Source organism: Danio rerio, chromosome 19, assembly GCF_049306965.1.
Source record: "Danio rerio strain Tuebingen ecotype United States chromosome 19, GRCz12tu, whole genome shotgun sequence".
In the NCBI taxonomy this organism is placed as follows: Eukaryota; Metazoa; Chordata; class Actinopteri; order Cypriniformes; family Danionidae; genus Danio; species Danio rerio.
The window spans coordinates 28,737,330-28,809,418 of NC_133194.1; the positions used below are offsets into that span (position 1 = coordinate 28,737,330).

The following is a 72,089-nucleotide window of genomic DNA, read 5'->3' on the forward strand; positions in this document are numbered from 1 at the left end:
ACATATACAAACTTAAAACAGTCCACACATATGCACACATGATACATTCTATACATATGCACACCCTATACACACATAATAAACTCCATACATATGCACATGTGGTACACTATACATATACACACCCTATTTACACATAATACACTCCATACATATGCACATGTCCTACACTCTATACATATACACACCCTATACACTCATGTCAGGGTCTGGTCTCTGGCGTGAGAGATGAAGTTGATGAATACTCCATATACATAAACACATGATACAATCCATACGCTGTACATATACAAACATGATACACTTCATACATATACGTTACATTCAAAGCATGAAACACTAAACATACACAAAATCTATACATATGCACACGATACACTTAAGTGACACTCCATACATATACACACGTCAGGTGGTCAAGACATAAGGTGAGTCACGTTACCACTAGAGCCTCTGGAGCACTCTGTGCATATACAAACATTCCATACATATGCACACATGATACACTCATGTCAGGGTCTGGTCTGCACATAGATACACTCCATACAAATGCACACATGAGATATTCCATACATATACACACCCTACACATATACACAAGCACAATGCACTCTATACATATACAAACATTCCATACATATGAACACATGATACACTCTACACATCCTATACATATACACACACAATACACTAATGTCAGGGTCTGGGCTTGAACCCAGTTCTCTGGTGTGAGAGATGAATCACATTACCACTGCGCCACTGGAAGTTGATGAATTCTCCCTACAATTACGGTACACACTCCATATACACTCCATACATAAGCACACATGATACACTCCATACATATACATATACATACACTATGCATATACACAAATAATACACATTATACAATCACAATGCACTCTATGCATATACAAACATGATACACTCCATACATATGCACACATGATACACTTCATACATATACAGGCGTGACACACAATACATATACACACAATATACACTATACATATACACACACAATGCACTCTATATCTACTAACATGAAACACTCCATACATATGCACACATAATACACTCTATACATATACACACCCTATATATATATATATATATATATATATATATATATATATATATATATATATATATATATATATATATATATATACACACACACACACAAATAATACACTATATACAATCACAATGCACTCTATACATATACAAACATGATACACTCCATACATATGCACACATGATACACTTCATACATATGCAAACGTGACACGCCATACATATACACACATTATACACTATACATATACACACATTGTACACTCATATCAGGATTTAAGTTGATTAACATATACACAAACTCTATAAAAATGCACAAATCATACACTCTATACAGATACACACCCTATACATATGCACACATTATACACTCAGGTCAGGGAGTGGTCTTGAACCCAGGTCTCTGGTGTGAGAGACGAGTCACTTTACCACTGCACCACTGCAAGTTGATGAATGCTCCATACATTTACGGTCCACACTCTATACATATACACACAATACATATGCATGAAACACTAAACGTACACTCATTATATTCATATGCACACCTGATACACTCTATACATAAACACACATGATACACTCTATGCATGAAACACTAAACATATACACACACATTATACACTCATGTCAGGGTCTGGTCTAGAGCCCAGGGGCTTGTTTCAGTAAGGAAGTTCAACCAACTCTGAGTTTAAACTTAAACTCTGACTTGATTTACCGAGAGATTAAAAACTCGGATTCAGTTTCGGATTCAGAACAGCCGATCTGAGTTAGATCAATCCACTTTGAGTAGACCAACTCAAGGTTAAGCATGCAACTATGAAAAGGCATTATCAATGTAGAGCCGCTATTACGAGTGACCATGGCAACATCTGGAAAAAAAGAGATCAGCATTTCTTTCTCCAGCTGAACTTGATGCGCTCATGCAAATATTAGCAAATATGACCATATATTTAAAAAAAGCATGACCACTGCATCAGTGAAACAGAGATAGTTAGTGTGAAAACATAACTGCTCAAGTTACACACTTCTTACATATGCACACATGATACACTCCATTCATAAGCACACATCATATACTCCTTACATATACACAAATAATACACTATATACACATACAATGCACTATAGATACACACAATACACTCCATACATATATACAAATAATCCACCATATACATATATGATGCACCCTATACATATACACACATGATACAATCCATACATATACACACCCTATACATTTAAACACATAATACACTCCATACATATGCACAAATGATACACTACATGCATATGTACACGATACACTCTATGAATGAAACACTAAACATACACACAGTCTATACATATGCACACCTGATACACTCTATACATATACACACGTGACACACTCCATACATATTTACACATGTCAGGATTTGGTCTAGACAGGAGGTCAGTCAAGCTACCACTTGAAGTTAATGAACATTCCATACATGTATACACTGTACAAATGCACACATCATACATTATATTCATATAAACATCTTTATGCATATTCACAAATAATACACTATATACAAACACAATGCACTCTATACATATACAAACTTGAAACACTCCATACATATGCACAAACCATATGAATTTACACACACAATAAACTCCATATAGATACACAACGATATACTACTGTCAGGGTCTGGGCTTGAACCCAGGTCTCTGGCATTAAAGATGCATCATATTACCACTGCACCACTGGAAGTTGATGAGTGCTGCAGTCAACATACTCCATACCTATACACACTCTGTACAAATGCATAGATCATACATACTCTATACACACATGATAAATTCCATACATATACACAAATGATACACTCCATACAAATACACTCTATACAAATGTAATGAGACACGTTACCACTGTATGTGGTACATACACTCCATATATATATATATATATCCTTACATATATATATATAAATATATATATATATATATACACACTTCACACTCTTCACATATACACTCAATACAATCCATACATATATACATACAAATGTATCCTCCATACATATACAAACACAATGCACTCTATACATTTACAAACATGAAATACTCTCAATACACTCATGTCAAGGTGTGGACTTGAACCCGGGTCTCTGGCATGAAAGACAAATGACATTACCACTGTGCCACTGGAAGCTGATAGGTGCCCCATACATAAACACACTCCATACCAATACACACTCCATACAAATGGATAGATTATACATACTCTATACATATAGACACATGATAAACTCCATACAGATGCACACATAATACACTCCATACATATACACACTCCATACATATATACAAACATGAAACACTCCATAAATATGCACACATGATACACTCTTAATACACTCATGTCAGGGTCTAGACTCAAACAAATGCATAGATTATACATACTCTATACTCCATACAGATGCACACATGATACACTCCATACATATGTACACATGATACACTCTATACATATACACATGTGACACATTCCATACAAATACAATCTATACAAATGTGAGGAGTCCACTGTATGTTGATGAACACTTCATACATATGCACACATCATACACTCCTTACATATACACAAATAATACTTCATATACACATACGATGCACTCTTCACATATACACACAATACATATAATACAATGTAAACATATATGATGCACTCTATACGTACACAAACACCATGCACTTTAAACATATACAAACATGAAACACTCCATACATAAGCACACCTGATAGACTTTTAACACACTCATGTCAAGGTCTGGAATTGAACCCGGGTCTCTCGTATGAAAGAAGAACCACATTACCACTGCGCCACACTACATAGAAACACAATGCACTCTTTACATATACAAACATTAAACACTCCATACATATTGACAAACCATATGAATATACACACACAACACACTCCATACATATACACACGTCAGGATTTGGTCTGGACAGGAGGTCAGTCACGCTACCACTTAAGGTAATATACACACATATACACACATCATACACTATATTCATATACACAACTAATACACTATATACAAACATAATGCACTCTATACATATGCAAACATGAAACACTCCATACATATGCACACACCATATGAATATACACACACAATACACTGCATATAGATACACAACAATACACTACTGTTAGGGTCTGGTCTTGAACCCGGGTCTCTGGCACGAGAGACACTCTGACACTCTATACATATACACACATGATGCATTCTGTACATGATAAACTCTATACATATACACACGATATACTCTATACATATGCACACATGATACATTCCATACATATACACACATTATACTCTCCATACATATGCACATTTGACACACTCCATACATATACACTCTATACAAATGCACACATGATACACTCCATACATATACACAGGAAACACTCCATACATATAAACAGATAATACACTGTATACGCGTACAATGCACTCTATACATATACAAACCCAATGCACTCTATACATATACACACATGATACACTTCATACATATGTACTCCACACATATGCACACATGATACACTCTATACATATACACACCCTATACATATACACACGTGATACACTCCATACATATGCACAAGTGATACACTCCATACATATACACACCCTATACACTCATGTCAGGGTCTGGTCTTAAACTCGGGTCTCTGGCGTGAGAGATGAAGTTGATGAATACTCCACACACATATACACATAATACACTCCATACCAGAGACCGCGTAACCGAATATTTTCCGTCATTGACAGATTTTTTTTTAGCAGTGATGGAAAAAATCTGAAGGTGATCCGTCATTTTGACAGATTATGCTGAGGGTGATCTGTTGTAATTTGCAGCTAACTGTAATTCCCACTCCTGTCCAGCTGATGGCAATTGCCCTTGTTTTGTCTCCTCTTTGTCACCGCTGTGTACAGTTGCAAAAATCTCACAGCAGCTGAGTGTGAAAAGTTTCTTTAAACGGCCAAATATTTCTGATATTAATAATAAAGGTGAAAAAAGAGGAAGTGATGCAGTGGACGATGAAGAACAAACAGACAAAAATCCTCAGTCACAGAAAGCTGTTGTTACGTGCCAACCAAGCGGCAACAAGGAGGTCAGGTGGTTTGGAGTGCGTTGTGAGCACCATGCACTACTAAACGCAGAGGGGTGAAGCCGCGCCCCTGGTGCAGAAGGAGCACTTGCTGCAGTATTTTTCCCATTGAAACGTGTGCTTGCAAGACCGGGAAATCCCACATTCAGAAAATCCAGCAAACTTCTGATCATTTCCCTAGAAGAAAAATGTTTCCTAACTACAAAACGCTGGCTGTAGTGGTGTTACCCAGATAGCAGGTAATAATCGGCCCAAGATTGGCTGCTCTTCGGCGACTCCTGCTCCAACCCCGACGCCCGAGTATGGCCCGCAGCTCGCTCCCGCACATGCGTTTGTGATGCGGCTGTAAAGCACTGGCCCGATTCATGTTAACCATATCTGGCCCGAGTCTGTCTGTAAAGTCTGAGCGGCTTCTGGCAAGGACTCTCCAGTGTAGCAGCAGAACGCGCCTTCAGCCTCCAGAACAAATTTAAAACTGTCATGAGAAGTCGACTTTCCGAGGCAAAGACGCAGAATTTAATGACAACTGCTTCTGCATCAGTTTCTCTTGGATACGTTCACACTGCGAGGCTTAGTGCTCTAATCAGATTTTTTCTCAGATCTGATTTTTTTGCATGGCTGTTCACACTGCTCTTAAAAAATTTGGCCAATATCAGATTTGCAGTGTGAACAGATCCTGGTCCTAAACTGACCCGCATGCGCAAAAGTGCATTTTACGGAGAGCACAAAATGTCTAATTATCCACACACGTGTGTTCTGCATGAGTAAGCACGTTGTCAGATCATGCTTATATGATTATTACCCTTTTCACAGAAAATCGTGCTGTAATTTATGAACTGTAAATGATTGTTCTGCTACAACTACTGTGTATTTCAGCATTTGAGATCTAAAATAAGTTTCCTGTGATAAAAAAAAACACTGATTGTTTGTGATTCATTACAAGTGCTGTGCGTGGTGCTCTGATCACTGGTGTAGTGAACTCATCAAAGGTTAATAAGCAGCCGCTGACTGAGCTGTAAAGGCAGAGTTGGTTTATCTCCGTTTGCGGAGTTATTTAATTTTACTTCGTTATAAACAGCAGACACGTGCAGAAGGGCGGTTTGGGTGCTCAAACACCTGCCCTTTTTTTCTCTCGAAAAGAAAGTTATCTTCCTCCTTTGCACACAGATCCCCCATCCGCAACACCCACGACGCTTTTCGGCTTTGTGATCAACCCGTGCCTCAATCGTCATCCAGATTAGTTAACAAGCACCAGTTATGCCTTCAAAATCTTTTTCAATATGAACAACCAACTTTCTGTCGTACTGTAATCGCCCTGTGTACTATTCTACTGTGCTGCTGAGGGGTAGATGATGTCTGCAGCACAGAATGATGATGCATGTCGTTCAAAGATTGTGTAAAAGTCACATGAAATCCGACATAACCGTTCACACTGCGGTCGCATTGCAAAACATCAGATCTGTGTCTGATTTAAGACCACATATGAAAGTGACACAGATCTGACCTGAAAAGATCAGATTCCATGCGGTTTGGGCTGTTCACACTGTCATCACCTGTGTCACATGAGGGGGAAAAAATCAGATTTGGGCCACATTTGCCTGCAGTGTGAACGTATGCGTTTGATTACACACAGCACCCAGTTCAGGTCGACGCAGGAGGAAGATATGAGGTAAGGCAGAAATTAGTTATTGTTCATTTGTCAAATAAGTAAATGAATAAGTTAGCCTTTATGCTCGTTGTGCAAGTTCATCATTAAAATATGAATGAAAAAAGCGATTAGAAAATCATTGATGGTCAATAATAGGTTATGACGGAATTTTTACAACCCTCTCCGTCAAAATTACGAACAATGACAAAGTCTAATGCGACCTCTGCTCCATACATATGCACACTTGATACACTTCATACATATACACAAGATACACTCTATGCATGAAACAATAAACATACACACAGTCTATACATATGCACACCTGATACAAGTGTAGAGGAACAAGAGGAAATAAGAAAATACATGAAGCACACCATACATATGCACACTCTATACATATACACACATGCCAGGATCTGGTCTTGAACCCAGATCTCTGGCTTAGGAGATTAATTACATTACCACTGTGCCACTGAAAGTTGACGAATAATCCATACATTTACGGTACAGTCTATACACACATGATAGACTCCACACATATACACTCAATACATACACACAAAATACACTCTATGCATGAAACACTAAACATACACACACTCTATACATATGCATACCTGATAAACTCTATACTTATAAACACATGATACACTCTATGCATGAAATACTAAACATCTACACACACATTATACACTGAAACATCTGGGTGGCATATTAGACAGCAATTTAACTTTTAAAAATCACATATCCCAGGTCACAAAAACTGCCTTCTTTCATCTGAAAAATTATCGCTTAGTTACGATATGCTATCCAACTCAGGTGCCGAAAAGCTAGCCCATGCTTTTATGACTTCAAGGCTGGATTTCTGTAATGCTCTGTTTGCTGGCTGCCCTGCATCCTCTATTAATAAACTTCAGCTAGTACAAAATGCAGCTGCCAGAGTTCTAACCAGGTCTAGAAAATATGATCATATCACCCCAATTTTATCCTCCCTGCACTGGCTGCCTGTTAAATTTCGTATTGAATTTAAAATATTGCTTCTTACCTATAAAGCTTTGAATAATCTAGCTCCTGCTTATTTAACCAACCTTCTGTCTCGCTACAATTCAGTTTGCTCTTTAAGATCTCAAAATTCAGGGCTTCTGGTAGAGCCTTCTCATTTATGGCTCCTAAACTCTAGAATAGACTTCCTGATAACATCTGAGGCTCAAACACACTCTCCCAATTCAAAATGAGATTAAAGATCTATCTATTTAGTAAAGCATACACTCAGTGCATCACTTAGCGGGTTTCCACACAGGTTTCTGCATCTTGTTTATGTACACTATGAACAGCAGCTATGCTAATTATTCTCTTTATTCTCCATTTCCACCTGGGGATACTCTTCCCGAGGCCCTCAGACTATGCAGAGTCACTAATTCGACCAGCGACAAGATTATCCCAAGGTGTCCATATCCTGGACCAGGCCGTATCCTGAGCAGCTGCTGAGGTGGTCATGGAGGAGTGGAGAGCATGAGACTGATTCTAGTGATGCTCCTGGGACAGACAAGTCTTTGCTGAGGCCAGCTTCCAGCCTCCACAGCTCTGCACAAGACGTTTGGCCAGCGGAGAAAATAAAATGGTCGTGCCCAACAGAGTCTGGTTTCTGTCAAGGTTTTTTTTTTTCACTTTCAGCAATCGGTGAAGTTTTTTTTTTTTTACATACACACATAATACACTATACATATGCACACATGATACTCTTTATAACACAATACACTCTATACATATAGACACATAATATACTCTATACACATACACACATAATACCCTATACATTTACACACGATACACTCTATACACAGATGATAAACTCTATACACATACACACATAATACACTATACCTATGCACACATGATACACTCTATACACACAATACAATCTATACATATTCACACGATACACTCTTTACACATACACACATAATACTCTATACATTTGCACACAATACACTCTATACATATACACATTATACACTCTATACGCATACACACATAATACACTCTACATATGCACACATGATACACTATACATATACACACATTTTATACTCTATGCATGTACACATAATACACTCTATACGATACACTACATGTACACACATGATACACTCTATACATATACACACATGATAAACTCTATACATATACACACAATACACTCTATATTATATTAACTTATAATGTCAATAAAAAGTCAGTTTGTTAAACTGTAGAGTTGATTTTTCAGCATTAATAGTTGATAGAGCAGAGATGAATGTGCCATAATGCAATTCACAAACATAAATAAACAGTTGTGAATCACAAAATCCAAAAACTGCTAATAAATAGCATTTATTTTACAGTGTAGAAAGTTTCACGTCTGGTGTTAAGCAAGCATAATGAAGCTGTTTGTAAATGTGAAAGGTCTGAAAAGTTTTAAAGATCAAAGTGCATGAAAAATGAATCTGTCATTCAAAAGAAGTAAATGATTTTTAACAGTCTGAAATGAGTCATTTTGTCACATCCATTGTGCAGCGTGAAGAAACGATGAAGTTAGGATCCACATGCAGTTTATGGGTTTACTGGTTGTCCACAATAAACTATGGCATAACAAAACAATGACAAGAAGGGTTAAATCACTTAAATCATCTTTCTTCCCCATTCTGGTGCTCAGTTTGAACTGCGGCAGATCGTCTGGACCATGTCTACATGCCTAAATGCATTGAGTTGCTGCCATATGATTGGCTGATTAGAAATTTGCATTAACGAGCAGATAGCCGATGAGTTTATATACTATTGTGAATTTAGTTATGTATGTTGTTGTTTTTGTTTTGCTTTGTTTTGTTTTGTTTGCAACTCACAAATTCAAACAATACCTAATAAAGTTGCCGCTGTTTTTCATTCATGTTGTAAAGTGCTAATATATTTAACAGTGTAAATGGATTTGTATAAACTTCACTCTCATTCTATCTGGGCAAAAAAAAAATCCACTCACTCTCCTCTTCTCTTGCTGCTTGTTACAGAGATTGCATTGACACAGAAAACTGTTTTTCATAAGCTGAAGTGTGGAGCTACAGGGGAAGCAAGCAAGCCGTCTGAATTCCTCAGAGCTTCATGCTGATGTGAGGTGTAACGGTGGCCTAATTTGTAAACACAAAGCCTCTCTACATACAGCAAGTGTGTTTCTTTCAGATAAACAGGATGTTGTGTCAGGATGAGCAGCATCCCTGTCAAATTAACTCACTGAATGATCAGAATCATATGGCACTTCTGTCTGTGCACATATATCTCATACAACCTCCTGGGTTTTTACAGAAATCCCTTACTGTCACACTTCACCTCAAAGATGATGTATCTGAGACTCAAAGAGACAAACACAATGTCATGGAGTCTTTTCTCAAATATCTTGTTTACATATTTATTTGGTCTTCACTATTACCTGCAGGGTTTTAAGCATGATATGCAATCTTTTTTTTTTTATGTTCATTAGCAGTTGTACGTATTTTATGATTCATGTTTTTATTTTCCCCTATTTTTTTTAACCCTTATGTACTGTTGGGGATGTTTTCATCCACTCTGGTGTGATTTTGAGTCTTAATTTAGCCAAAACTTTTTCTGTTTCAGCTAGCATAATGATTTTTGGTGACAAATCTTATTTTGACACATTTTTTTTTTACATAAATCAAATAATCAACATCAGTCCTGATCAAAACTACTAAATTGCTTAGAGAACATTACAGGATTTTAACTCTTTAATTAACAAATTTATAAATGATGTCACTGATTTGGTGAAAAAGCTCACAAAATGATGTTTTAAATATATAAAGTAATTGTGGACTGGATTTTTTTTCTCCCTAATTGTTGGTGGCTGTTTTTGCCCTATTGACTTCCATTATAACCACTTTTTTATTATAAAACCATGACACCATACAATCATGCATTTTTGATTGTTGGTGGTTTTCCCTGTTAAAATTTTACAAATTTCTTTGGTTTAAAAAATGAAGTACTTTTTTTTTTTTTTTACTGTTGATCATCAGTTGGCACCATTAACCCTTTAGATAGTCCTGTGCAAAAAAAAGCTGGATTTTAAATGGAGTTTAACAGCAAATTAAAGTCTGTGTATGTGTGTAAGAGTGTGAGAGTGAGCTTTACGCACTTACCTTGATGTGTCACAAAAAAAATGCATCTCAGCCTTCAGAACTACATGAATAAAAACAAAAACTGTGTATTTACAGCATGCACCATCAAATGTGGTTGTCATGGAAGTCAAGGGGCAAAAACAGCCACCAACATTAAATTAGGGAGAAAAAAATGAAAATTTAACAATGCGCCAAAGCCAAGGTTGTTACTAATCGCTCTCATGTCCAAGACTGTAATAAAAGGTTTAAAAAATCCAGTCCACACTTAATTTTTTTATTGAAAATATGTAATTTTGTGTGTGTGTGTTTTTTTTTTTTTTTCAAACAAATCAGTCACATAATTTGTGAACTGGGCAATTAAATTATTTAAATCCTTTAATTTTCTAAACAATTTAGGAGTTTTGATCAGAACTGAGCTTGATTACCATTCATTCATTCATTTTAGTAGCTTGAATAAGAGACTGAATGACATTGCCAACTAGTGGCCTGGCATAACTTCAACACAATAAATACAAAAAAAGACAACATTTTCAGTTTTTAATACACCATTGTTTTGTAAAGAACACAAAACCAGACATAATCACACTGAAGACTGGAATAATGGAAATGATTTTCGATGGAACATGTGCTTCCAATCATAATCACTGAGGATTGGACATTCTGTGACTTTCTGTGGACATTTGATCATCTGCCAATTAGAACTTCTAATCTGCTATAAAAGAGAAAATGGTGCCAAAACAGCATGTGGTCCAATATCGGCTTAAGGACATTGAAGCAAAGTACCAAGGTAAACAGTGAATACCATAAATTGTGTATAAATGTAAAAAAAAAAAACTATGGATTTATTATTCTGAATGTCATGTTTTCTTTCATGTGCTTCAACAGATCTTTTAATTCTGTGTCAGAGACTTTACATCAAAAGCTGCTCTGACTGAATTTAGTTGCTGATTTGAATTATGTAACAAAACACATGTAATTTGATCTGTTTGTCATACTGTATGTGAGTGTTTTGGATTTGGGACTATACGAGATCATTGCAGTGCCCTTGATGTATTTCTGTCTAGTCCTACAAAGACAGGCAACTAATGAAATTTCAGCTCTGCATCCAAAACTCAAGAATCTCTTACTTATATTTTCATTTTAGCTTTGCCACAAGTTCACTGCAAAAAAGGCAATGAGTTACTTACAGTGCTCAGCATATATGAATTCACCCAATTAAAAAAAAATTATAATTTTGACCATTTCTCAGTGAATATGTATTTTGGTGCATTTAAACAAAACAGATTTATTTAACAGATATATTTATTAAAATCATATTTTAGTTACCAAACATATCTAGAATTTGAAAGATAATACAATTAAATTCAAGCAAAATTTCAACTAAATACTTTTATTTTTTGATTCTCTTGATTATTCCTCTTTTTAAATTTGTATTTAATATTTTTTCTATAACATATGAATGTGGGTGTACTAGTTTTTGGACCCGTAGAACCATTAAGCTAACTTAATTTTTATGTCTATGCAGATCATTAATTTACACAATAATTTTAAAGCAATGGGTTTGCTCACTTTTTTAAAGTCTAGTTGCCTATTGCTTTAAAATTATTGCTTTTCACAATGTTGAAATGAGGGGTGCTATTATTTTTGACCAGACAAAAAAAATGTTTTTTGAAGAAGTGAGCTCTTTCCATCAGAGCTAGTAAGTGATCATTAACAACATAATCAAGCAACCCCTTAGCAAACATTTTAACAACCATTTAGTGCATATTAGTAACTTAATAGCAACATCTTGTGAACCATTCTCACATTCTTGACAAGAGAGAACATGCTTCAATTTTAAATGTTATCACACTCTTCAAGGTTTAAAACTTCATGGTTAAACTTTAATATCAGCAGGTTAGCTAATTTCACTGTACAGTTTTAATCTAGCTTGTTTGTTTTTTTCAGCTTATCATCAACCTAAATGCAGGCTGTACTTTTCACAACCATGGTGACAAATGTGGTAAAGAAACAAATAAATGTTTTACATATGGAAGGAAGAAAATTAACCAAATGTGGCTGATTTAACTAAAATGAGGGAGCAACATGGACATGATTCTATTCAAACAAGGTTCTGAATGAGCGAACGAGTAAGCAAGAACCATAAGCCAGATTTCAGTGACCACAGAAGAACATTTTTTGGTTCCTGAAATAACTAATGTGGAAACTTGAAAAGTTTTTCAAAAACTTTTTAGAATTTTTTAATTCAATAATCTAAAGTACCTTTTGTGAAATAAAAAGATTTAATGAATGTTACATATTCTTCATTGAACATTGAAAAAAAAATCCAAAGACAAACCAAATTGTTGTGGGTTTTAAAGTCTCAAAAGTAGAATAAAGATTTTCATTTTAGGCTGAGTATATGCACTTTAATAAATGTAGCAATTTCTGAAAGAGTTGATTCACACAGAACATATTATGCCACTAAGACCTTCATTCATCTTCAGAACACAAATTTATAGATAAATGTACAGATATTTTAGATGAAATCTGAGAGCAAAGGTCCTGAGACATTTAAAGTCCAGAAAAGGAACCAAAAACATGCTCAAAATATGCCGTGTGACTTCAGTGGTTTAACTGTGAATCATATCATGGATATACATCATTCATTCATTTTCGTTTCGGCTTAGTCCCTTTACTAATCCGGGGTCGCCACAGCAGAATGAACCGATAACTTATCCAGCACATGTTTTACGCAGCAGATGCCCTTCCAGCTGCAACCTATCTCTGGGAAACATCCATACACACTCATTTACAGTCATATATTATGGACTGTACCACATGTCTTTGGACTGTTGGGTAAACAGTCCCCTCCGGAGCACCCAAAGGAAATCCACAGGAACGCAAGAGTACATGCAAACTCCACACTGGCCCAGCCGAGGCTCGAACCAGCAACCTTCTGACTGTGAGGCGACAGCACTACCCAGTGCGCCACTGCGTCACCTTTATATGCGTCATATAAAGAAAAAAATAGTTATTTACCTGCCTTCCATTTATGTCTGGATCGTAAAGTGCTGTATGTATTTGACTCTTCTTAAAGCATAAAAATACCATGATATGTTTGCAGATATTTATGAAACATGCGAAGTGAACATGTTTATCTGAAAAAAATTGCTGAAGTCAGATTTTCTGCTTTGAAAATTTGTTTTCAGCGCCAGAACGTCTGTCTTTGTTTTGGTAATTTTAACCTGCTCAATGCCAATTTAGCTAATTATATTTCAGAACCCTGGGTTGCTTTGGTGGAAAACCGTGTATTTGCTTCATTCAGTCGGAAAAATTTTCAAAGCAGATTCAGTTTCACGTGAGGTAAATTAGCAAACTATATAAATATTACAAACATAAACATTATTGAGCAGGTTACATTGTAACCGTGTGTCTTAACAACATGCTTCGTGACAAGATATGAAGTGATAAGCAATTTAGCTGTTTGCACTAGATGAAACATGACATAAATTTAAATACAGCAATTCAGAAGCTCATATGTGCACTCACTTACCAAATGGTAAGGTTTATAATACATATTAACCCTCTTTAACATTATTAAATGTAGATGCTGAATCACTAATATGTGTTTAGTTTTAAAGTTTAATTTCAAACGGTCTATTTTATTTTCAAGATCTGAGGTAAACTATTTGTCTCTGCTTTCAGTAGAATGCCATAAATATCATGTAAAATTAAATTCAAACTCATTAGCATTTAACACTGAATAAGGCACATGAGGTGTACCTGAAATGATCACTTTCTTAGTTTTCTGTTGTTCACTTGTGAGAAATATGGTAGAAGCCATTTCTAATATATCAATTCGAGTTGTTGGTTAGAATAAAATCTCTCTTTTTTAAAATAGAAAATACTCCTTCTGTCTTGTGTCGTTTAGAACATGGTTTAAATCTCTCGCTCCTATCCTCAATCTGGCAACCTGCGCATGCGTTTGTTTTGTTCCAGGAGTGCAATATCTAGTTCAACCACTGGGTGTCTTACTTACCTACTGCACCCTCAATAACAAAATTGTCATTATCAGGTGAACCAATCCATTAATATGTAGCCACAAAGTCTATTTGTTCTTCAACATATCCTATTGGAAGTTCTGTATAACAGCATTCAGTTAGTCAGAAAGAGAAACTTTGATTTATATGAGGGGATTTTGGTACGCTTTTATTCACTGACATTCTGTTGACAATTTTAACAACGTGTAAAAATAATACCGCAGACTTGCATACATATGAACTCTCTGCTGTCTGTGCAGTCAACTTTACTCAGACTGTTGTCATGTCTCGCTGTGAATGTGTGCGGAGAAAGAGTTTCGTACTGGCACTGTGTGGGCAGACCACGGTGAGCAGAAAAGATCCGTCTTGGCATTTGACGCTTGTTGTTTTCTCCAAGCAGCCTCCAGCACACTGCTGTCCTGATGTGATGTTTTTAGGAAACAGTGAGTGAAGTTTGGGGACAGGTGTTGGGACACTGGGCATCTGTCCTGGGGCATCTGTCTCACACAACTCTATACTGCAAGGTCATCCTGACAACTACAAGGCCCGGTCACATCTCTGTGGATATGAGATGACTGTAGGACACATTGATTGTATTTCTCTCAATAGATAATTTCTTACAACAACTTAAAGCGAGACACTCCAGGCAAAAGACTTCCTTCATGCACCTGTCATTTTTTAGATTTGCGGCTTTGGAGAGTTGAAGTGTCTTGAAAAATATCTAGTAAAATATTATTTTCTGTCATCATGGCAAAGATAAAATAATCAGTTATTAGAAATGAGTTATTAAAACTATGTTATTAAGATTTTAGTTATTAAAATGAGTTATTATATATATATAATATATATATTTTTTTTTTTGAGTTTGAATGTAATGTATATATATAATTATTTTTGTTAATCTCTCCAATAATCTTTACATTATTTACAACTTAAATATACAGTGCAGTTAAAGGTTTTGCAAAAACATCAATAACAAAAAGCAAATACATAAATTAATGCTTGTAGTACAAAAAATTATAAATCCTATAAAATTTATATAAATCATTATACATTTTCACTGAGAATATACTATATTCCACAAAATTATTACAAAGAAATGTAACATGTAAGTTACAGACTGAATGAAACATGTAAGTTTAAAGTAGAAAAAAAATATCTAAAATATTAATTTAATTAGAAATATTTGCAGTTTTAAGGGATACACTTATAAGCAAAGTTCAAAACAGTAAACTGTAAAAAAATAAGATTTAAATGCTAATATAAAAATGAATATCATTTAAAATAAATGTAAAAAAGGCATTATGGTGGCACAGTGGGTAGCCTCACCTGGGTCAGTTGGCATTTCTGTGGGGAGTTGCAAGTTTGTATGTTCTCCCCGTTTTCCATAGGTTTCTTCCGGGTGCTCTGGTTTCCCTCACAAGTCCTTAACATGTGGAATAGGTGAATTGGGTAGGTTAAATTGTCAGTAGTATATGTGTGTGAATGAGTTTGTGTGGATGTTTACCAGTGATGGATTGCAGCAGGAAGGGCATCTGCTGCATAATACATGTGCTGGATAAGTTGGTGGTTCATTCCGCTGTGGCGACCCCAGATTAATAGAAGGACTAAGCCGAAAAGAAAATTATATATTATAAAATAAGAAAATAATATTTTTTGTAAGACAAATCTGTCCCTCACAGATAGTGAGTGAGTCTCTGTTTAGAATAGACATGATTTTATGATCACACTTACACATTAATCCTAGCAAATTTCTCTTGTGTGAGAAAGTGGCATGAGAAAGAGAAGTATGGAAAAAAATATTAGTTCATTTTTTGCCCTATACCTGCAGTGTGTTTCCTTAAATATTCATTATCAAAAGCTTTCTGCTGATGTCTCACTCATAGCGTCAGCGTGCTGCTCTAGGGAGAGTTGTGGGCAAACATGCATAATACATGTAAAGTGTAATCTCCAGTCAGCAACAGACTGGCACTCACTCTAGTCGTCCTCTGGCACTGGACACGACCGCAGACTCTGGCGTAGGGCCACTTTCTCACTCAAGAGAAATTTGCTAGTGTAAGTGTGATCATAAAATGGTGTCTATTATAAAGAGAGACTCACTAACACTGTCTGTGAAGGACAGATTTGTCTTACATAATATATATTATTTACATTTATTTTAAATAATTTTAGTTTTTGTTTTAGTATGTATATGTATAACTGCAAATATCAAAGATTAAATAAATATTTTTATTATTTAAATTTTTTAATTTTAACTTACAGTCTGTTACTTACCTGTTCTTTGTAATTATTTGTGGAATATAGTAATTTCTGAGCGAACAAATGTATGATTCATTCATTCATTCATTTTCTTGTCATCTTAGTCCCTTTATTAATCAGGGGTCGCCACAGCGGAATGAACCACCAGCTTATCCAGCAAGTTTTTACGCAGCGGATGCCCTTCCAGACGCAACCCATCTCTGGGAAACATCTACACACACATTCACACACACACTCATACACTACGGACAATTTACAGTAGCTTACCCAATTCACCTGTTCCGCATGTCTTTGGACTGTGGGGGAAACCGGAGCAAACCCATGCGATGGCAGGGAAAACATGCAAACTCCACACAGAAACGCCAACTGAGCCGAGGTTTAAACCAGCAACCCAGCGACATTCTTGCTGTGAGGTGACAGCACTACCTACTGCGCCACTGCCTCGCCCACAAATGTATGATGATTTATATAATTTTTATATGATTTATGTTATTTTTTTATTATGGAGTTGTATTACAAATATTAATTTATGTATTTGATTTTTGTTATTGATGTTTGTGCAAACTTTTTGCCCTGAGTAACAAAAAGAAAGCAATTAACAAAAACAATAACATATTTTTAATGTTTAATTCAAAGTGTAGCAAAAGATGTAACAGATATAATAAAAAAAATAACAAAATATTATGTCTTATTTTGTTGTGTTAGAAACTTGATTTATGTGATATTATACATTTTATGTGATTTTTTTTTTACATTTCAGTAGGCCTAAATATGCATTTGTAGGTCATTTGAAGGTTTCATTTCATGGCTTTGTGATGATTTGTTATATATGTAAATATTAGGTAGGCTACATGTAAATAGTATAGTTTTGGTATTTATGTCACCAAGTTTGTTATGTAAGGTTGTCTAAATAAAATCACCTCAAGCATCTTCATACAGCGCACCTGTAGGGGACGCTGGTGGCGACTACAGTGTTCACTACTAAGTGAACATGGCAGGGTTTCTGTTGCTGTCAGAGCGCTCGCTGAATGATCGAAGCACCTCGTGTGATTGGCTGTGGTGGGAGTGGGCGGGGCCTGAACAGCGCCGCTTTTATATAGGAGCAGGAAGCCTTGAGCTTCAGACTGAGAGAAAACAGAAGGATTGAGGAAAGTGAGCGAGGGCTGATGTAGGGTGTTAAAAGAAGACAACACTGAGAGCGGTTTGTAGTGTTTTTCGTACAGGACTGGTAGACCAAAGACGAAACACCTCTCCAAAATGCTCTGCCATGTAACTCGACCGGACGCGGTGGTGATGGAGATTGAAGTAGACGCGAAGGCGAACGGAGAAGACTGTCTGAATAAGGTGAGAGCATGAATGAAAGTCTCAATGTGAAATTTATGTGATGGTTATTTGTAAACTGGTCTAAAATGTCCATCATAGCTATTTTGCATTGCTTAAAATGGCATATAAACAAATGTTGACAAAGAGATGTAGCCTGAGCGCGGAATGAATGAGTTCGAGTCACACATGGAAACTTAATATCAGCATCATTCTGTTTATATCTTTAATGCCATGCGTTTATTTAGGCAAAAATGGCGAATAACATTTAACATGCAAAGCATTTTTGAGTGCTTGCGTCTCTTAAGTCTATGATGTTTATTCAATATATCAAACGACCAAATATAATGTGTTAGCCTACTAATGTTGCTGCGAAAAAACAATAAACAAAAAAAATAATAAAGTTTGCATCATAATTCAAGACACAAGTGTGTTCTTGAAACGTTTTCGTTCATATTTTAGAAAGAGAACGATGTTTGGGGTATTCCCGAACAATAGTGTGCATGTGTGATGGCATCCTCGAGGTTACTAAAGTTCATTTGCTTTAGCAGCAAATGTTTGTCGCGTGCATCGAGGTACTGCTCCTCTCGAACAAATATGAAAAAATTTAAGCTTTTTAACACCTCTTTGCTTGTAACAAATGTTTTAAGAAGGTATCTTAAGTTGTTTTAATTGTACGCTCAACTCAAGCATTTCAATCAAACAATTTAGAAAGCAACAAATCTAATTTGCAGAGCAAATGTGATATACAACGAGGCTCAAGTTTGAATCATTTAATGTAGTTTGCTAAAGTCAGAATGTGATGCCGTTGACTTAAAGTTTGTGTTCGTAGAAGCATGCTTTAAAGCGATATTTAATCCCAGGGCAGTTTAAATGTTCCCTTTAACAGGGATTTTTTTCTGAACTCTGTTATGTAACTGATATTCTGAAGGGGGAATAATCTCCTAAGGCTCATAAAGAAATAATCAGCAATATTTTATTTATTTCAATGAACTGCACAATTAAACCTTATTGAAATGACCTTGTGAATATGTTGTTGTACTACAAACCTGTTATTGAGATAAATGTCCTGATTTCTTATGTTGCAAAAAAAAAATCATACTGTGGCATACAAAAGCTGTTTAGTAGAATTTATAATCTGCTGTTTTTTTACACTCCTCATACAGGATTATCATCATGCTAAACAGCAGTTTTTAACCATAAAGAATTGTTTCACAATTAAGAGAGTTTGTGCTATTTTTAAACCCAGATTATAAAACCCAGCTTTTGCGTTGTTTGCCATACATTGCAGTGTCAAACATGTGCAGCATAAAAAAAAATGCGTTTGTTTGATGTGGAATATATATTGATTTAAATTAAACGTATGATTTGTATATTTTGTTTGCTAAACTTTGTCCCAAGTATATTAAAGTTATAATTAAAATAAATACTATTAGTGTGGCCTTTATAAAAAAGGAAAACATAATTTAATAAATAAAAATGCTCATCATTTTTCATATTTTTAAAGTTTAATTCATAGCGGTAATTGCAATTCTGTCGTAATTAATTTCACAAATGTATTTTTTGTTGTTGAAAGATAGCTGACTTTTACTTGGTATTCATGCCTATATATTTTTTAAATTTAGATAGAAAATTTTAGCAATTCCACAATTTCTGAGTGAAATGTTATTTTTATTGCTAGTATGGCTAGATTGTTAGCTCATAATTAACATGTCAAATAACTATGCAGCTATCTGAGGTAAAGTTTAAAAGTGAATGGGGAACCTGAAACAACAACATACACTGTAAAACCCAAAAGTCTGAAGTTTATTCATTTCTGAAATCTGAAGTTTACTCAATTTATTAAAAGTTAAGTCTATTCGTTTGAAAAAAATTTTAACTCTGTTGAAGATAATGAGTAGGCCCACACGTAATCTGTGCACGCAGATTTTTGGCCCGTCGTGGAGTCTATTTATTTACTTGTGTAAATGTGTGTAAATTGATATTTATTCAGTTTTTAAATTCATTTTAGTAATATTGTCTAATATGAAACTGTTCACATGATTTATTTACAATACAGTTTGTAAAGTTATTTATTTTTTATATTTATATATATATATATATATATATATATATATATATATATATATATATATATATATATATATATATATATATATATATATATATATATATATATATATATATATATATATATATATAATTTTTTTTTGTAGATCTATTGTATAGGAGACTTGCTTTGTTTACCAATTAAGTGGATCTAGATGGATTTGCATTCTAAACATTAAAGTTAAAGCTATTGTTTTTGTCATATTAAGTTTAGTAATGATGCGCCCAAAATAATTCTGCATAAATCCATAGATTTTTTTACAAAATTCTCTGCAGAAATAGCAAAAACAATTTCTGCAGATTATGTCTGGCCCTGGTGATGGGTTAATTAAATGACTCATTACTTCAACTTAAATTGGAGTAAGTTCACAGTACTCGTATAAGTTACTTTTTAAACTCTGATAGTTTGTAGCAATCGGCTTCCTCACTGTTTGAGTTGCCTTAACTCATTTGGTTTGACAGTACCCTGTTGGTTTGAGTTCTCTTCATTTATTGGGTTTTACTATGCTTGAATTGCTTTATTTACTCAAATGGATTAAGTTCACTGTACTCATGTAGATTAGTTTTTGAACTTAAATGGTTTGTTGCAATTGATTTCCTCAAACGGTTTGAGTTATCTTAACTTTTTGGGTTTTACGGTGCATTGTTTTTATATATATATATATATATATATATATATATATATATATATATATATATATATATATATATTGGTAAATCTCAGTGGCGAAAGGTTAATACAAACTATTCCCAATTAAAACATAATCAGAGTAGAGTTTCAAGTTTTCTTTTTCTTTCTTACAAGAGCATATTAATATAGAACATGTGCACGTATGTGTAATTTATCAGAGTTAATCATAAATTTATCTTACTGTAATATTTCATTTTAAAAAAAAATCATACTCTTGAGTTTTGGAGACTTTAACAATGCAAAAAATGTTTGTTTTTTTTTTTGTTTTTTTTTTCCTTGTTAATTCTTGTAAACAGGTATGTCGGAAGTTGGGAATTATAGAAGTGGATTACTTTGGGCTGCAGTTCTCTGGCAGTAAAGGAGAAAACCTGTGGCTGAACCTGAGGAACAGAATCTCCCAGCAGATGGACAATCTCACGCCCTGCAGACTGCGGCTCCGAGTAAAGTTCTTTGTGGAGCCTCATCTTATTCTGCAGGAGCAGACGAGGTACGTACACTCAAAAACACAACAAACATTCATAAAATTAGATCTTGTTTGAGGAAGTTGAGAACATTTCATCATTCTCTGTGGGTAGAGATTGTTTTGAACTTCCGCTTCAGAACAGAAAAGGTTTCAGAAGAAGAGCAACAGGAAGAAAAGCCACTGCGCATGTGGGTGTATGAATATTTAGTGTGAGATCAGTGGAAGCAAAGCCATTTTTCTGCCATTCACTGTATCTAATGTGGATTCAATGCCCGACTTGTGCTGCATCTCGTTTTCTGGAGCCTGCTATAAGCACAAAAAATCTAGGGCAAGTTACATATTAAATATTGATTTAGCAACACTGGTTTTCTCAACTACTGTTCTTTTGGCTGAAGTCATGCGTCTCTGGTAGCAAAGCAGCAAGCGCACGGTAGTCTGTAAAGTACAGTGGTTTGCCCTGTAGTAACCCTGCTCCCTGTGGGTTACTGTAGGTCGTTGTGCGATGAGCGGCAGCAGGAAATGCGATCCCCTGCTCAAAGGCTCCTGCCCACAGAGACTGAGCTGGCGGAGTCACCACCACCTCATGCGTCTTTATTCACTCTGACTCTGGAGTTCTGTTACTTTTCTTTGTCTGAGACAAATGTGGAGCACAGTGCAAAGGATACAAAGATGCAATTCAAGCTCTTGTTGCTGCATTTGTGAACATATCCCCAACCGTTGTTTTAAAATGATAGTTACAGCAGTGCAAATTTCCAATGCATTAAATGTTACATACATTAGGCAGTTTTTCCAAGAATAATAGTTTGTGTTATTTACTCCCCTTTGTGTCATTTGGAATGCTTCTCCTTCCTTGAAAAAAAAAAAAGCAGGCAGCAATTACCAATTACAAACTATGAAATTAATAGAATGTTTTTTAAACGGTACAATAAAAACTACAAATAAAATTACTTCAACTTGAACTATAATAATATTGAAGTAATAGTTCACAATATTGATGAATATGGATATTAAGGTATAAATTACTTTTAAATCACTGAAAAGTGGATGGCTATGTTTGTTTACTAATAAGGTTAGACTTGTTTTAACCTGTCCTGTGGCTTTGTAAGGTGTGTTTTATTGTTTTGTGTTGGCCTGTGTTCCTTTATTGGCAGTGCCAGACTGTAACTAGTATGTTTACAGTCAATGAAATGTACTGTGCATTGTACCGTAGTTAATTATTGTCTGTGGTCCGGGAAAATATGCCATAAAGTTTTTGGTAGAATTTGTGCAATTTCACTAATTCTCTGACATTTTAAATGTATATGTTTTTTTTTTTCTCGTAAATTGTGAAAGGAAAATGTTTTATTGAGGTCTGTAATTTAAAAACAAAATGAAGCCATTAGTGGAAGGTTTTGAAGCACTCCAGCCATCAGCTTACTCCCCAGACAGAGTCTGCAGATAATTTGACTGCGTCGTTACAATGCTTGTCATGTAAATGAACTCTTTCTGTCAGAACGCTGCCCTCGCAAAAGCTCATTTCTAACACAGAAACATACAGACAGGTGCTAAGTTTTGTTTTTCATTTTCCCTTGACTCGTGTATTTCCACTCTCTCTTGCGCTTCTTTACAGCAGGTTTTTGGCACTCCAATTACTAGTTAATATTAAGTCTAATTACTAGTGTAATTTGGAGCAGAAACGTTTGAGCTTGCACATTTTTGACTACTATCAGGTGTAGTTGAGAAATGTATTTGACCAGCTTGGTTTCATATTGTTGACCTATTAGGGGTTGTTTATATGGTAGCTGTTTCAGCTAAAAATGGTTTATTTAAAGGCATTTTGCCTGTTTGTTTAAATGACAATGGAATATTGCCGACTGAAATGCATAATTGATAAAATTGCTTTCCAAGTGCATGTTTTGAAAAACTGCACCATTATAATTTCTATTTAAACACCCATTAAATTAATCCATAGAAAGTTATAGATCCGTAAATGTGTCAATTTTAAAGGCAAGGGTGAAAAAACCCATATCGAGTTTGCTAAAACTTTCAGCAAAGAGTCTAAACTTGGTAAAGACTCCTAAATGCATAACAAATTTGAAATACACACAGGTACTCTTTACTAACAAGGTCACAGTGCCAACTAGTGTCCTGGCATGCATAGTACATCGTTCTTGGCAGTTTTCGTGGATGTGTAAACCCAAATCCGTTTTGAAAGCATAGTGTACACAAAGTCTCTAAGTCAAGTAAATTCACTCAGCAGCCATCTTTGAAACGCCTCTCAAACAGTATGCAGTAAGTATTCGCTGAGATTCCAGTGTGTTTGTTGACCACATAAACTGTCATGAAAACACGTCTGGTCTGAGCTTTTCTCTCTGAGAATTGTCAGCCTATAGCGATCGATGATTGGCTTCTGTAGTAGTAGGTGGGGTTTCATTCACCATATGACTGTTACGCTTTTCCCCATTCAAGACTATATGAGTGACATTTCTTGCGTATTTTTGGTATATGTAAACATTTTTCAGTTTTTGACTACATTGTTGTGCAAATGTAGACTCATGCCCCCTGTAAAATGTTGTAGTCTCTTCAAGTCATTTATTATCATTAGCTTCAGGTTGTGCGTGCCTTTACAGTACGTGTGTACTTGCTGCTTGCTACTTCTACAGTGAAGTCTCTTCTCCGATATCTACTGTGTGCTGTTATTTGATATCCGGTCCGTTTTGGAGCCCAGCATTCAGTGCGCTCCAATCTCTGCTGGGTTCGTTTGCATAAAATGAGAGTGTCTCTGGCAGGGCAGTTTGTGCATGTACACTTGCTTCCGTTTCCTGGTTACTTGCCCTTTTCTAAGGATTAGAGTTTTTTTCCCTCTATGGACTTCTGGTGACCTGCGGAAGATTAGTAGGGGTCACTAACAGATGGTGAATAAGGATTTTTTTTTTTCTTGAGGTGGGAGCAACTTGGACTGGTAATTAAAAATTTCAAGATGTGTTGCGGGTGGCTTTTTGATTCATTGTGGAGGGTCGTTACACCCCTGTAGCCGCCACATATATTATCGTTCAAGCTGTTAAGGCACCCTGGACTGCCTTCCAAATGGGCATGAAAACAGCTTACAGTGTGTGAAAGTGTGAAGGCTGACGTGTTAGGAAAATCCGAGATGGCGGGGGTTAAGACTTTTTGTTTTTCCAAGTGAGAGCACAGCTTTGATTCGGGCTGAGATCTAAAAATTTGGTAGAGGAAATGAGATGCACATTGAATAACAATGAAGATCATCATTGTGCCTCGTGTATGGAAAGAGCTGGAGGTATTCAAAATGGAATATTAGCATTTTGCTTAGCGCACACTGAATTTACTCACTGCCCTTTTTCTTAGTAATGTTTATGGATGTATTCATTTCACATTCTACCTGTAGTATGGTAATTTATTAAATAATAATGCAGCCTTGCTATAATTTTTAATTTTAATTTTTTTTTATTAATTTGCATTAATAATTTAGTAAGGCCATGTGATGGGAATCTGAACCATATACAAAAACTTTTTATACAGTTTTAATGGATGTGTAAACCCAAATTATGTATACACAGTCTCTTTAGTTTAAGGCAAGTCCTTTTACTCGGCAGCCATCTTTGAAACACCTGTTCTTTGTATAGCTTTTTTTAAAATATATTAACTGGTATATGGCTTTTGGATACCACCACCCATTTTTATTAAGCATAATTTTATAATTTGTAAAAGTATAATTCAGATAAAATCTTTCTTTTCAATAGTTGGTGGTACTGTACATTATGGTGTTGATCAATTATTTAACAAATTATTTTTGTGCTTTTTTTCAGTTTTATTTTGAATATATTCAGATATATTAAAGATTTTAAATAAACATTTTCAACTTTTCACATTAGTCAATTGTAATGTTTGTGCGTTCTTCTAATTGATGCATAATACAAACTTCTTTCTTTTGATTGTCAATGTAAACCAAACCATATAAATGCTTTCATGTAGTTCCTCTCTTTTGTTTGTCAAAGTAAACTATACAAGACTAAATGGACTGAGTGGAGAAAGTGACGCCCATGGCAGAATGTAGATGGCTGCCTGGCATTTCTGAGTATAACACAGGCTGCTGTTGCATGAAAACAGTCCTTTGTTCACTCTTTGGCACTGTTGTAGATTTGTGTGTGTGTGTGTGTGTGTGTGTGTGCGCGCGCGCGCACATGCATGCATGATGCGGCCCAGCCTACAGCTACAAGGGTCATGTTCTCTAACCTTGTTGTTTGTGCAATGACCTCTGCCCTACTTCGACACTGCGTTCCTCTGCTCATCACATCGACCAGTGAGCTATGGCATGTTCACCACGCACTCCTACAAACGCAGCCTGAAGCCACATGGTCTTCCCCTCAGAAATGATGTTTGAGTGAATTGTTTGTGCTAGAACTCTATAATTAGCTTTCATTTTGTGAAGCTATTTTAGAAACGAGTAAATCATCCCATAAAGTTTCTTTAGACTATCAATGTGGTGATGTACGACTGAAAGTGAGCTAATAAGCACATATGCGTGTTAGGAGCAGCCACAAGTAATGATAGTTCAGCTTGTGTTGGAAGTTACAAAAAAAACCTTCTACTGTATAGAAATGTTAATACAAGCTTGGTGTATACATTTTTTTATTATCATTATTTATTTTTAAACATGTTATGTTATTTAAAATTTAACTCTATTAAAGGGATGTTCACCTAATTTTTATTCGCTCTTCAGTTGTTGCAAACCTGTTTGAGTTTCTGTTGAACACTAAAGATGTTCTGAAGAAATACGGAAACCAGTTACCACTAGTAGTTATGCTCAAAAAAACTGTTGATGGAAATTCCAAAATGCACATTAAAAAAAAACGTATTTGCTTTTTAAAATATCCTCTTTAGAAACTCAAAGTTTGAAATCGCTTTTCACTTTTTTTTTGATAGTTAATAAATTTTTCGTTTTATGGATTAACTATCCCTTTTAAAGTTGACATTTTTTAATTAATTTATTATCCAATTTTACTTCTGTGATGTGGATCATTTGAGCCAAACTAGAAATCTAAAAAGGTAGAAAACCTATCAGAAAATGCTTAATTATGGAATAAATATAGATCATATCAAAGCAAGGTGGTTGGAGGCTAAAATACAAGTGGTCTGTGATACCAATTTGAGACTAAATTAAATATTTTACTATAATGCCTTTTTATAAGAGGATGACCTTAAAATAGACATAATATCCTTAGCCGATAACAAAAGGCAAAATATTCTGTGTTCATTGATGGGTTTCTGAGTTGGAAATGTTAGAATGAGAAAGGGCTCTGCACCTAACCCTGCTTCACCTCAACTCCTGTCCAGGGCTAGAACTCTGCTCAGGCTTTCACGGTTTCTCTGCTTCCTTTCTATCTCTGCCTATTCTGTTATATAAGATGCACAGAACAGGCCTCTGAATGCCGAAGAGCCTCTTATATAAGCCCTAGAGCAGCCCAAATGGAAAAGCTAGCTTCTGTACTCCATTTATTATGACAGTTTCTCATTTTCATTAGTATAAGTGCATCCTCCAAAAATAGATCTTTATCCTTCCTCTGAGGAGAGTGCTGGTGGATGTTCGCCAGATAGAAGAAATGTTTACTAGAACCGCAATGAGGATTCCGCACAAATGACTGTGCGTGGACATCTATGTTTTCTGTTTTAATTATGGGCTGAGGAAAATCCTCAAACGAGGCAGAGTTAAAGATAACCACTGGCCTTGAGGGGCCTAATCCTGCTTACAGCATTATTGGATCCTTTGAGGATCAGAGCTGCCCCACCTCTTTTCCCAACCACATTCCCCTCCCACCCCCCAAAAAACGCATCTCTTAATCTGCCCTGCTCCATTTTCAGTACACGTAATCAGAGGCGTCGTTCACATTTGAGTTAAGACAAATATTAGGGAACAGGTTTTGTTTGTTTTTTAACACTTTGAGGCAATTCTAGATGCTTTATCCAATTCAGAGAAAAATGTCACCATCCTTTGAGTTTTTCATCAGCATCCCTGCACCGCAGCATTAAAATCAATAGATGTGGCACCATTCACTGACATGGCATAAATTGTGCAGGACTCTCAATAGTACCTTGCTAAGCCTCATTAACTCATCTTGGAGGCCATTTTAGTCCGAAAAATAGTTGATTTTTGGCTATTCACAGCTAGCGTTTGCTGTGCTATGGAGAGAAGTAAGGTCATTAGTGAGCAGGCTCTCAGCAATCATTGCATGCTCTCGATTATGCTTTAGCTGGCCTTTATGGCAAACTATGCGTGCCAGGCTTGTGTAAAGATGCCCGTATTGTTTTGGAGGGCTTGAGTGTTTAGCATTCTCATCAGGACTGAATGATCCTGTTGATCCACAGAGGGCCAGCGCCATTAGCAGAGGCGCAATGCACTTTTAAATAAGAGAAGGGCTCTTTTAAACGTTAATCAGTGCACTGGTTTAGCCTCGGCCCTTGGGAAGAGCAGTGAATAATGTTTATAAGATTAAGCCATGCACATTCTCGTACTCTGGCTGTTTGGAAACACGAGAACATCCTCTTCAGTGCACTCTCTCGAATGTGTTACACCACTGGTTTTCTTTACGCCTGCAAATATGCAAAACATGTCGCTGTGATCTCAGGTCTTGTTATCTTCACAGTCAGGGCCCTGGGTGTTGTCAGCAGGAACTGGAGCGCGGGTGCTATTCGGGGTCAACGTGAGCTTGAACAGGCAACCTCTAGCCACTCTCACCCCATGTCCAATCCTGACAATAAGGTCACCAGCAATCCCAGTAAGCTCCTGATTACCTCCTTACTGCAGGGAGACTGTGACGCTCAAGATGCTCTTGAAGATACACAAAAACAAACTGGCTGTCAGAAATGTAGCTAACATGCATTGAAATGTTGAGCGGTGTTGTCAACATGACAAATGTTAAAGAAGAACACTGCAAAAGTGTTTTGCAAAGTCTTTTTTTTTTGTTACTTGTAAATAATCTTACAAATAGACAGTGTCACTCAGAATATAAAGCAGTATTGACCTTATTCTATTTTTGCGATCGCTTTAGAACTTCTGATTCAGTTGCAGATGGGAGAAATGACTAGGAATAATAAACGGCAGAAAATGGTCAAACTCTTTGCTCTACAAACAAGTGTTGGCATGGCAATATGACAAAGCAGAATAATATAATAAAGAAAATATCACTTTGCAACATCAAGCAGGATAAGCCATTTTTAATGTCTAAAAATGAATGGAAGTGAATGAGACAGGAAGTCTCAAGCCAAAGAGATTCAAATGCACCCGCTCAAACGCGAAGAATAAGATCAATAGTGAAAAAGTGATTGTAGAAATCAAGTTTAAACTTGGGTCGTGTGTGTGCGCGCTATTTATTAATCACTTCAATTCACATAATGCAATGCATGCATGTTTCAAAGGGTGTTTTCACACTTGCAGTTCTGGTGCAGTTACTCTTAGTGTGGTTTGTTTCAACCAAATGCTGGTATTTAATAAAAGTAGAGCACTAAACTTGCAGACCAGACCAAGGGTCTTGTTCTACTTACAAGGTAACTTTGAAACCTAAATGTAACAGACCAAAGACAAAATTGGCCTAAAACTAAACAGGATATCGCAAAATGGGACCATAAAAAGCACAGCCCTGATTGTTTTTTGTTTTTAAGTCATAGTTGGGATGTTGGTAATACAGGCATCAGAAATGCATCACTTTAGTTTTTGTGTGACTGAATCATCTCTGCTGTTTTGATACATTTAAATGATGCATTTAATTCTACCATGTGTTTAGCTTGGTGTACTTTTCACTATTTATTATCATTTGTTTACTTTTTTTGTAAGAAATCTAACTAGTTTAAAACTTGTAATTAGGCATGGAATGATAACAGTTTTCAAGGTATATCTTGGTTTTAGTCAAGGTTTTAAAACCGCTTTTCTGCTACTTTGTGCACGTTATTTATTTATGCCAACAGAATCCAGCAGAAAAGATATCAAAAGATGCCGTTTTAGCAGTGTTTTTGACTAATATAGACATCAGAAGTCAATGAGTCATTCAAATTATTGCCTATAATTAATTAGCCCCTCAAATTATTCTCAAATTAAAATATTGTGTTAGAGAATTTTTATTTTTATTTATTTATTTTAAAGAACATAGTTTAGAGCACGGGTGTCAAACTCGGTTCCAAAAGGGCCGCAGCTCTGCACAGTTTAGTTAAAACCCTAATTAAACACACCTGATCAAACTAATTGAGTCCTTCAGGCTTGTTTGAAACCTACAGGTGAGTGTTGGAGCAGGGTTGGAACTAAACTGTGCAGGGCTTCAGCCCTCCAGGAATTGAGTTTGACACCCCTGGTTTAGAACAATAATCACAATACTGTCAGGCATTGATCTTTTTATCCAAGATTATCATTCAGTTAGAATCTTATAGCAACCCATGCCTCGAGTTGAAATGTATATAAAAATAAGTAACAAACAAAATCAAAAGGCTCTCTCTATCATGACACATTCTTTGCTTTGTCAACTCTGCGAACAACCTTTGCATATTTGTTTTTGACATTTTCGTCCTCTTATTTCTAAGTCAGTGCTAGATTACTAAATGATCAGTTTAATTTGCATTTATTTAAGAGCAGTGAATCATTGGTGTAAAATTTTCACTGGATAACTTTAATTGCATGCAGTTTTTTTCTATTTTTCTTTTTCTTTCTTTTTTTACTGTGTGTTTAACGCTAGCGGTTTTGCTGGGTTTATAAATTACACACACTCCAAAAACAGCCAAACAGGTGTAACCACCTTTCTGAATGAACTATAGTAACCTACACCTTTTGTTTAGCTTAGGAATCATGTTGGCTCTGTTTAATTTTAGTTTTTCTAGCCTAGGGCTTTATCCATTTTCAAAAACTAATGCAGATCATCACTTCCCACAGGTGTTTGCTCACCAAACAGGTCTTTTTAGTTGATTCCTCATTTTTGATTCCATCTTCATCTGAATACTTGTGTTTTTGCAAATGATGATTAACACTTTGTGGGTTGGCGAGGAGGTGTTTACCTGTGATGCATGAGCTGCCGGCTGGGTTTACTAAAGTTCGTTGACTGCCAGTAACCTCCGCCACACCGCTCACAGCAATGTTATTTGACTAACTCTGAAACCACATTGTTTCTGAGGGCGCCTGAAAAGAATGAAGCTCCTGTGTGGATTGGCCTCTTTGTTGTTGTCTCCAGGCAGAAGCTTCTCGTTTCATTTCAGAGGAATGTTTTGTTCTTTTTGCTGCAGACCCCCAAACATCTGGCCCCCCACAACGTCCATGCTTGAAACTGAGAAGAGAAAACAATTAGTAAAGAGAAGAATCGATAAAAACAAAAGTAGTGGCCAGAATCCTGAAAGGTGTAGCAGCAACAGGACTTGAATAAATAATGCCAATTTTTTAAAGCTTAATGTTTTTGGCCTTTTAATGAAAACAAAAACCTGCATGTAAAATCTACTTAGACCAAAATGCAAGCAAAAAAAATAAATTAAATTCGTTAAATATTTTAATTATTTCTGCATGAGAACTTGCAATTTTTGTTTTATTTGTTTTGGCTTTCATACTTTTTTATTATTATTTTTTTTTATAATTAGTTTAGTACAAAAGTAGTTATTTTTTACAAAACTATTCAGTGTAATATTATTTAAATGACAGCATAAATGATACATTAAAATATATAAACTAATTTGACAGTAACATTTATTTTAGTATTTTCTATGATTTGTTTATGAAATTGCAATTAACCTTAATTTTTAAACTTTTTTTTTTTTATCTTTGTGTGCACGTTTCATTAAACTTACTATCTTGCCAAGCTTCATACTTTCTATAAACCTTAATGTCTCCCAAACCAACTATTTGCCGATTTGACGGCACCATAAACTTCCTGAACTCTATAATTCTGATTATTTCCCTGTTGCCTGTCATAAGATTCACTTTTCAGCCAAGTATCTGGGGAAATTCTGCAGAAAGTGCACTGCCTCTGAAGCCAAAACCTCAAAAACGAAAACAAACACCCTCCTTCGCAAAGCTCACACTCTTTCAGATATCATGGCATGACCCATTTCTCGTCAGCAGAAGGGTGCAGGCATTTTTAATTGAATTCTTCCAGCTAAATGATCAAACGTTTCTACTGTGTGAAGTGATTCTTTTGTTGGTCTTTTTTTTTGGCAAATAAAAAAAAGATGGATGGATGGATGGATGGATACATGGGGGCAAACTGTCTATATCTTTTAGGTTGATGTTAATGTTTTGATATGATGATATTTTCAGGTGTGCCAGTGCTTCTTGATTTAAAATATAATATGGTAAACACCAGTATAATGGGGGTGAGGATTTATTTACAGGCAGTTTACATACTCAAGACTTCAATGTTTAGTTAAAAGAAAAGTGTACTCTGTGCTCTACTTTAATTGCATTGCTCAAGAAGGATAGACAGACGTTTGTTTTTATGACACAAACTCTTGACCTTTTGCACAGTATTCACTTTTGCTTATCTGAAGAGGCTTTGAATTGACTGGAACAGGTGTTGAGTGAGATGCACCTGCGCCCCCCCCGGACCCCCTTCATCCCCATTATTATGATAGTATTTCGCCACAACCTGCAGCTTTCAACTGCTCTCAGCTTACAGTGTCTTTCTCTTGTGAATTATTGACTTCATGCTTGCTTTAAAAAGACACCTTTAGAGCTGTAGTTAACTCTAAATTGTTGTTTGTTGTTCAATACCAAGTACTGTGTGTAATGTTTAATATGTTAGCTAACACCCTAAAATAAGTTTTAAAGAATAATTCAATTAATGTTTTTTACAATGTAGATTGTGCCAAAGCAGCTTAACATAGAAATTCTAGAATAATAATAATAGTATAATATATTACAAAGATTTAAAAAAAAAAAAAAAAAAAGTGTGCTAAAGTGCATTTGGAAACGGGGACCTTTGAGTACAATTAAGATGGGGATTTTAAGGAGCTATCAATATTTTATGTCATACTATATATATATATATATATATATATATATATATATATATATATATATATATATATATATTAGGGATGTAACGGTATTGTAAATACCGTCATACCGCAATATTACATTTTTTCGATATTACCGAAGTCGCATGACTCGGTAAAACTATAGGTCTTCTGAGAAAATTTGCTCAGGCGAATGAAGCGAACGGGAGGTAGCTGGAACTTCATTTCCCATCAGCCCCGGCGTGGCCATAATCCTTTGCGGTCTGTTGTCGCTACAGATCCAGTAATGCGGAAATGGAGTGTGCTGCTAGTAGCGGAGATGAAAAAAAGATGGAAATGATCAAACCTAAAGTGGGTGTTGTCGCGTTCTGATCAGCTGTGTTGTGGCGCGCGTATTGTAAAGCGCCGAGGGGGGGTTGAGCGCGCATACTCAAGAGAGGTGTTATCGCGCGCCTACTGAAGGGCTGGACTGGACGGAGGTTGTGTCGCGTCGCGGGGGCACTTTTGATCGTTTTGGAAGGGCATTTTCTATCCAAGACTAAAAAGGGCATGTGCACTGCACAGGTTGAGCCCTATGTGTGCACGTGCCTGCAAGTTGGGGAATACGACTAATAACAGTCATGGGGACTGCAGAAACACAGCACACTGTTCAGATTGATGCAGACATTGACTTGTACCGCAAAGAGATCTCTATCTCACTCATGGTTTGTCCTCTCAAGTGGGGGAAAGACAATGCACAACGTTACCCCACTGCTGTCAACATGGGCCAAGTCATATCTCTCTTGTCCCAGAATCCTCAGTCCCAAATGAGAGGGGTTTTTTCTGTTGCAGGGGACATTGTAAATACTCAGAGATACCAGCTTTTACCAGATTATAGTTATATGATAATTTTCCTTTAAACCCATCTCTATCTAAGTTAGTGATTAAATGTTGAATGTGATGAGTTTTTAACAATACTAAATTGAAACTTTATTTTTTTACATGGTTTAATAATTTTTTGTTATTAAAATTGAAGTTCCTGTTTCAAAGCTAACAGATAGATGGCTAATTTGTATGTCATTGACACTTTTGGCACTTTTTTGGGAGTATTTTCAAAAGTTTTTTTTTTTCCTGTAAATGATTCAATAAATACCGTACCGTGACATTCATACCGAGGTATTACCGTACCGTGAAATTCTGATACCGTTACATCCCTAATATATATATATATATATATATATATATATATATATATATATATATATATATATATATATATATATATATATATATATATATATATATATATATATATATTATGTTTATTTGTTTTTTTACTTTGCAATAATTCCCCCTATTAACTGGTCAAATCATTAGCTTAATGTTTATTACACTTTAAATTGTGCAAATGGAAATGACATTTTATTAAAGATGACTAGTGGAAAAGTAATTTAATTAAGATATGACTAATGGAAACATGTTATTTTGCCAACTTGTAATGTGTCGCAAATGTCTTAACACTCAGGATGTGGGTTTGTCAATTCAGAAATGGAAAATTTAGCAAATTGGGGGCCGGGAGGATATACATTTATTTTTATTCATTAAATTTATATTTTGCATTTACAGGTCATCTAGCTTAAGTAAAAGTGAAATTATCATTCCTTAAAGAGCCCATATTATACATGAAATAGGGTCATATCCTGGTTGTAAGGGTCTCCAACAACAGTCTAATATGCATGCAAGGTCAAAAAACACTTTCATGGTCTTATAATCTGCATTTATTTTTAGCTAATTATCCCAGCGACTCCTGTATGAATCGTCCAGTGATTCATTTGTTCCCAAACCCCTCCTTAGCGCGGAGCTAATCTGCGCTGATTGGACCGATGACAGTCTGTCGCGATTGGTCGACTGCCTTCAGTCAGAGAGGGAAATGGCCAACAGCTAATCAGCAATTTAAAAAGTAATCACAGTTCATACACGCTCTAGTATAGACGTGGATTTTAGCTGCCACACTATGGCGAGTGGATAGTGCCACGGATAACCGAACGAAGGAGACAGTCGTGTACTCGCCATACCACACACACACACAAAAACACACACACACCTCCGGATGACAACGCTCCCGCTTCCGCCCGCACCCGCCAGGTTTTAGCCTGAGAACCCGCTCCGTTTTCTGCCCGCCGCGCCCGGTCCCGCTAGAGCGGAGAACACAACCAAAAATCACCCAGTATACAGTCCAGACAGCCAAGCTGTCGTTCGTTCGTTCGCTCTCTCTCTCTCTCTCTCTCTCTCTCTCTCTCTCTCTCTCTCTCAGTTCAGTTCAAGTTGCTTTATTGGCATGACATTAAATACAGTATTGCCAAAGCATTTCAAATATGAAACATATTAAAACCATTGAAAATAATAATTAATAGTAATACAAATAAGATATAATGACACAAAAAAAAACAATACATTTGATAAATATAATAATAATAATAGTAAAAAGTTTAAATTATTTAAATAAGACACAAATTTACATTAACCGTTTCTTATGGTGTGTAGAGTGTATACATATTTTGCAGCCAGTTCAAATGTCAATTCGTCCTCTCCGAGTATATGGTAAAGTTTTTCTGAGTCATTTAAATTAAAAAATGAACTGATCAATGTTTCAAATTGGGGGAAAAATATTTCTCTAGTCGTGCTGTATTTGGGGCAGAACAGAAGGAAGTGTGTCTCATCCTCTATTTGGTTTGTGTCACACTGTTTACATATTCTCTTTTCCTTAGGAGTCCAGGATTTTTTATGTCTGCCTTTTTCTATTTCTAGGTCATGATCACAGAGGCGATATTTAGAAAGAATGTGCTTTTCTTTTAATTGTTTTAATGATAAATAATTTGCCAACTGTGTGGTTCTATTTAGGGCCGAATAACATTTAAGTTTAGTCTGGAGGTTGAATTCAGTTTTCAGTTTTTCATCATAGTTATATTTTAATGTTTTGTCAATTTGTTTGTGAAGGTTTTGTTTGGGGACGGGTTCGGTTTGTGTTTTTTCCAGTAGCTCAGATACCAGTGTGTTTAGAGGATGAGACACTGTAGGTTTTTCATTAGCCAGAAGGGCTTTATATTGGACAGACTGGGGGTCCGACTGATGCAGGTGCAGCCAGAACTGAACAGCTCGTTTCTGAATCTCCAAATTTAGCGGGTATAAACCCAGTTCAGCCCTGCAGGCAATGTTAGACGTGTTTCTGTGAATATGTAATATGCTTTTAGCAAATTCTAATTGTGTTCGTTCAATTAAACTTTTATTCCAATTTTCTAATTTTAATACTGGTGCCCAAATTTCACTCCCATATAGTAATATAGGTTTGATAATAGCGTGATATAATTTAATCCATGTTTTAGTTGGTAACTGTAATTGGCCAAAGCGTGATTTTATGGCATAGAATGCTCTGCGAGCCCTCTCGCTCAGGGCTCTCTCTCTCTCTCTCTCTCTCTCTCTCTCTCTCTCTCTCTCTCTCTCTCTCTCTCTCTCTCTCTCTCTCTCTCTCTCTCTCTCTCTCTCTCTCTCTCTCTCTCTCTCTCTCTCTCTCTCTCTCTCTCTCTCTCTCTCTCTCTCTCTCTCTCTCTCTCTCTCTCTCTCTCTCTCTCTCTCTCTCTCTCTCTCTCTCTCTCTCTCTCTCTCTCTCTCTCTCTCTCTCTCTCTCTCTCTCTCTCATACGCGCGCGTGCGCACTAACACACACACAAGCACCACGCAGACTCTCTCTTTCTAATTCGCATAGCAATATCCGTGATATTGCTAGACAGCCCGCTCCCGTCCCAAATTAAACCCGTTACCGACCGCTCCCGCGATTTATTCGGAAATTTATTCCCGCGGCTGTCCCCGCGCCAGATTTCTGCGGCGCGGGAATAAATTTCCGAATAAATCGCGGGAGCAGAACTCTAGCACGGAGCTCCATAAACAAACAGCACGCGTCGCGTTTTTAACGTGACTTTGCACGCGATAAGATCAAATATCCAGTTAACCTGATACAGTACACGCGGTTACAAGTAACAAATCACAACTAAATACATTTGCAAGCAAGAGTAAACGAGGCAACAACTTTAACCGCACGTACTTACACTTGAGAAATGGAAGAAACCCATCCTGACGTCCATCAGTTACTCTTTACTGATCCTTCCTTTAACAAACTCAGATGAAGTATTCTTTGTAGCATGTAGCTTCCAGAAGTTTCCAACTGCTTGGTTATAATGCTGAGGTTTCATCTTTGGGTAGAGACTCAATATATCCATCTGCAGTGTGACTTCAATCGACCGGCATGTTTGTGTGCGTGTGTTTGTGGGTGTGCGTGTGTTTGTGGGTGTGTGTCTGGGTTTCTGCGTCAGAGGGCGGGGCCTCAGGTTTGAAATCTCCCGGGTTTGCGCGTGCACGTGAATAACTTGGTTTCGTTCGTACGTCATGGCGAAACACCTAATGAGTCGGTATCAAGGCGACTCGTTTGAAGCACTATGAGTCGACTCTTTTATAGATGAATCAACCGTTTTAAACACTGTATTCTTACAGATTTAAGCCTTAGCTGGATACTTCGCTTCACTTAGAGCTGTGTTACACACTACATGGAGGGGAATTTTCAAAAACCCATAATATGGGCTCTTTAAAGATTTGTGTTTATTTGTATAAACGGACTCTGATGCATGATCATGATGCAGCACACCGTACAAGAGGCTTGTCATATTGTAGCGCACAACTTAAACAAACAAATAAATAAATAAATAAATAAATTAATTAATTAATTAAATTCTGAATCCACCATTCCTCTGTAAAATGGGCTGTATGCACACCTAGTGTTTTTCAGAATGATAAACATCTAGTGAAAGTTTAATTTGACCGTTGTGAATTTCATAGAGTTCTTTTACATCAAATCTTTTACAGCTTCGATGTTGTAATGTAATTACAATACATTTCATTAAAAAGACTTAAGCATTTATTTAGTTATAGGGCCCAAACTTGGCCCTGGAGGGTTGGTGTCCTGCATTTTTTAGTTTCAACCTCAATCAAACACACCTGAACCAGCTAATCAAGCTCTTACTAGATTTACTAGATACTTTCAGACAGGTGTGTTGAAGGAAGTTGGAGCTAAACTATGCCGAACACCGGTCCTCCAGGACAGAGTTTGGGCACTCCTGGTGTAATTGCTGGTGCCATCAGGACCAGCAGGTGAGCACCATTGAAAACATTATAAAATAAACTATCATATTTTAAAGACATGGCGGGGGGAAATGAAGTCCAACACAGTGCTTTTTGAGGCCGACATTATATTTTATGTCAGGCAGTGAAGATCACTGATTGTTAAAGAAATCAAACCTTAAACGTGGTAATTTAAAAATGGAAACACTGTTCACTGAAAGTACTGAGCCTGGCTGGCTGGTTGAAGTTAAAAGTCTGTGTGCATTTACCCCATTGCATACTATAACCTTGTAGAAATACAATATACATGGCTGCTCGCACAAATAAGGAGCTTACCTTGCCATTAAAGAGATCATATAAAAACAAACATTTCCTTTCTCATTTACTTGCATTCAAGTGGTCCTAACTTTTATCAAGGTCTTTCTGTTGACCAAGATATGGAAATCCAAGATATTCTAAAAATTAATTTGCAGTCCCATGCAGACTGCAGATTCACAAGTATCATTCAAACAGCAACTGAAAACCCATCTCTTCCACAAGCACCTCAGCACAAAAAAGTTAATAAATAAAAAAGAAACCTCCATAGTTAGAATAAAAAGATTCAATGGAAGTCAATGACTTTTTCTTCCAGCATTTTGCTGTCAACCTTTTTCCGTTCAACAGAAAAAGAAACTAAAACTGATTCAGTGGAGGATGAATAAATGATTATTTAAATTTTTGGGTGAACTCAATTCTTAAAACTCCTCAATTGCACTCGCACTTCTTTTGTTAATAATAATAGTCACTGATGTGATGTGACTGATGTTATACATAAACTTACCGTGATTTATCATCTTTATTTTTCGAATGGCTAACAAGAACATTTGCGTCAAGTAGATTTTTATCAACATCTACATAGCATTACTAAATGTCATCATTGATGGCAAGGCATGGTTCATCCCAAAAATGAAAACTGTCAGTTACTCGGCCTTTTACCTCTGTTGAACACCATAGAAGATATTTTAAAACATGTTGGAGACCTGTATCCGTTTACATCCATAATTCGTGTTTTTTCTACTATGAACGTGAAAAGTTTCCTTCAAAAATCATCTTTTGTGTTCAACAGAAGAACGAAACTAAAAGGTTTAGAATGACTTTGAGTGAATAGATGAGTAAATTTTAAATTTGAGTGAACTATCCCTTCAACTTGCGCAATTCTGCAGTTTAAAGCAGGCTACTGTAATGTGCTCTCTGGTGGCACATATAAACCATGTTCGCAGCAGCCTATTAGATGGTGAAAGATCACATTGTGTGGCGTGTGTCTGTTGACGTCGAGCAGCTGCGTGTTGCTAAGATTAGCACTGTAATGATCCTGACTGAACCGGCACTCATGTTCTGTCCAGGAGAAGCAGGAGTTTGACCGCTAGTAACCTCAGCCTCCTCCTCCCCCTCCTCCTCCATCAGACGCCTTTGTTTTGCCTGCCAGGTAATTCATCACACGAGTCTGATGTCAAACAGGGAAGTGCCTCGTCAGACTCCCTTTGTCAAGCGGCAGCTCTTGTTTATTTGTCTGCCTTATGAATCCACCTCAATTTCTTTTTTTTTTTTTTTTTTTTTGTCTAGTGTCCTTTTTTCATCCAAAGTCAATGTTTATCGGCCCGGGGCTTTTGTCGGCAGCACTGTGCGAACTGATATGCCGGTGTTTATTTTCTTAAAGAGCCATCGCCTGTGTGCAGAGCAGGAATATCTCCAGGCCTGTGTTTTTTTGGTGTTCCCATGCGCTGGTCTGGAACATAGGCATGCTGGGGGGTAAACATCAGATCTGTTTTGGCTCTAAACCTCTTCTTGGGAGACTTGTGAAATTTATGGTAGATATAAATGGACTGAAGGGCTTTGGGTCAGATGGGTATAAAGCTAAAGGGTCAGAGCTGATTAAAGTGCAGGAAGATTGAGGTTTTCAGGACTAGTTCACTTATGAGGCTGTTAAACTGGTTTGTGAAGCACAGGGACAGATGAACTGCTGATACAGTTCAGGAAATGTCTTTGTATTTTTTATTTATTTTTTGTCTTGTTTTTGCATAATCATGAGTAATGCAGAAACAACCACACAAACATGATTAAAATAATTATCATGAATATGCTGCAAGTTATTGTAATTAAGAATTAAATCATTTTTAAATGACATGCCATTTGCAACTTTAACATTTTAATAATAGAAAATACTAAACAATATTTTTATGATGTAAATTATAATGTGAAGAATAGAAGTTGTAAACATTTTTATTAAATTGCTTTTTGACAATTTTACATGCTACTACTGCTACTAATTATTATTATTAATAATAATAATAATAATAATTGCTAAGATTGTGTATTTATTTATTAATTTTGTTTATTTGGCTTAGTCCCTTTATTAACCTGGGGTCGCCACAGCGGAATAAACTACATGTTTTACTCAGCGGATGTCCTTCCAGCTGCAACCCATCCCTGGGAAACAACCATACACTCTTTTTACACTCATGATGATATTTATATAAATATTGTAATCGTAATGATAATAGTAGTAGTAGTAGTAGTATTTGCTAAGATTGTGAAATTAAATATTTATTTTACTATAATAATAATAATAATAATAATAATAGTAATAATTGCTAATTATAAAATTTATATAATATAATATTTGCAAAGATTGTAAAATTATTTATCTAAATATAATTATAATAATAATTGATTGTAAAATTTATATAATAATAATAATAATAATATTTGCAAAGATTGTAAAATTATTTGTCTAAATATAATTATAATAAGAAGAATTCCTAAGATTGTACAATTAAATATTTTGTTAATAATAATAATATTGATAATTGCTAAGATTATAAAACTTCATATTTATATAAAGTAATAATAATATTTGCAAAGATTGTAAAATTATTTGTCTAAATATAATAATAATAATAATAATAATAATAATAGTAATCTTAATAATATTTGCTAAGATTGTAAAGTTTAATATTAATTAAAATAAACAAAATAATTGCTAAGATTGTAAAATTATTTATTTAATAAGTCAATAATATTTGCCAAGCTTGTAACATTTAATTTATCTAAATATAATAATAATAATATACTATTTTAGATTAAAATTAAAAATGTAAAATAAAATTTAAAACACTTTTATAATTATGTAAATTACAATGGAATAGATTTTAATATATGAATTTAGTGGGTTTTGTTTTTAGCATTTAATTATAAATGGCAAAAGAGCATTCTATAACACTAATGTTTATCACTCATAATAAATTATCTCTAAATGTAAACTTTGTTTGTAATTTCATTATTATAAATTTTGTTGTTTGTAAATTTTATTATTATTATTATTATTATTATTATTATTATTATTTGTAATATCCTGTTATTAATAATTATTTGTTTATTTTTAAACTGTATACAGTAACTAACAATTTCGTTCATGGAAACTGCCTTTCACGCTGCAATGTAATTGAACTGTCTGTCCTTACATTTTCCAGCTGAGCAGGAAGTGCTCTGACTCTTAGTCAAGGTGAAAAACATTCCCACAGAGAGAATGGCTCAATAAAAAGATAAGTCAATAACAAACCAGAGTCCTCCTGCCTGGATTGTGACTGTTTAATGTCAACTTTTCTTCTTTAGTCCCCCCCCCCCCCCCCCCCCCCCAAAACCGACCGATCAAAGAACAAACTGACGAAACAACAGAAAAGAAAAAGAAATCCGTCCTTAGTAAAACGCCTTTTAGCATCAGCGATTTCTGTCAGCGCTACAGTATGTCACCATGTCAGCAGTAAGTGTGCATTTCTTAGGTTTTCTTTGAGACCTTGTGCTTATCATTTGAAACACGCTGGCGGTTTTGTGCATTAGAGGCCTTATAACCTCAGGAGTCATTTTTTGCTGGCAGATAAGCGAGATAAAACCAAGACGAGGGCAAATGTCAAAGCTCTTCACACACATGAATGCAGTTGGAAAGTGTTCCTGTTTCATTTTTGATGTGAAAGTGACAATTGTATGAAATTGAAGCTCCATTTCTGCTTTTTCGTTGACCTTTTTGATATTTTCAATTGATATTAGATCACTTTTTGTTTTGACTGTTTCTTCTTAAAGAGACCGCTTAACTTAAAACACACATTCATGTTCAGTGCCGTTGGGTTTGAAGGCTGTAATTCATTGTTTCTTTCTTAATGCAAATGACGTGTAGTTTGGTAACAATACTTTAGATTAGGTACTACAGTCTGACTGCTTAAAGTGATTAGTTACTTAGTGACTAAACCTAAACTTGGAACTCTTACTTGTTTTTTTGTAATTATGCTGCACATTTAATTTACTTTTAAGGCAATGGGTTTAATTATTATTGTTTCTTTATTACACACACACAAAATACACCATAAAATAAATATATATATATATATATATATATATATATATATATATATATATATATATATATATATATATATATATATATATATATATATATATATATATATATATATATATATATATATATATAATTTTTTTTTTTTTTTTTTTAACTAAGTTTTCCATCAGCTGAAAAAAAAGTCTGTTAAATTACAATTACTGTAACATACCGGATGTTAAATTACAGAAATGTCCTTAAATTTGCATTTTACTGTACAATTTCTGTAATTTAACAGCCTTCATTTTTTTGCATCATTTTAATTACGATAATCATTTTGTACCATATTGATATAAAAACTTAGTAATTATTTTTCTTTAATTAATAAATGTAGTAATTCTTTAAATCCCAAAAAGTAATAACTAAAACAAATAATTGTTTATGAAATGAAAACAATCTTTAGTGAAATTGCATCAAAGTAAATGTACACAAACCCACACACCCACACGAACATTAAACTAAAGGAGTATTTAATGTTTCTTTCAAAAATGTCTTTATTAATGTTTGTGTAATTTTAATAATATGCCATTTAAAATATCAAAAAGAATTAGGAAGCAGTGAATTCTGGAAAATGATCAGTCAGTAAAATATGATTCATTGTCTGCATTTAGAAAGAAATATAATTACAATATTTATTTTTGGTGATCTGATTGCACAAGTTTAATTTGACCCATCAGTTACTATACTAAAACTGTAATGAAATAAACGTTTGTTAAATGCAGCACACGTGTGCAAGACATGTTTTTGTAATTTGAGTTGCAGTCACCTGCTTCAGTCTGCATGAATCGCACTTGTTTTTGTGACGTAGCAGCTGTCTGAATCCATACAACCTTCCCTTACTTTCCACAACACCTGCTTCCACCCATTACTAACTTCATCTCTCTTTCTCTCTGTGCTGTTGTCCAGGCACCTGTTCTTCATGCATGTGAAAGAGGATCTGCACCGTGGGCATCTGCGCATGTGCTCGGAACAAGCCCAAGAGCTCAGCGCACTCCTCGCACAGGCCGAGTTTGGGGATTATAACCAGAACACAGCCAAGTACTGGTACACTGAACTCTGCGGCTCAGAACCAAACCAGACAACCATCAACAGGTAAACCAAAACCACAAAAACTTCATTTTTTTAATATTTATTTATTATGTTTTTAAATGCATTAATAACATTTATAGTTCTTCTGTAATGTTTATTTTTTAAATGCTCTGACTAAAATAAAAAACCCAGCTTTTAGAGTATGAAGTGGACCTATTATGCTCCTTTTTACAAGATGTAAAATAAGTCTGATGTCCCTAGAGTGTATATGTGAAGTTTCAGCTTAAAATACCCCACAAATATTTTAATTCTTTGAACGTGCCTCCTTTAGGTTTTGATCCAAATTGTTCTGTTTGGCTGACTGTCGCTTTAAATTCAAATGAGATTGCTCCACAAACGCTAAAGTCTGTGCGTCAGCATAGCAGCAGATTCAAAACATGACTAACATTATCTCTGTGACAAACTAAAAATGTCAAAAGTTGTGGCTTAGAAGTAGGTAGTCAATGGAGACCATAGTGTTCATTTGTGCATCATAAAACATTTATAATAGTTGCTTTCATTATCTTCAGCTGGTACAGTGAAAACTAATGGCGGACGGCTGCTTCTCACTCAGGGCCATCTATGCAAATAGGGGAGAGAACATCACTAATGGGCAATGCTTTCCATCTCCGATGACATGTATGAAGGGACAATGTCAGTAAAAAGCATTTCTGCAGTCTGCTTTTTATAAAGTGTGATTTATAAAAAATATTAATAATACATTTTTGCCATTTACCAGATACTGGCTATATTCTCACACTGTTGCCTCAACCATTATAAAAGTTTTCATAAAAGATCCCCTATAAAATGTTATCTTTAGAGATATTATAAACTATAATGTATTTGCTGACACTTTAGATCAGCTTAATATGTGTCTCTTTAAAAGTACAAAAGTATGCTTGAATTTAAACTGTATTGTAGGGATGTCCTGATCAGGGTTTTTTTTTTTTTTTTTTTACTTCGAGTCAGTCATTTGATTTTGAGGATCTACCGCAACCCGATCCAATACTTCTATTATATATGAAAAAAAATAAAGATAAGTGAAGAAACAGATTTTGGATGTTCCTTTTTTTTTTTTTAATTCAACCTATTTTAAACATTCAACAGCTCTGTTCAAGCTACTTCAGAAGTTCTTTGTTTACCAATCGAGTAGTGATTGAGTGCAACAGTAAATGTAAAAATTATCTAATTTGAAAACAAGTAGCACCTCAACTTAAAATACCCGGCAGACCATCCCAAGTTTGCATATCTCACAGTTTGCTATGGCAATGTTGTCATCAACTTTATAACACCTCCAGGCCGCAGACATACTCATGCTTTCTGCTTTAAGCTGCTTCCGTGTTCTACTTTGCCGGCATTTAACCAATAAAGTGCTGTGATGCCGCACACATTGCTGTTTCAGTGTGAAGTGAAAGAAAGAGGTCTAACTCTTTGACACTGTATAACTATAGATTTGTTAAAAAATAATGACAATATATGTCCCGATCGGGAGGTAACATCCGTTCCGATCCAGTCTAAAATAGCTTGATTAGGCTTGATTTCTGATCACGTGATCCGATCTGGACATCCCTATGGTATTGTATTTTCATCTACAAAATAAAGCTCTAAAAGTTCATCTAAAGGGTATTTAATCACTCAGATAATATGAAAATACTGCAGTTCTATAATTTCTCACTGCATTTTTCTTTATATTATGTAAATGCATCTCTTCTGAGAACAATACAACATTGTAAAATAAATATTAAACAAAACAAAAAAAGACTTAAAGCACAAATCTAAGAGAAGCTAAATAACACCTGTAAAAAAAACACAAATATATTTTGTTCTAATATAAATAAAGCTAGGGTAGAGGATGTTCTTTTACCCTCCAACTTCTGTGGTTGGTTAGATGTCCAAATGAGCACAGTGAGCTATAATCCGTGCCCTTGTGAACCTCTTATCCAAGCCTGTGTGGATGTAAACAAAGCACTCGTAATGTCGTTTGACTAATTGCAGCTCTCCTTTTATACACTTCTGTTCAGAGTCTAGCTTGTTTTGGCTTGTAAACGGACTAGCTAATCAAACACAGTAGATTAATGAAATTCTTTCTATGGTGATTAATCATTGTCAACAAATCAAGTTAAGGCTGATGCATACATGAAGTAAATCAAAGGGCAACACAGAGCCATGGACTATTTTATTGACTGGCACAATATTAAATTACTAGTTTTTCCACATCTACAAATTGGCATTTTCATTTTGAAAATAGACGTGATCAGGTAGTAGATTTAAGATGTAGAATTTGCCAGTCAAGGCCACTCGTATTTAATGAAAGCAAAAGGAAAAACCTGCTCATGACTTTTGTAAAATTCGTTTGACAATAAAACATTTTAATAGCATGTCTTTTATTAATGATATTATATTCAGGAAATACTTTGAGAAATGAAAACATGTCCTCTGGAAGAATTTTAGAGGCTTTATCATTGATCAAATTGAAAACTTATTGTATATTTATTTGTACAGTGAATGATTAAGAAACTGTTATGACTGTAAATTATGTATTGAATATTTACTAAGTGTTGCCATGTATATAGCCAATTCTGCTTATATGGCAATAAATGAATAAATTAATTGCTTCATTGTTCTTATGTGGAGTTTGCATGTTTTCCCTGTTTGCGTGGGTTTCCTACAGGTGCTCTGGTTTCCCCCACAAGTCCAAAAACATGTGATTATAGGTGAATTGGATAGGTTAAAATGACCATAGTGTATGAGTGTGTATGGATGTTTTCCAGTGATGGGTTGCAGCTGGAAGGGCATCTGCTGTGTAAAACGTATGCTTGATAAGTTGGCAGTTCATTCCGCTGTGGCCACCCCAGATTTACAAAGGGACTAAGCCGAAAAGAGATTGAATGAATTAATAATTGATTGCTTCATCATTGCTATTTCCTATAATAAAAGGTCATTTTCAGATGATCCGCTTAAGTTACTTTGTTTATGAGTGGCACTATAAGCATAATATTATATAATCCGTTATTAGGTCTTTATCGATTTGAGTTCTTTTATGTATTTATTTTTAGCACTAATTTATTAAGTGAAATTATATTAAACTACTCATATTATATTTATTAGGTTTTATTCAGTTTTTTTTTCTCTACAGACATTGGAATTAATCTGTTTGAGCTTTTTATTTATTACCGTTGTTTTTGTTGTTGTGTTTTTTTTTAATTACAAAAGTGTGTATTGTATGTAATGATATTAGTGAGTGCTTTTATACAGGAAATACTTTTAAGGGAAATGTTTAAAAACATGTTTTCTGGAGGAATTTTTGTGCAATTTAGTGGAATTTTAACGGATCATTGATCAAATTGAAACCACCTTTTATTAGTGTTATCTGTACATTTATTTGTACAGTGAATGATTAAGAAATGGTTGTGATTGTAAATTATATATTGAATATTTACTACAAGTGTTGCCATGAATATAGCCAATGTTGCTGATATGGCAATAAATAAATAATTCATGAATCATTAAATTATGCATCATTAAATAAATACTACAAATTGCTTGCTTCATTGGTATTTCCTATATTAAAAAAAGGTTCTTTTCAGATTATCTGTAAAAATATAATATAATATAATATAATATAATATAATATAATATAAAGCCCTGACCTCACCCCCTATGATTTTTCCATGTGGGTTCATTAAAGATATGGTGTTTCGACCATCTCTACCAGCTAACATTGAGGAATTAAAAGATGGAATGGCTGCAGCTATCTAAACTGTTATGCCCAAAATGCTACAAAGAGTTTAATAAGTGTGAGTATCGGGTTGTTGTCACTCAAGTGTCAGGAGGGGATCATATATTATATAATATAATATAATATAATATAATAAAAGATTTTTCTTTATTGTTTTTGTAAAGACCACATACCATGGTAAATAATTAATAAATTTTGAGCTAAAGTATCTGTTACCAGTCATAATTGGGCATGTGATCAAGTGGCATGTGCGTTTCCTCTCAGACTCAATGTGTCTCTTGTGTTTTTGCAGTATCATAGCCAAGCACAAGGCTCTGGAGGGTCTGAGCCAGGCCTCGGTGGAGTATCAGGCTCTGCAGCTGGTGTCGTCACTGGAGCATTATGGGGTGGAGTGGCACTGGGCGCGGGACGCTGAAGCACAAAGACTGGCTATCGGTGTGGGTCCAGAGGGCATCGCTATCTGTCGAGATGATTTCAGCCTGGTCAACAGGTCAGACACAGACAAATGGTGTAATTGTTTGCCTGAAAATTAGCATTAATCATGTAACATTAAGTCTGCCTTTACAACCGTGCATTTTTATTTGAACACTATCTGTTTGTTTATCTGTATTCATTTATTTTTATTTTTTTATCAGATTTTTTTTTGTGCTTTTTTTTTTATATTTCTATATGGATTTCTTTATTTGTATTTCATTTATTTTATTTTTTTATTTGTATTTATTTACTACTTATTTGTATTTCTTTACTACTTTTATTTGTATTTATTTACTACTTTTATTTGTATTTATTTATTTGCATTATTTGTATTTTTTTGTATTTTATTTAAATTAAGTTGTATTAATAATCACCTAAGTTACCAATATTCATCAATGCTGGCATTTCCACCTTCAGGAGTTTCCAAGTTTCAGAAAAGATCTTTACATTTCTTCATACATGTATACAAATATTAATTAAAACACAATTTATATTATTATAAACCATAGCATTTGAGTTTAAAGAAAATTCTTGAAGTTTGCATCATTTAAAAGTTTCTTAAAATAGAAACAAAATATGATAAGTCGTGTGTATGCTTGCTGTATAAACGTCTTATTATAATATAATTAAGAATATAGTTAAAGCCGAATGGTGTCACTTATTACTAGCAACTCATAGATTTCCCACAATTTTACATTATGTCACATTTGAAAATGTTTTGATGAGGAAAGGGCTTTGTACTTCATTTGTGTTTCAGTATCTATGTATGAGGTCATCATTTGACATCACGATGGGTCAGTGTGACCAGTGCAGAGCATTAACTTTTTTTTTATTTTATAAATGTTTGTTTGACTGGATGCTCGGGTGCGATTACAGATTGTGTCTTTATAACATGGAAGCTTCTATAAAAAATCTAAATGTAAATAATCTGTTATTTCTAAATGCAATGGGCTACATTTATGCCAATGCATTTTAGAGACATTTAGACTAAGTCAATTTTTGTAATCTAACTTTGTCTAATGCATCATCTTTTTTTCTTTGATGCAGGATATCCTATCCCATCATTCAAATCGCCACGCAGTCAGGAAAGAGCGTATACTTGACTGTCACCAAGGAGAGCAGCGACAGTGTGGTCCTGCTGTTCAAGTTGATCAGTAATCGAGCCGCCAGTGGACTTTACCGCGCCATCACGGAGACACACGCTTTTTACAGGTGAGAGACACTTTGACAAGCACGTCCAGGGGTCAGAGACCATAAAACCCTTCATTGAACACAGTCATGCTTCATTACATTCTGAAATTGTGTAACATTAGTGTGAAGTTAAGCAGGTTGATAAGGTGAACACTGCTGGAAAAGACTATTTATTTTTTTATGTACCTTCCTTTTTTTTTTTTTCTAGTCTAGTCTAAAGAAAACATTAGTATACACTTAAGTATTTATTTTGTCTCACTTTATCAGCTTGAGTATTTTGATCCTGACTTTATCCAGTATTTATGTGTTTGTATTAGAAATGCATGCAAATTAGCACATAATAAATCTCTTTAATTACAAGTTTTCTAAGATATATTCAAATATTTAAATTTATAATGTTAATAAAGTATTGTTATCTAGTGGTTTTTATTTTCTCTCCTGTTTTTCACTTGCTTCTTGCCTTTACATGTGATATGCACTTCTTTTTTTTTTATATGATTTTTAACATCTGGCATGGTTAATTATATATGTTTGGATGACTTTTTTTCTATCTATTGTCATGGTAGTGAGGAAAAAATCTGTTTGGCCTGATTCTTGTTTGTTTTTTTGCACTGCCTTTTGTAGAAAGCAACTATATCCGCGGTTTAAATTTTTCATTAATTTTTCATTAATTTTAATTTTATTATTATTATTTTTATTTTTTATTTTTTCTTTTATGGAAAACAGGATTATGAGCTTTTATTTTGCGCTTTCTTTGAACATTTTTTTTTTATTACACATTTGGACTTTGGATATTTTGAAAACGGCAAGCTCTGAGAAAGTCTTGCATCGTTAAATCAAGTTATAAAGTAACCAATAACAAAATAGCAGTATAAGTGGGTCAGACTTACGAAAACAAATAACAAAATCTGTTAACTAAAATCCAGTAAATTAAGTTAAATGGTCAACAAACAAAATTCCATAATATAATAGTTTACACATATTTTAAAAATCCCATGAACCAATGAGTAATTAAATAATTCCATTAATAATTAAATGAATAAAATTGTGTTAGTTTATTTATGCAAACAAACGGGCAGACTGATTAGTTCATTTTAACAATGTGACATTTAATAATACTTTAAATAAATGAAAGCGTTAAATAAAAGCAAATACATTTTTGTCGTGTGCATTTGAATATAAATATACTCTTTCAATCAAATCAAACAATAAAATGTAAAATATAAAAACATAATTCAATACAAGAATAAAAAAAGAATAAAAACTCAAATTAGTCCTAGTAAAATGACTAAAATCAACAGCTGAACACTGATCTCATGAATTCAGTTCAATAAACCAACTAATCCCTCTAAAAAATAGCATCCAATGAATTAATAAGTAAATAAATTCCCATAAATTAATACATAAAAATAATCAATTTCATGATTAAATTCCCAGAAAACATGATTCAAATTAAAACCAATTGATAAATTCTAGTTTAATCAAATAATAAATCAAAACCCATAAAATCTCCTGAATCAGAATCACTCAAACTATTAGGATTAAAACTTGAATTCAGTCTTATGCTAGAGAGCAGTCAACAAAAAAACCTGACTGAGATGTTGCTCTCTAGCAACATGCGCTCCCATTATTCAACCCTGACAGTGTTACATAAGCCTGCTTTCACCTGTTTAAATACGTGTTAGTGTGTGAGGTGCAGTTTCTCCGGCTCCTGATAAGAGCTTTTTATTGGCGAGACGCTGGATAAGCAGTCAGCTGCTGCTCTCCGCCCTTCAACTCTAACAAGCGACACCATCCTTCATTTTCACTGCTCCGCCAGCTTTTCAGTAGCCCATTATATCTGATGGATAATGGAGAATTGGAGGTGCTGAGTGACAGACGCTCAGCAGATAACCTTCTAATGTCTGATCTGCCGTAGAAATGGCTGATATCATATCATTTTAGATATACTGGTAAAAATCTTCCTCATGATAATAATTAATCCTCCTGTGATTTTTATGATAATTGAAAACGTGGAAACTGGAAGTTGTTTGGTCGGCGCTAAATGGTATTATGAAAAATAAAATCAGTAGCAATACAGTATGTGCAATACAGTTCTGCATGCTTCTGAAACCATTTACAAACAGAGATGTCAAGTAAATTGTCACCTTAGACTTATAAGGTTCTATCAGACATTTGTCAAAATTGAGTTATTCACATATTATTATTAAATGGCAACTTATTTACATTATGGGATGTTTTTTATACATCGTTTACATTTTAATACGTTTTATTTAAAAAACAAATGTTACCTACTGTTTGCTAGGGAGTGCGAAAACTTTAAAGCTCAATATCTAAAAATCATTCAGAACACCAATAGAACCTTGTAATTTCAAGGCGATTAAATGTGGTTCTTTTGATAACGGACCTAGTTTTATTTTTACACAACAAGAAAGAAATCATTCTGTTTGTTGATTATACCATAGTGTTAATTACGCAGTAGTTTAAAATGAAAACTAATACAAAGTTATACTAACGGGCAAAAAACATCTTTGTTTACTGAAATCAAATGAAAAATTTTCAATAAATGGAAAAACTAAAACAACAGTCACTGAAAACCTGAAACTGAGTAAATGACTGGGTAAAAAATTAATGAAAAAATGAATGATCATTTTCAGAATTCATATGATGATCCGAAATATGGCTGTTTGGAGGAAAATCTAGCCAGTTTAGCACATGATTGTATAAAAAATCATCATTTATTACACAAAAAAAAAATTCTTGGTTGTCTTTGCTGAATCAAATTACCCGCATGAGTCCATTGAACTCATGTTAAATTGACTTAAAACAGCTTGCATAACTTTATAAAACTAAGTTAGAACATGGTTAACTTAGTTAAATAAGTTACTATGAACTAAAAACATATTCTGTCATGACTAATTGATCATTTTTTTTTTTTGCAGTGTAATATAAAATGCATGTTCTAGATTTTCTTTTGTTAAATATAAACTTGTTGTATATGATTAAACTATGTATGATCTTTAATATGAAGGCATTTTTTATATGAATTCATAATTTACTTGTATTCGCTGTATTTGTTTTTGTATTTAGTGTTTGTTTAATCTTTTTTATTATTATTACTAAGAGGTTTGCACAGGAGTTAAAGCTGGGTAAACATTAGACTTTGCTTTGGTTTATGCTGGATGTGTTCTGTTAACTGCAAATCTAGAAGTACTAAAACTAAATGTAAATTATTTCATTTCAATTAACGAGTCATATAATGGAATAAAAAATAAAAAGAAATGATAAATGGGAAAACCGTTAATGAAACAAACTAAATTGAAATGTAGAGGCATTTAAAAATGTATGGAAGTAATACAATTAAAAAATTAAAAGGCAAAACTTTAATAAACATGGTTAAGTTTAGAACATGAGGTTATTCTCCACTGTGCGGTTATCTCTTTTTTTTTTTTTTTTTTTTTTTTTTTTTTTTAAATCAAAACATCCACATGAATCATATTGCATATCCCATTTGTGTATTTTTTTTAATTTTTTTCCAGGGGCTACACGTATATCATTTTAGCATCGATATCGCACTGTGATCTTTCACAATAGACTCAGCATTGCATGTCTTGTGATGCATGTTTGTGATGTAATATAATATTTTTACTTGTGATGCAATATCTTTGACTATTTTTAAATCATTCAGGCTGAGGAGATGGTACAGCTTGTAGATTTTAATGATTAATTTCATTGAAATATATTTTTAGTAATCCATTATTGCACCCTACTCGAAAAATGATAATGTTTATTTGTTTAATTTGTTGTATTTTTTTAAAATTTGGATTCATGTATGCTTGTAGATGCACTTATCTACAGAATCATCACAATCAATCTAAAATTCTTCATTCTTTTTCAAATCGAGATTCAAGTCATCTGGTGAAATTTTATTCATATTGCAATGTATATTGCAGAATAATATCACAATGTTAGATTTTCCAATATCAACCCTATTTTTACTGTTAGTCGTGTAAAAAAAAAAAAAAAAAAAGTTGTACGAAAGTTTATTAGTCAGTGGAAGCAGTTAAATCTTGTTTATTAAGCAACCGCTATTGGGTTTCCTGGCTGTTACTAATTCACGGGTGCTAGTAGTTTCCACGCAATATAAGATATACTATTGATCACAGAACTGTGCTTCCCTGGCAAGATGCGCATGACCATTACTGTTGTTATCATGATTATGATTTTTAATTTCATTCTATCATGCAGCACTACTAGCAAATATTGGTATTTCTATAGGAATAGCTTATTTAATTAGGTAAGTCAATTGAGAACTAGTTCTTATTTACAATGACGACCTGGCCAAGAGGCAACATTAAAGCAGATACGAAGGAGCAGGGACACAATACAATAACAATTTCACAGATGCGGATAACTTAAACCAAGGAAAAATTAAAAACATGCATAGCGATTTTGTACTGTTAACTGGATTGAATTTTAAAGGATGATAGTGGAATGAAAGTGCTGAGCTTTAAGGTCTGCTGCAGATGATTCAAAGCATTAGCAGCAGAAAACTAAAAACCGTAGCTACCGAATGAAGTTGACTATGAAAGTCATTCCTTTAATCTTGCTTTAATTTTTGTCTGTAGATGTGACACAGTGACCAACGCCGTCATGATGCAGTACAGCCGGGATTTCAAGGGTCACCTGGCTTCACTTTTCCTCAACGAGAACATCAACCTGGGGAAGAAGTACGTATTTGATATCCGCCGCACATCTAAGGAAGTGTACGACTACGCCAGACGCGCACTTTACAATGCGGGGATCGTGGACATGATGTCTCGGCCGGGAGAGCGCACGCCATCCAACCGCTCTCCGTCCCGGGAGCAGGAGGGGGCGCTGGACTGTGGGGGCTGCCAGCAGAGCCGCCTGCTGCAGGAGAAGCTGCAGAAGCTGAGGGAGGCTCTGCTCTGTATGCTGTGCTGCGAGGAGGAGATTGACGCCGCCTTCTGCCCCTGCGGACACATGGTCTGCTGCCAGAACTGTGCTGCTCAGTTGCAGGTCAGACAACTTTCAGCTTCATTTAATGCACATTAAAAGTTCAAGGCAAAATGCATGAATAAAACTGCATGTATTAAAAATAAATGCTAGAAATTACTGCATAAATGGAATTTTCTAAAGGAAATCTCATGAATATATTAATGAATTAAATTAGAAACTGAATGATTAATTTATTTGTGAAATCATGTGAATTATATATAATTATGTATTATGATTATTATATAATATGATAAATGAGTTTTAGATAAGTTTAGCAAATTTTTTTTTTCAACAGTGTTAAAGTATGCTGCAAAAATTAAAGTTAAAGAAGTATGGTGTAATCTTGTAGTACTAGTTAGGGGAACTATAATCCTCCATAATACACTGAAAAAGTTCTGGCTATTTCTAGACTCCAATAACTGTTGTTTTTCTGTTAACTATGTTGTTAATATAGTTTATTTACTTTTTGTTTTGTATATATAATTTATAATTTAATGATTTCTTCAGGATTTAAGGGGCAGTTCACCAAAAAATGGATAAATTACTCGCCCTTCACTTCAAAACCTGTTTGTGTTTCTTTATTTAGTTGAACACAAATTAGGTCATTTCAAAGAATGTTTGCTGTCACCCATTTACTTCTATAGTACTTTTTAAACTATGGAAGTCAATGTGTACCAACAACTAGCATTTTTTCTAAATAACTTTTGCATAAAAAAAAAAAAAAACAACTCAAAGCAATAACTACTAGTTAACTATTAACCTTTTAACTGCCTCAATTCAATAAAAAAAATAATTGGGGGTGGATTTCTTACTCCTAATGTCGCTTGTTAACACACTCTTTACACTACTAAATTGTTGATATGTCAGATAGTAAATTGTTGATAGTTGATAGTAAAAATACTGGAGTTAATACATATACTATGGAAAGCAGCAAATGTCAGCGTATACCAATTTATTTAAAAACATAAACAAAATAAAATGATTTAGTATTCAAAAATGCCATTATTTTTTGAAGTATGCCATAAAATATTTCAGAATCTCATTTAACTTTTTTTTTTTTTTCTTTAACATTAAAACCATTATTTTTTTATGTTTATTTTTTATTTTTCATAAATAAATGCTGTGTGGTGTAAAGCATTATTTCAAACGGTAATTTTAAATTCATTTATTCATTATTTAAAATTAACATTCAACATTATTTAAATAATACGGTCAACTATTTGGCTCTATTTATAGAGCAGACAGTTAAAGGGTTAAGACATGCATAAATGCTGTATGTAACCACTTAAAAAATAGTTACAACCTCTTAGAAAAAGCAGTGAATTATAAAATGGATCACCATTAGACTTTCAAAATAAATCATGTTTCTAAAATAGCAATGAACTGCATCAACCAAAAAGACTAAATCTCTGTTGTTGACATTTCCTCCACTGCCATAATTAAGACTCTTTTGTACATGGCATACAATCTACTGGCCCACATGATGGTTATATTATTATTTAAACACCATATAACCATGCACACAGTATTTTATTGGGCTATAAATGCTGACCCAAGTCTCTTGTCTTTATTTTTATTTTTTTCAGTCATGCCCAGTTTGTCGCTCAGAAGTCGAACATGTCCAACATGTCTACTTGCCCACATGTACCAGTCTACTAAACCTGACCATTGGCGAAAACAGCCCAGAGCCCATCCATCGAGGCATGGCGGCCCATACCTGCACTACTAACGACTACTCCACCAGCGAGAAAATCTACCAAAACTAAACTGACCAACCCGCTCATCCACCGGACTGAAAGTCTGAGAGCCCAAGGTCGACTCGCTCCTCGGTGAAAATGTTTCTGAAACCATCGAGGAGCTGATTTCTTGTTATTTTTTCCATGTCTGTGAATGTTTGTCTCTTAAATTAATTCTATCAGTTGATCTGATAAATGAAAGTGTTTTCTTTTACGCGTTTAATTGAAAGTGTTTATTTTCTTCATACGCAAGAGCATGCAGACGTTGTTTTTGCCTCATAACCTGCACAAAATCTGTATGCCGATGTTTAGAAAGTAGTTTATTTAAAAGAATTTTATGTTTCGCTTTTAATATGCAACGTCCACTTTTTGAGTGTTTATTTGCTGTGGATTTGACTTTATTTTAAGTAGTTTTCCATGCCAATGAAGAAAAAGGTATTTAATGGCGGGCGGTGGCAAAAACCCAGCACTTTTAAGACTAGAGGAAGTTGTCAAACTACTGATCCTCCTTTCATAGATTCATAACTTCCATAATCGACACTCCTTAGAGATGTATGCTTTAAATTGTTTTTGTTTTTATATTTTTTTGTTTGTTCTTTGGTTGAAGAAAGATTTGGTTTGAGTTTAAAAAGGGTACTGAGTGATCTGCTAACCATTTTAAGAGATTGAGTTTTTTTTTATTATTGTGTGTTGTTTTTGTGGAAGGTTATCTATAGGAAAGTTTTTATTGAAAACAAACAAAAAGATGATCTAATCGACACTGTCACTTTACCAAGGAGTTTCCTAAGTGTATTGTTCCTAGGGGTTTGCCTTAATGTAGCAGCAACACGGTGTGTTTGATATGCATTCTTTCTTTGCACAGACCATTATTGAGAGATGAAGAGGACTATTTTCTTTCTACTGCAGACACGATATCCAGCAGTCACAGCAGGGGATATTTTTTCAATTTGTACAAGTAGGATTTGTTTCTGTTTGTTTGAAGCAAAAACTATGCTCTGTAAATATATAGAAGTAACTCTCAATCTTTTTATATTTGTTTGAACGAGAGGTATTAATAAAGCTGTTTTTTAACGAAATTTTGCGTGGGTTTATTTTTTTCTGCTTGTTTTTGACAAACAGGGCAACAATACATATTTGACATGCAAATCAGATGCTAATTGGCATCAATTCATATGATCAGCAGAAATATTGTTGGTTTATATTTTTTCTAAAACTTGTTCCCATGAATAGGCATTAGCCGGTATACGTTTCTGATGGTATGATAACCTTGGATAAAAATATCATGGTTTTTAGATCTCACAGTATTGGGTTCACGCCCCATTCACATGAGCGTTGCCAAACTGCATTGTGGATTTGTCTGTTCCACTTCAGTGGTGTTGCTTGCTGCCGAAGTTGGAAATTTCTAAACTTTTTTTAAATGCCAATGGATGGGTCAGCTAATCAGATCACCTTTATGCAAATACACCAGCTCAGACAGTAGTTGATTGCGTACTAATTTTATTGGCTGACGCTGCTATGACTATCAAACTTCAGACACGACCTCTGGCAAGCGTTGACTGAAGCTCTGTGTGAATCTGGTGTTTCTGCCCTAAAATAAGTTACTTTTTAAATGTCTTCGTAAAAACCAAAGGTATTTCCCCAATTGAACACTATTTTATTTTAGTGAACATTTATGAAAAAAAAAATTAACATGTCAGGCTATATGGTTAAAATAAAGAATTAACTTCTGCTTGCTTTCTTTGTTTCAAAAACGCAGATCTTTATTCATTATTTACAACACAAAATAATACATAAAAAAAAACTTACATGTACTTTAGGACTGATATAACAGGATTTTAGTGGTTTTAAAACCTTGAAACCGGTTATCGTCCCATGCCTACCTATGAAAGAGACTATGAAAGCTAAATTAATCTGAGACCAACACTGTTATTTCAAGACATTGTTTGCCCTCTATAGTGACCACTTCAAGGCTTAGGGCAGGAGAGTCAAACTCTGTTTCTGGAGGGTTGTAGCCCAGAACACAATGAAAAAAAATAGTTGATTCCACTTTTAAAATGAAGTGATGATTTTCAGGAAATTTTACTCAAATAGTCAAGTGCAGTAATTGGATTGCGGTTTGGAAAAGTTAAGGTTTTATAACCGGACACATTTTCTGCTATATCGTTCCTAAGGTATGTGTAACATTTTTATTCATTAATTTATTTATTTTTTAGGAAAACGATATCTCCAGCAGGAAAGAGATCCAAAGATAAATTGTAAAGAAATCTGTGTTTTTGAATCTATAATGTAGACTGCAGAAGTCGATGGTCTTAGATTCATTTTCATTGTTTAGCCTGACATGTTTATTGCTGCTGTCAACCTCAACTGGTGGACCAATGATGATGCTAAAGCCCGCTGTGATTTACCTGAAACTCAAATTCAATTTATTTTTATTTCTATAGCACTTTAACAATGTAGATTGTGTCAAAGCAGCTTATTATAGATGAAAAACATAGTACTCTAAATATTGAAACCACTTCAGTCCAGTTTTCAGAGTTTAATTTCTGTTAAGCTCAGATCAGTGTAATATAAATGTCACTGCTGAAAGCCCAAACGCTGAAGAGCAAATGACATCTTTTGGAAGTGTAGGATGTGGAAATGAGGAAAGGGGAAAAGCACACAAACAGTTAAAATATGAGTTAAAATATGGAAAACTTTAAATTCAGGTTTGTTTTTTATGCAATATATTTATAATTGTTTCCATTATTGATTAATGCTTTTTTTTCTATTTTTGATCTGTGACCTCATTTTATTAATCTAAATGGTGTTGAATTCTTTTGCCATCTGATTTTCATAAAATATTTGATTATGCTTAATTTGTCAATCTGCACTGTAAAACTGCTGGTTTACACAACTCATTTGTGTGGGACAACATGAAGGAATTAATTAACTTTATTAGTTTCTACAATTTTCAGTAAAACATGAAACTATTAAGTTTTGAAAATTTTAAAAAAGTAGTTGGAACAAACAATGAACATAATTTTTTGAGTGTGTGAAAAAAGATCCCATGGCAGTTTGTGGCACCAAACAACTCCTCCTTCAAAGCATCATGGGAGTTTGAAGTGTTCATCAGTAAACTTCGAAGTAATCAATTTTGAGCACTTTGATTTGTAATAAAACTTTAATATGGCAACTATGATTATGAACCATGAAGTGCTCTTCGGTCTGTGATATATCCCATATGGAATGCACTACAAGTCATGACCAGTGCTGCATTCCAGTCCAGTTGTGTTATGCCCTTTACTTGTTAACTTTCCCTGTCTTGTTGTCTCAGATGTGTCATTGATTAAGTTACACAAATGGAACTTTCTGACGTTATAATGGAATGCTCTAAAACAGGGGTCACCAATCTCTGTCCTGGAGGGCCGGTGTCCCTGCAGAGTTTAGCTCCAACTTGCCTCAACACACCTGCCTGAATGTTTCAAGTATACCTAGTAAGACCTTGATTAGCTTGTTCAGGTGTGTTTGATTAGGGTTGGAGCTAAAACCTGCAGGACACCGGCCCTCCAGGAACAAGTTTGGTGATCCCTGCTCTAAAACATAGGTGACAAACTCAGCTCATCTCCACAGTTTAATTCCAACCCTAATTAAAAATCCCTGATCAAACTAAGTTATTTAGGCTTGCTTGAAACCTAGGGTTGAAACTAAACTGCAGAAACTGAGTTTTACTCGCTTGCTCTAAACCAGGGGTGTCCAAACTCAGTCCTTGAGTGCCAGTGTCCTGGAGAGTTTAGCTCCAACCCTAATCAAACACACCTGAACCAGCTTAAGCCCTTACTGTATATACTAGAAACGTCCGGGCAGGTGTGTTGAAGCAAGTTGGAGCTAAACTATGTAGGACACTGGCGCTCCAGAACCGAGTTTGAACACCCCCGCTTTAAACCTTTGCGCACTTTGAAACTACGCTGTTGTGACATAACAATCGCACTGTATTCTGGGGCAAATAGGTGCTGGAGTAGACATGAAGCCACCTCGGTCAAAGTCAAGGGGTCAAGGGTATGTCTATGTAAAATTCCTTGATATTTCACTTGACGAAGTGGAACACACTTTAAAATGGCGATGGGGATTTGAGTACATGTCTAAAAGTAGAGTGGAACATAGCCCACCACTTTGAGTAGATGAAACTGATTCAAGACCAGTGTAAAGGGCTAGCACACTCAATAATTCACATTTACTCACCTCATGGTTGCAAACTTTTGAGATTTGTTTTTCTTCTGTTAAACACAAAAGTCTGCATGAACTGGAAGTTGTGGCCATTTTCTTTTTTTTTCTTCCCTTTTTTTTACAAATTGTGATGCAGATCCTAGAACAACTAAATATTAAATGAGAAAATAGGGGGCATGGCTTTTTTACTGCAAACTGACTGGATAAAGTAAACTGGGTAAAAAGTAAATAAATTATTAACAAAAAAAAAAATTGATTTATTGGATAAATGAAATAAGCATTTCATTCAGAAAAATTGGGGAAAGAGTTTTGGGAGAGTTAATAAAATCTCAGACACCTCACCATTTCTCTTTGTTGTCACAGCGATGACAAAAGGGACAGTTCAGTACCTCAGACAGGCATAATCATTGAACAAGCTGCGCTTTCAGATTTTAATTTTAGATTACAGGGGCAAACATTTTGTTTTGTTTTTTAATTACATGCACAGATTAATTGTTCACCAAAAACTAGCAATGTGTGTTAACAAAATCAATATGGTTAGTTTAGATTTTATCCATATAGTTTAAAAGATCCTTTGTGTAATTTAAAAAAGTAAAGATGAAACTAAAACTACCAGACTGTTAAAAATGGTTTATTGAGTTCAATGGTCGTTTACACTTATTTATGCTTTTGAATAATATTGGGAAAGATTAACCTCCACTTTAGTAAGTTTGAAACACTAATACAATAACAGAAAAGAACTGATAGCTTAATATATGATTTTTGTAATTTACATGACCTTCCTAGACAATATATAGTTTCAAACCTACTAAAAGTCATTTTGTTGAAGGTTTCAACATTAAAAGTTGTCAGAGAAGAGATCAAAATCCCATAATGCAATTTGAATGTGTAAATAAATGAATAACACCAATCACAAACTACAAGCAAATTATAAATATTGTAGATGGCAAGTAAAAACTTTACTTAACAGATTCTGCTAAGAACACTTTCATTAGCAAAAGAGAGCAAAACAACCTTTTGTAGGCCTTTTAATATTGACTTGCTGTTTTTAACCCCTACAGACCTAAATTATGTTCCCAGTTTCTAATAGTGTTAGTGTTTTCACACTTCTTAAAGGGCCCATAAATGAGGTCAGATTATAATAATAAAAATTCAACAACCTTTAAGTATATATACTGTATATTTGTTGTCCCTTTCAATGGACATCAGGTTAGAATAGTTGTACTTCCTAAACATTAAACCAACATAAAATACAAAAAAGACATACTTGATCGCTGGCTTAATCTTGAAAAATATTTTTAAAATCACAAACATTAAGATTGTAACATTTTTACTGTAATTTTGAGGTTTTGTTTGTATAGATTGCATCATGTTTATAACAAACCTTAACTTCATCTTCCTCATCCGTCCACATAATGTCCACATTTCAGATATTTGCTGTATTTGCTGTATTTCAGCATCTGCTTTATGCTCAAGAACTTTAAGATCTGTATATTCTGCATATGAAATGGGTTCAGCAATGAATTAGTTAATGGATATAGCTTTATTTGTATGAAAAGTTCAATCAGCATTCCTGGAGATTTAATTTCAGTAACAGATTTTCAACCCATCTTCCATCCTAATGAACTGACATACAGTATTTGAAAAATCCTGATCTAAAGCTTGAAATGTTAAAAGATTTGAAACTTTGATTAGTAAGTTCAATCCCTCTTTTTTTTTACACACAATCACAAATACAATGAAGTATTGGCAAACATATCAATAAATCTGAATAAAAGCTGTAAATGTGGCTTACGTCTGTGTCTGGAGTGAAGTGATGCCATGCTGCTTTTCAGTGTATTGAATTTTTGTTCATATTACAACATGTCGAGCCTTACTGCCATTTGATTGGATAACAATCGCCCATGCTCATGAACTGCAGGCTTTAAATTAGATGAAATGTTCAGGAACTGCAAAAAAATAGGCTAAAATATGGGGTCCATTGTCTATATGGTCCGAAAGGGTTAGACAACATAAAATCAGAATCAGAATTTTTTGCATTTTAATGTTTCATTTATTGTTGTATTCCCCTTTTATACATCACTTTGGCATCTGCTATATGAAAAAAAAATGTCAAAGTAATAATTAGCCACTATTGTGTCAAGATTTGAAATACTGCATTTAACTGACCTCCTTTCTTTTGTTGTTGTCACTTTAATATAGAAAATTAGTAACAAATTTACTTGGGCATTATAAACCGCAAGTTGTTAAATACAGCAGTCTGTGGATGATCGCTGACCTTCCAGAGCACAGGTCAAAAGTCCATCTGAGTCATCAGCCATTCAAGTGAATTGAGGTTAGATTGATGAAGCAGATGAATGTTATGAACAGAAGAAAACACTAAAGGGTGAAACATGATCAGTCATGTCTGCTCCATGGATGTCTGATACAATTTCTATATTTTTAAGCAAGTTTATATTTTCACTTTTTAACTATGTGTTTAACATAGCTTTTTTAAATAATCAAAAACGGATATTTAAAGATTACGGAAACACATTGGAGACATTGAAGACATTGAAGACATTGGAGAAAAGAAAAAAATCTTTTAACAAATATAACTGACGTTTATACTTTTTTAAAGTTTTATGACCATCTTTTCTATTTTTCTTTTCTATTCTATTGCATAGACCTTCATATATATTTGTTTGACAATGTTATGTAAAAGAGTCTAACCTTATAATATTATATCATGTCATTCAAAAAGAGTTTAAAAATAATTAAAAATACAAAGTTTCGAAAGAAAGAAAGAAAGAAAGAAAGAAAGAAAGAAAGAAAGAAAGAAAGAAAGAAAGAAAGAAAGATGGGTTTTAGCCTACTACACGAATTCATTGTAGACCACGTTAAAATATTGTTATATACAGTATGTTTTTCACTACACTGTATGGCATATTCGCATAAAGCAGATATTCCTCGTTCATTTTGTTTGTACAATTCTGCCAAAGGTAAATTAGCATGGTATTATTGTTGTACTGTTTCGAACACTGCTCAAGTCTATTTTTCTTCTCCAACAGATTGGCATGATTTACAATGTGTAATGTAATTGTAATGTGTAATGCAATTGGAAATGTGGGCAATAACTGCGACATACAAATTCAGTTTGATTTGAGTTTGAGAAATTTGAAATAAACAGTTTTAGTTCATCACGTACTGGACACCAATTTACAGAATTACAGCGTCCTCTAGTGGTAAACAATTTGTCAACTTTTGACCTTATGATTCTTTGACATTATCTTCGTCCATTCACAAGGTGATTTTACATATAAAGTTTTTAAATATAAATATATATATATATATATATATATATATATATATATATATATATATATATATATATATATATATATATATATATTACTTGTGAATAATGTCAAACCTGCCCATTTCAGGCTAAAGTTGCTACTTTGTTTATTATTGTCATTGACCCAGAAAAATGATCATCCTCATAAATGATTACCCCATTCAAAAAATTAAAGGCATGGAACGTTTCTGCTAAATTATTGCACATTTTCTACTAGTTGTACTGTATTAAAAGGATAGTAACACCAGAACGGAAAATTCTGTCATCATTTTCTCACTCTTTATTTGTTACAAACTTGTTTGGTTTTTCTTTCTCTGTTACACAAAAGAATCGAACACTCCATGGCATATATACTTTTTATTTCATTTGGTTATTAATAAAAAGTTTAATTAATGTTTAAGAGCCTGGATGATATGATGACCTTAGTGCAATGGTGTCCAAACTCAGTACTGGAGGGCCGGAGTCCTGCATATTTTAGTTCCAACCCTAAATAAAAACACCTTAACGAGCTAATCAAGCTCTTTCTAAGTATACTAGACTTGCAGGCAGGTGTGTTGGAGGAAGTTGAAGCTAAACTATGCAGGACACCGGCCCTCAAGGACAGAGTTTGGACACCGCTGCCTTAGTGTCACCCCTATTCAGAGTAAAACTAGAATGATATGTGTGTCATTACTTTTGCTGTATGCCAAGTTATTTGTTTCCTCAAGGTTATTAGGCCCATTCAAGAGGTCACAGAGACCGGACTGAATGTTTGATGTTCCTTAAACAGCTGTCACTAGATGTGACTAGATTTTACTGTGTGAAAGAATGAATTCTTTTAAATCAGGGGTGACCAACCCATTTCCTGGAGGTCTTCCATCCTGCAGGTTTCAGTTACAACTCATACAAACACACCTGCCTGTAATTATCAAGTGCTGTTCAGGTCCTAATTAATTGGTTCAGGTGTGTTAGAGCTGAACTCTCCAGGAAGGTAAATCTGCAGGAACAGGGTTGAGCAGCCCTGTTTAAAATAATTCTGTTATAAGAGAAGCTACCTCTGTATTAGTCAGCAATGTTTTTTTTTTACTATCCTGATAAGATGCCTGCTAGAGAGCAAAACATCCTTGAAGTAGATAAGCATTCATGGTGTACTGTATGTGTTTGGTCTTCATCGGAAAAGACTACAAGTTTGTAACCTCTGGTCAGCCTGACCACAGAAATATTCTCCTGTTATGTCTGACATTTGTATGTTTGACGCCTATGTAATCACTATTCCGATTTGTACACAAAAGTGGAAATTGAGCCAATCAAGTTTAAACACCTATATGTATGACGCAGTTATTGTTGTCGATTTAAGCAGAGATGTAAGCAGAGATTGAACTGTATGAATGCTGAAGTTGGCTTCTGCTGATGGAACTGCAAACTCGGCCTATATCTTCAGTAAGTTTTTTTTTTAATTAAATCTCTGACTCCGAGTCTTATTTATCTGACATGCTTAATAAAATGTTTGATAAATTATTTTAATAATTTATTTAAATGTGTTACGGCTGTTGCTTTTTTCTCTTTATTGCCTGTCTCTGTGCTTGCGTGTGTGTGTCATGACGTCACTCACTGTTTGTTTTCTATAGAGTCCGCCTTTGCGCACCTGCGGCGAGTTGCGCTTATTGAAGCTGGCTATAAATGCGGACCATCCTTGAGCGGAGAGAGAGAGGAGACTTCACAGCCAGCCATCAAGCTTCTTTCGTTTCTTTAATTTACTGTTTTGTTTCTTGAAGTTTTACTTTGTTCTAATTTGTCAATTGTTGGGTTGTTTAGTCTTTGGTTAGTGTTGTATGTTGTTGGAGAACGTGAGTTATTGATTCTTTATTCATTCTTATTTCGTTGTGACACATGATCTGTTGGATTGTTTTGGTTGTAATAAATTTAATAATTTAGACAACTTAGTTCGTGTGTACTCTTTATGTTGCGTTCCCTTTATGACTTAATTATTGATTTGATTTGATTTAAAAAAGGGATCGTAACAAATGTTAAATTATTTATTAATAATTTTGTTTTATTAGATTTTTTTTATGCTTTTCTTTTACATTGCCACCCAATATTTAAGATCTGAAAACATGGAATATTTTACACTTACACTGAAAAAAAACACTCGAAATAGAATTATTGTTTGAAACTTTGGCGTCACCGTGGCACAGTTGTGGTAGCCCAATTGCCTCACAGCAAGAAGGTTGCTGGATCAAGCCCTGGCTAAGTCAGTTGACATTTCTATGTGGAATTTGCATGTTCTTCCCGTGTTCGCATGGGTTTCCTCCGGGTGCTCCGGTTTCCTCCACAAGTCCAAAGACAAGAGCTATAGGTGAATTGAAAAAGCTAAATTGTCTATAGTGTGCAAGAATGTGTATGGGTGTTTCCCAATGATGGCGTCCATATGCTGGAAAAGTTGGCGGTTCATTCAGCTGTGGCCACCCTGATGAATAAAGGGATTTAGTTGAAAAGAAAATGAATGAATGTTTGAAATTCTGAAAACACGTTTGTCATTAAAGAACAGCGCACACTGTTAAAAAATGCTGGGTTCAACACAATTCCTTTATATTGTCCCAATACAAATCAATGAAGTTAACTGTTTTTACAAATTTAGGTTGATTGAACTTAAAACAATTAAGTTGTCCCCCTGTAATTTCAGAACTCTTGATGTCAATTTTCAAAATAGTCACTACTTTTAACACAAGCTCTCCTGTGTTCAAAACTTTGCATGCTGCCTTCATTTCCTTAAAGAAGTCTTGCATTTGCAGGATCATTGGTTCACGTAATCCTTTTATCATACATATAGCACAGGACCATAACTTTAGTTCACCCAAATTATTTAACAATCACACATTATGTAAGGAAAGTGCGTGTGCGTGTGCGTGTGCGTGTGCGTGTGCGTGTGCGTGTGCGTGTGCGTGTGCGTGTGCGTGTGTGTGTGTGTGTGTGTGTTCATATACAACCATGTGGACACCTATATAAAATATCTTATACAGTTGAAGTCAGAATTATTAGCTCCCCCAGAATTATTAGCCCTCCTGTTTATTTTTCCCCCCAAGTGCTGTTCAACGGAGAGAAGATTTTTTCAACACATTTCTAAACATAATAGTTTTACAAACTCATTTCAAATAACTGATTTATTTATTTCTTTGTCATGATGACAGTAAATAATATTTGATCTGATATTTTTCAAGACCCTTCCACACAGCTTAAAGTGACATTTGAAGGCTTAACTAGATTAATTAGGTTAACTAGGCAGGTTAGGGTAATTAGGCAAGTTATTGTATAATAATGGTTTGTTCTGTAGACTGTCGAAAATAATATATAGCTTAAAGGGGCAAATAATTTTGTCCTTAAAGTGTTTTTTTTTTTTTTAAACACTGCTTTTATTCTATATCTGAAATAAAACAAATAAGTCTTTCTCCAAAACAAAAAATATTATCAGACATACTGTGAAAATGTCCTTGCTCTGTTAAACATCAGTTGAGAAATAAAATAAATAGAAAAAAATTAATTCAAAGAGGGGCTAATAATTCTGACTTCAGCTGTATATGTAGGTAAAATATAGAATATAATATGTAATATATTCACGTACTAAAAATGCACATGTATGACAAATATTTTATGTATATGAAGTACATATGAACAAGTATGTCATTGTCACATATGTAATTTGTATATATATCCATATATCAGATTTCTTTTTTGAGGATCTGTGTTTCCATCAGTCTGGTGTTCTGGAGATGGCCACAGGCTCTACTTCACATCACAATGGTGTTTTTATTACTCAAGAATCATGAAAAAAAACTTCTGTCAATGTGAATCCAGGCCTTATTGGTTTGCTGTGATTGGACTTTTTTGCATACAGTAATGAAAACAGTATTGTCAAGTATGACAACATTGTATGTTAGTACATATATAGGTACATGCAACATAGACACCATATGAAATGAGGATGAATAAGAATGATATCTATAAATAATGTAGTCCAGTTGGGTCATCTTGGTAACTGATGTCATTTGATATCCTGAAACCTTTGTAATCTAAAAATGTAATATTGTTCATCATTTTCTATGCATCAAGAGTAATGCAACACTTATTTATCATTTTGAGTGCTTGTAGTTGAAAGTTACATCATGTTAATTGAATGAATAGTCAGTTATTTCAAATGTAATATTGAGTTGCATTTTTCAAAATGGGATCAATTTGATGTTCAACTTAAAAAGGTGATTTTAATTTAATGAACAAATGATCTTTATCTTGTGTGTATTGTATGCAAGCATTTGAAAACAGAGTTAAGACTTTTGCAAACATGTGTAATATTGCCGATGGATGTATATTTTGTGTCTAGAGTTTTGAAAATTGACATCAGAGTTCTTAATTTGTGGCAAAACAATTGTTAAAAAAATTAACTCATTTTAAACAAGTTTAAACAAGCAGCAAAAGTCCTGTACTGAGTGTATGAATTAACATGAATTAGAGTAAAAAGTAAAAAAAAAAAACCTAGTACCTATAATGGCAGACTTATAAAACAGATAATTCATGAATAAGTTGTTTATTCATCATTTCTCATGAGTTGTATTCGTCTGTAAATGTAAATATACGAGTTCACTTTCAGACTGCAGGCGGCGCCAATGCTCCAAAATCATCATCACCTGTATGCTTTGCTAGTTCGGATGCTTTTCTTAATGTTTTGCTTTAATTAAAATGTCAATAATTTTGTCTGCACCCTCCACAAACAAAGCACGGTAGTTTTCAGATCCAATCTCACAATCACAACAATGACAACCACAAAAGCTTAAGTTAATTCAAAAATATAATGGTGCACCCACTGTAAGCAATGCGAATTAGCAAACAATGCTTAATTATGAATTTGTGGGTATTTGTCGTCCATAATCTTTCTAGAAGGCCACTGTGTTTCTGTTAGTGACCTCCACATAGTCTCTGCTTAAGCTCAGTGTAATATGGATGGGTTGACACTAAAAACATTTGATTCAATAAAGAGGATCTGCAGAGGCTCTATAAACATAAAATGCGCCTGCTTGGACCTGAATTGCCTCTAACCAGACATTTATGCTGGTCTTGTTCGCAATGTTTACAGGACCAGATCAGCCCAATTACCCTCCTGTAGTGAGCAGATGGGCTCCCGGTTAGCCAAAAGTTCATTATTTTTGTTATAGCACATTTGCCTTCTGTTTGGGACCAGGGTTTGATTTCGGACCACATCATCTGAGGGCAGCAGGAAGCATATAAATAATATTAAATGCATATCAAAATGTAAAACAGGTTTTTATATTATCATGTGCTATCATTTTATAGACAGAAAGACAGGCAGATAGATGTAGGACAGTGAAACTGAAGCACCTGGTTTTAGACCACAGCAATTCATTGTTATGTAGGGCCAATTTTTGTGGCCAAAACAGCATCAATACCTCTTGGGAATGACAGATACAAGTCCTGCACAGTGGCCAGAGGGATTTTGAGGCATTCATTTAGTAATGGCCAAGTTACTACGGGATGCTGGTGGAGGAAAAGGTTTCCTGACTCGCTTCTCCAAAACACTCCAAAGGGGCTAAATAATATTTAGAGATCTGGTGACTGTGCAGGCCATGGGAGATGTTCAACTTCACACTCATGCTCATCAAATCACTTTCTCCATTGACAGGATACATAGTTTGAACCATTGGTTACAGACGATCCTCCAATGGTTTGGAAGTCCTTGCCAGTGTGCCCATTTGGCAGCCTGGCCATGTATATTGACCCTGTGCAGGGAGCTCCCAATGAACCGTTTTGGTCAAAACGTGAGAGTTGAGGTGCAGTGAGTTGGGCAGCTGTGCGTTTTATTCTGCTGTGAGTTGGGCAGCTGTGGTTTTTATGTTTTTTGCATTTAATCCAAAGGCACCCAGACATCCTGGTCCACAGTTAATCCTGTTTGATGTGGTTCGTCCTTCTTGGTGCTATGCTGACATTAGCCTGGATACCGTTGCTACATAACAAAGACTTGGTGCCTTGGTCACAGATGCACCAGCAAGATGTGCACCAACAATTTGTCTTCTCTTGAAGTCTGATATGTCACCCACAATGTTGTGTGCATTGTAATATTTTAAGCAAAAATGTTTTATTAATACTTTGCTAATTAAATCTTCACACTTTGCTTTTGTTGGTGGAATATGCAATCAATGAAAAATTAATTATGAAATCTCTAACAATAAATTGGCCAGTGTTTCAGACAGACAGACAGACAGACAGACAGACAGACAGACAGACAGACAGACAGACAGGTAGATAGATAGATAGATAGATAGATAGATAGATAGATAGATAGATAGATAGATAGATAGATAGATAGATAGATAGATAGATAGATAGATAGATAGATAGATAGATTTTGTTGTTGATACAACTTTTGTTGTAAATGTGAGGAAAAGGTGAAATAAAAACGCAGAAACAAGCTAAGATATTGAGATATTAATTTACAATTTCCACAAGTTCAATTATTTATTTGTTTATTTTTTTTTTTCATTCATGCATTTATTTATTTCAGATGAGTTGTACACTAAATCTGATTTCTTTAATTTTTTTTTATCTTTCAAAATTTCTTTAAAATTAGTTTTGTTTGCTATGCTCTTGCTTTCTCCGAAGTGAGATTTTGTACCAATGATATTTGAGTGGGCGTGGCCATGAACCCAACGCTACCGAGTGCGTTATCTCTAATCACGTTGCATCTGATTGTAATAAACACTATAGACATTTTGATGAAAATGGCTTGTTTTTAGTAAAACATGAGTTGTATAAATGTGGCGGCGCCATTTACGACATGGACCAGGAGCTGCACAGAAGTTCAACTACACGACACGACAACTAACTCATGGAGTGCAGACAGTGGCGCTCACGTCATTCATCCCAGTAGAAACTACAAACTTCCAACGGTAGGCTAACGTTACAATACTTCGCCAACATTCACCCTTATTCAGTAATCATTTTATTATTTACATTGTATAATATTACATTTGACTCCATACATATGGTAGTGTTTGAAGTATTGTTTGTTTGTTTTTGTTTTGTTTAGTATTGTTAAGCTATTTTTACCATTAACCTACCATCTGTTTGAACACCTTTTGTGGTAAATTATTGTAGTTATTAACCAAAATAATATGTTATTAACCAAAGTATTTCATATTGACTATTGTAAAGGCTATTTAGATATTTTACAAAGTTTTTAAAAGAGCTATTTTAATGATGAAAGTTATTTTTTTTCCTGTGGTGTTACTGCTAAACTATGCCATGTCTTTTTGAATTTTCAGTGAGAGTTTAGCTTCTCACTCTAATTGTAATTGGCTCTTGATATTGAATTTAACTTAAAGCAGTAGGCTTATAATGGGTGCAGAAGCTAATAAGAATGATTTTATAATTATAGTTGCAAAAGCAAAAATCCGTTTGGGTTTTGTTCTTTTATATATTTATTTAAGGTGTAAAATGCAATCAATTTAAAATTTACAACAATTCAACAAGCAAGTTGACCTGGAGTGACTTCTCAAATACGTTTTTTTTCTTTCTTTGCCAAATAAATGAAGACAGAACATAACATCTGTACAGTGCATCTCAAAGTAACACTGTAATGTTTACTTTCCAGTGGTGTAAAGTTTAATTGAGAAGTTTTATTCAGAAATTGTAATTTAGTAAGCAGTTTTAAAAGTGTGTACTTCTACTTTCCCTTGAGTACATTTTTAGCACAGTATTATTAACTTTACTCCACTACTTTCCTTCAACCTGCAGTCACTACTTTATTTTTTTCTTGTCTGTGGGGATTAGAAAAATCAGTCCTGTGATTCCTGTCCAATCAAATCACACAAAGAAGATAAATCGCATCATACTGAACTACCTCAAGGAATGGGCAATTTATAAATGCAACTAGCTGTTTGGAAGCTTTAAAAGTGTCCAAGAAGATGTCCAAAATCAATACACGTAATGACGAAGAGAGACTGCATGTTTAGATTACATGTCACTGGCGGGATGACGATGGATGTTAACTGTATGATGAATGTTGACTATATCGTGAAATGAAATGAAAAAAATCACTAAATGTTCTACAGAATTATACGTTTACACACACACACACACACACACACACACACACACACACACACACACACACACACACACACTTGTACAAATGTCATGTAAACACGTCAGCTTTTTACAGTGTAATACTCACTACTCACCACTTCATTTTTGAGCAAGCAATGGTACTTTTACTTAAGTATGATCTTCAGTACTCTTTCCACCACTTTTACTTTCTAAATTAATCTGTTTTTATCTGTTAAATTATTATTTTTTTAATTAAGTAAGCATCAGTGGTCCATACACTTGCTTCTTTTCCAACTTAGTCATGAATAAATGATTCAGTGACAGAAACTGACAGTTTTAAAGTGATTTTTCTTAATAATTTCTTTATTTCACAAATAGCCCAAAATATATGCTGCACAATATTGCTTAATTATCATTGCAGAAAAGAAATCTCCAAAACACTGAGATTTATTTTTCTATTTCTTTGGTCAATATTGCTATTTGCCACACAATACTATACAGCGTGCCAATGTAATTTGTGGAGTGGGTTCCACCACACACTGAGAAACAGCTCAGGCAATCATAGTAAATTAGCCTAAAGAAATGAGTCACTGTACAGCTATTGCTTTTTTCAAGTGTATTTGTCCACATCAAAGAGTCTACGTGACATGCACTGATTGTGGATAATGAAAGCAAGTCACTTTCATACATGAGTACAGAGGATGCTGTAGGAGGATGAAAGTATAGTAGCAGCCCAGCTCTATGTGAATTGTGAC

General features: G+C 34.6%; 2 protein-coding genes across 3 annotated transcripts in view; both read left to right on the forward strand.

Annotated features, from left to right (window-relative positions):
- Nucleotides 1–18,462: 18,462 nt before the first annotated feature.
- mylipa (myosin regulatory light chain interacting protein a) lies at nt 18,463–56,779 on the forward strand. The gene is made up of 7 exons (NM_199983.2): nt 18,463–18,684; nt 21,757–21,947; nt 43,383–43,568; nt 47,576–47,773; nt 48,805–48,969; nt 53,577–53,988; nt 55,554–56,779. The coding sequence occupies exons 1-7, from the start codon at nt 18,598–18,600 to the stop codon at nt 55,731–55,733; spliced, it is 1,419 nt and encodes a 472-aa protein (NP_956277.2). The 5' UTR covers nt 18,463–18,597; the 3' UTR covers nt 55,734–56,779.
- A 13,230-nt stretch (nt 56,780–70,009) lies between these two features.
- The window catches only part of npr1a (natriuretic peptide receptor 1a), a 237,606-nt gene continuing 235,526 nt past the window's right edge, over nt 70,010–72,089 (forward strand). For both annotated transcript variants that reach the window (XM_073930933.1, XM_073930934.1), the window contains exon 1: nt 70,010–70,175. The gene's annotated coding sequence lies outside the window, so the exon portion shown is untranslated. The remainder of the gene's footprint in view (nt 70,176–72,089) is intronic.

Coding starts and splice junctions, on each gene's coding strand:
- mylipa (NM_199983.2), top strand. CDS start 18,598: ATGCTCTGCCATGTAACTCGACCGGACGCGGTGGTGATGGAGATTGAA. Junction 43,569..47,575: donor AACCAGACAACCATCAACAG/GTAAACCAAAAC, acceptor GTGTTTTTGCAG/TATCATAGCCAAGCACAAGG. Junction 47,774..48,804: donor GATTTCAGCCTGGTCAACAG/GTCAGACACAGA, acceptor TCTTTGATGCAG/GATATCCTATCCCATCATTC.